Raw genomic sequence first — 60,948 nt, 5'->3', positions numbered from 1 at the left:
TTTATTGCGGCTGGCCTATGACTGGCCTAAATCTGACGTGGCAGGTGGTTTTTTAGTGTTGCTGACGTGACAGAGGAGAGAATGGCTGGCCTATGACTGGCCTATTAACCATTGCGGATGCTCTTATAATTGAATATTTATAACTCCGATAAAATCTCAAGCGAATTAGAATTGGCTGAAACAGCTGAATCGACTCGCCTGACATCCCATATAGAAATCTGTGATTCTTTCATTTAAAAAGAAAACATGAAAATGCAAGCAATAAAACATGAGACGGATTTTTGGCAAAGATAGAGCAGCGCATTCAGTGCTCATTTTCATTTCTCACGACAAGTCGTCTCCTCCGCAACTGTTTCAGAAAATACAGTATTTATTTTTTAACCAAAAAAACAAATAAAAGCGAAAAAAATCAGAAAAAATAAATAAAAGGAAATACGTAACACTGAGATTCAGTTCAAGGAAAAGCAGCGCCTTCTCGTTGGTTTCACCATCGTCATTTCAAAGCTCACACTCCACTCCAACCTTACTCACTCTACGTGCTACATAAAGAGACAGAGATAGAGAGAGAGGGGGAAAATTGAGCTTCAAATCTCTCTCTGCACGTATCTATAGCTTCATAACAGCTAGTGTATGCTCGCTGCGGATTTCTACACCCCTCGATTCCGTTAGTGTTGGCGGAGGGCGGATTTCGATGGCGTCGTCATCGGTGATGTGCTCTTGGCTGACGCCCCCATGCATGTCCAGCTCTCGCCGCCGCCGCGCCAAATGCGTTCCCAATCTCGTGAATTCCTCTCTCGCCATGGATAAATCTCGACAGTGTTTCGAATCGAGGAATGCTCCGATGCAGCGCTGCCGCCGCAAATTGCTCCGTTCCTCCGCCCATTCCGGTCATTGCTTTTTCTCGTTATTACTCTGTGCTAGACTGCTAGTGTATGTGTTCTGTGATTTTTTTATGACTTTTTCTGATTTGTTTTTTAAATATTGAGTTGATATACATATTTTCCCCCAATTTATTGTCGATGGCCTAATTATCTAGCAGAGGATTCATTTCAATCAGTTTTTTTACATTAGTTTGGACGGATAAACTGGAAGGAATGGTATCAATTTTATTGGATTGGTGGGTGTGGGTTTCATTATGGTGTAGTTGTTGCTCTAACTTCACTAATGCCAACCTACTCTCTGTGTCTGAAATGTGAAATTTTGGGTTTTGTGGTGGGTGGGTGCGGTTGGCTTTAGTTAGGTTTGCCAATTTGCATGTTGTCATTTTCCCCTTTCCCTTTTCCTTTCTCATCCCAGAAATTTCAGGTTCCCTGAGAATTTGACAGCTATGAGTCAATGGGCAGTTCATCTCATTGTGGACATTTAGTTTTATTCATTTTTCATAGTAGGGAGTAGGGACTCTGCAAAACACTTACAATAGTTATGTTTTTATGCATTTTATTAGTGGAGACACACACATATTAATATAATATGAGTATTAATTTTTGTTATTCTCATGTGAACTACAGGAGAAACGATGGAAGTAGCTGTTAGTCCGGCCACGGAAGTTTCATCGAAGATGAAACCTCCAACCAAGCAAAGACGAGTGGTCGTGACAGGTATGGGTGTGGAGACGTCACTTGGTAGTGATCCAGATGTCTTCTATAATAATCTGCTAAATGGAGTCAGTGGAATTAGTGAGATAGAGGCTTTTGATTGCTCGCAGTTTCCGACCGTATGTCATGAGCACTATCCTCTTTTCATTGCTTCGGGCTAGTTAAATTTTGTTATTAAGGGTTTCAATTGCAGAAAATTGCAGGAGAAATCAAGTCATTCTCAACAGATGGCTGGGTTGTACCTAAACTTTCCAAGAGAATGGACAGGTTCATGCTTTACATGCTGACAGCAGGAAAGAAGGCACTGGCTGATGGAGGAATTACCGAGGATCTCATGGACGAATTGAATAAAGCAAAATGTGGTGTTCTAATCGGCTCGGCTATGGGTGGAATGCAAGTATGTTCAGTTTTTTATTTGCTTAATAAGTACTATCAATTAAAGAAAGTGGCAGGGTATTAACTTGTGCTGTTGTGTTGAGCTCTGAGCTATAAATCTTACTATTAGAAATACTTAGCTTACTTCTAGTATTGGGGTTTATCTTTAAAGCTTAAAATCTAATTGTCTGCTATTTGGTTCACATGTGTCTTATCATTTTCTTCTTGAGATTACCGATCGGGACCATTTGTAAACTTTGTGTTTCATATTCATCCAATGAAAATGACAATTTCATATTTGGTCTGGTGGGGTATTTTTCTTGAGTTCTGCATCTTCAATGACGGCTACAGTTCACCATAGTTTTGATCAAGATATTTTCTATGAAATCACAGTTGTATCCCCTCTCTCAGTGGGTTTGGTATTTGTACAGGTTTTTTATGATGCAATTGAAGCATTGAGGATCTCATATAGGAAGATGAATCCATTTTGCGTTCCTTTTGCAACTACCAACATGGGTTCTGCCGTGCTTGCCATGGATTTGGTTAAATAAGCTCCCCCATTTTTGTACTTTATTGGCTTGGATAAAACATAACTGGTGACAGAATCTAAAGCCTAATTATTACAGGGATGGATGGGTCCAAACTACTCTATATCTACTGCGTGTGCAACAAGTAACTTCTGCATACTAAATGCTGCTAACCATATCATCAGAGGTGAAGCTGTAAGTCAATTGATTTTCTCTTTTAAGATCTAGGCTAGTGGTTCCTGTTCCTGGCTGTTATGCATCAATTCTTTTGTGAACCAACTGGACAATTCCCAAAGATAATGTCTTGGTCCTTGCTGGATTTTGATCTGTTAATATTTCTCAGGACATGATGCTTTGTGGTGGCTCAGATGCAGCAATTATACCAATAGGTGACTACCCTTTGTCTTGTTCACAAGTTCAGATTTGATATTTTAACTTCTCAACCATAAAATCTGGTGCAGGCTTGGGAGGCTTTGTTGCATGCAGAGCATTATCGCAAAGAAACAGTGATCCAACTAAAGCCTCACGCCCGTGGGATAGTGTAATGTTCTATTCATTTTATCTATATCATATGTGCATAAATTTGATAGAAAAATCATCAAAAAATCAGGATATTATATTTCATCTTAACGTCAGAAAGTTTCATACCTCCCATGCTGACATTGCTGCATTTGCTGGAAGCTAGACTGCAAAGTGAATATGTCATTTATTCTCTTAATCTAATAAAGTACTCCGTATAGTAGTACTGTTGATTACTTTATCTTCATTTCCTTGAAAGATAAACTGTCTTGATACCATTGAATAACCCGATATAGCTAAACCACTCAATAGTAGCATTTTGTAACAAATTGTGTGGATTGGCATGGTCTTGTGGTATTTCTAAAATTATTACTTTACAGGACATTTAAAGTGCCCAAATTTAACATTTCAATGCTTCGTGAAAATATAGTAATAATCATCCCCTGTTTTAAGATCCATGATTCAGTTCAGCCAACTGTTTAACTTGCAATCCTGCAGTATACGGGTGGCAGAACAAGAACCCAGCTTTTCTTGGTTCTCTGTGCCACTTTTGAAATTATGCGTTTATCTTTGACAGAGTCGTGATGGATTTGTTATGGGAGAAGGTGCTGGAGTACTACTCTTGGAAGAACTTGAACATGCAAAGGTTTTTCAAAACCGTCAACCTTACCAAGGCTTAATCCTTTTGCACTATATACAGTAAATTTTCGTGTTTACTAATAATTTTCGTAAAATTACATGTCAAACCATGTGTGAATGAGCAGAGTAGAGGTGCAACTATCTATGCTGAGTTTCTTGGAGGAAGCTTCACTTCTGATGCTTATCACATGACAGAGCCTCACCCACAAGGTGAACCCCTGGATTTATTTTATGTTGTAGAAATTATTTTGTAAACAAAGAGACGTCGTGATTGCAAATATATGATTAATGTGATACAACTTCAATTCAGTGAGTAAGAATGTCATAGAAAAGGTTGAACTGTCAACTCTCTTGGTAATCACTTGCCATCTGTAAGAACGATTGACTATGAAACTCTACACAAAGTTTTCACACTAGCAAATATGAGGTCAACATTTGTTGTTTTAAATTTGAGTGCAAGAATTGTCTTGTCATTAGTCCATGGCATCTACTTCCAGCAACAAGCAAACAATCCTTTTAGCGCTACTAGCTTATTTAGCATCATATGTTGTAGCAATTTTCCAGTTAAACCTTGATAATGATTTGATGGATTTTCGTGGAAAGTTCGATTTTGAGGTAATAATTATTGCAAATGATCTTAAACTAGCTCTATATTATACTCCCTCCGTCCGCGAATAGGAGTCCCGTTTTTCTATTTTGGTCCATCCACGAATAGGAGTCCCGGTTCATAATTACTATAAATTGTAAAGAGGCCCCACATTCCACTCACATATCATTTAAAACTAATATACACAAGTGGGACTCATATTCCACTAACTTTCTTCCACCCACTTGTCTTAACATTTCTTAAAACCCGTGCCGGAAAGAAATGGGACTCCTATTCGCGGACGGAGGGAGTAGTATATAAATTTGTTTTTGGAAGAGTGACTTGTAGGTTTGTTAAAAAGCCTGGACTTTATTAGGAGCTAATGTAATACGATATTGAACTAAGGTATTACGATATTTAACTGAAGTTCTTTGAGAAACACAAAAGATATAAACAGACTTATAACCAAAGCATTTGTGGCCGATGTGTTCCCAAATGATTCGTTTTTTCTTACAGTTTGCATGGAATAAGCTACCAGCACCCCCCTTCAGTGCTCTCTTAAAATTGCCAAAAGTACATCAAAAATCTTGAAAGAAGATGGTTTAACTATGTGATATTCGGTTAATTGCATCGTCACTATGCTAGTTCAATCATTTGTGCAATGCTATTAAGAGACCAACACATTTACTTCACCAAATAACGAATAAATAACTGCAGTTATATTTATGGTTGGATGCCACTAAGCTAGACTTGCTATTCTATCACTTGAGCATTTTCTACAAAGACCTTACCATTTTACTTCACAATATGAATGCAGTTATATTTATGGTTCACATTTTCAAATTTAATGATGAGCACTTATAACCATTATATACATAAGAAAAAATAGATTAGCCTCTACCCTTTTAAACAACACGGAGATTTCCACTTACTGTTTTAATTCAATAGTTGTAATGTGTTTTGCACTTGGAAATCTATTTTTCATAAAATTTGGCCATGATATTTACATCTTTAAAGTCTAACTGTATGGCTTGCCTCATCCCTGGTTATTTACCAGAACTGACACATTAACTGTTGGCTGTTTCATATTTACTGCTCACGAATGGATCAATTGATTCTTTAATCTATATACGATGCAGCCACTATAACCTCAAAGAAGATAGTATTAAATTATGACGATTAAGATAATTATAGAAGCATTCCCTAATATCTCTGGGACGGATAACTGCTTCTGTTTATTCAATTTACAGAGATTTTGCTCGGTCTAGCTGTTGTGATCGTTTTTAATTTTCTGTTTGCAGAACAGGCATTACATACCTTTGTCCAAATAGTTGTCTTGTTTGTCCTCTTTGGATGTTGAGCTGTTCCGATCTAGTCCAATTTCTGCAGTATTCAGTAGACAAATTAGAAGTAATGCAGGCTTCTGAATATCTTATGCCTGCTGCCATGTGTATTGACCTCCTGACCTTACCTACATGCAGGAACTGGTGTTATTTTATGTGTTGAGAAGGCTTTGGCTCAATCAGGAGTATCAAAAGAAGATGTAAATTATATAAATGCACATGCGACTTCTACTCCAGCTGGTGATCTTAAAGAGTATCAGGCTCTTATTCATTGTTTTGGCCAGAATCCAGAGGTCTTCTCATTAAATCAAACTCTTCGTCATCTATCAATGATTATTGCAAGGTGTTTGTACACGCCGTAGCTAATCCTTATATATTTTAGTTGAAAGTGAATTCCACAAAATCCATGATTGGGCACCTACTTGGAGCAGCTGGTGCTGTTGAGGCTGTTGCAACCGTCCAGGTTCCTAAAATATTTAATTTTATTGCAGCATAACTCTGATATATTTATTTGCAGTAATCCCCATAAAGTTCTGTGTAGAGTGCGAGTGTCTTGTAGATATTTGCTTAAGTAGTAGTAGGAGTTATTGTCTCATGTAAGACATGGAAACATAATTCTCTAATCGAGGCTTTTAAAGTTCGAAAGAAAATTATGATACTTGTATTGAATTTAAGACATTGTTTTGGCATTTTTGAAATTCTCTCTCATTGTGAAACTATATGCATTGCTGTAAACTGGGCAACTTGAAAAGTCTTGATGACAGAATCGACCTCAAGTAGTTGGATATTAGTCTTTATGCTTTTAGAAAGCAAATTGTGCTTTCTTTATGCCTCTGATCAGTTTTCGTATCATAAATGAAAGCCCCTATGCTACTTGAATATTATCATCTCCTTCCTGTTTGTTGGATTATATTTTTATGTAAATCCAGTTATGATCATAGGAATTTTTCCCACAAGTTCTTAAATGATGGGTTTCTGGAGTATAGTAATTTCAGCTTTCCTGTGACTGTTGGAAGGCTTTTCATGTACCTTCTGTCCTCGCCTTATTTGCTTCTGTTAATTGGTCCCTAAAGCATGATTGGTCTCTCTATGAATTGGTCTTTCATCATCATCTATCCTGCTATCCTGCTAAGTCTTCTCTGAAGTTCCATCCTTCAGTGCTGTCGTAAAGTCTCTTTGTTGCCTATGAAAGACTCTTTTGGACTCTCTCAGTTTTCAACTTTCTGCAACATCATACAACCAAAATCATGAGTATCACTGAAATATCATGACGCATAACATAGTATCATGACCAGAATGGAGACACTATTGAGCCATGCTGGTGACTAGGGTTTTAAAATTTTTATACTATTGCGTCTCCATAACGTGTTGGGCTTTTAGTGCTTCCTCCAGTTCTGGAATTTTTGTTTGCTCTTCTCTTAGGTTCTGAAGATCACTACCCTGATAGACAATATCTTTAACTACCTCAGTAAACCTTAACATCTTCCATGTCCCGCATTCATCTTCACCTAGCAGATTTTTACTCTTTTAAGGATAAATCAGATTCTAAGCTGGTGGGTTTATGCATCTGGATGTTATTGGCCAACTGAATTTACATATTCATGAACATCTGGAGTTTAATCCATTGTTGAATTATAATCCCTTGTTTTCTCATAGGCAATTCGAACTGGCTGGGTTCATCCAAATATCAATCTTGAAAATCCAGATGATGGCGTGGTATGAATTTTCTCAGTCCTTATTAATTGTGTATGGCATCATTGATATGATATTTCATATTACTGTTCTTTACCATGATTTTTTTGGTGGGTAACTAAATGCATAAAAAATAGTATACATACAACTAGGATGCTCTAGGGAGAACAATTCAAATGACCAGGAGAGGATAAACCCACCCTGGGAAACTAAAAAAAGGAACTTAGTATGATCCTGTTATAATATTGTGGTTATGGTAGCTATATCAACTCATGACACATGATTTCAGCTGGTTATTTGAGTTTTAATGGGAAACTTATAGATGGCGAACATATTGTTTCTTAGTGTAGAAATAGACAGGGGAGGACATGGCTGCATTGCAACCAGAAATAGTCTTCTATTACTGCTTAGCTTTTAATCAGATTAACCGAAGATTGTATATATGCTAATTTAATTTACTTAAATTCTAGTCAATCCTTATAATGTGTGTAAAGGGACAAGAATGTAATGTTCGTCCTTGGATGTTAACAAAGGTCACTCATGATTCAGGATGCAAATGTGCTAGTGGGACCAACAAAAGAAAGACTCGACATTAAAGTGGCACTGTCTAATTCGTTTGGGTTTGGTGGTCATAACTCATCGATTTTGTTTGCTCCGTACAAGTAGATTGTGTTGTTCCTCTGTGGTGGGAGTGAGAATGATGCAGCGGCACATGTGTCTAAAGATTTAATTAGGACAAAGGTGCTCGAGACAAACTGTTAAGGCGACACTGCATTTCTTTTCAGTGATAATGGAGGTACATTCCGTAGTAATTAGCATCTCTTTAGAAGCTGTTCTTTCCTGTGATGTATATTCCTGTTGGAGGAGAGCAACCTTACTCTCTGTGCCGGGTGAAAGGCTTACGTCAATTCGTTGGCAGAGGCAGAGGTTTTGTTTTATGGAATTATAATTTCATAATCAGAGTGAGGAAATCATCTCGGCTGTTCAGCCTTTTCGTGTTAGATTGGGATTAAAGCTAACTAGTTTTACCTAAATTGGATTCGTTTATTTTCTTCCCTTTTTCTGATTTGTTTAGACCATTTGACACTGGACAGCAATTTAATCTGATCTGAATTGCGACTGATTTGCTTCAATTGTGTATAAACTATGATACATTTCCGTATTCTTCTTCAGGCTTCTCTTCCAGTTTATATGGAAGATGAAATACACAATAAGAATTCGAAATTATTTATTTTTCATGAAGTTACTATGGAAAAAACGTGAAACAACATATATTCTGATTTGATTGATAAATCTTTGGGTTATAGGATTTATAAAAGCAGGATTAATATTCCATTCAATTTTTTCAATAGTATTCAACATTTCTTAAAATTCAATATTTTGCATACGGAGGATATATTAATTCTTGTTCTCGAAAAATATGGAAAAAAGGGGTCTGTGCCCCAATATCTGCCATAAAAGGACCAACCATAACAAATGGGAAGCGATACGACTCAACTCCAGCATAATAGCTCTAATATAGCTAGCCCTTTTAGGTACTTGAATATTGCCTAGCTGTTCGGGTCCATTTACGGTTATTGCTTCTGTAAACATGGTAGCTAAATAATCCCAACGTGTTACATAAGGTAAATATTGTATAATTGTTCGATTTTCCGCAATTTTCTCCATTCCTCTATGTAAATAACCTAATATAGGTTCACAGTCAATAACATCTTCACCGTCGAGAGTAACGATCAGTCGAAGAACACCATGCATTGATGGGTGGTGAGGCCCCATATTCACTATCATAAGGTCGTTTCTTGGAATTGGTGTAATCATAAGTTTTTACCGAGTCAGTCTTCCATGCATTTCTGAAAGTAAAAAGAAGTTCATTCCCATTTAAATGACTAAGCTCATCAAAAAGTATCATGCTTCAAATTAACGTGTTTTTATTTCTCGAATATCCAACTCATCAATTAATTCTTTATAGCGTCCTCTACTTCTTTTTGACAAATAGGCTAGTAGTCGTTGACGTTTTCCCAAAATTTTGCGCAAACCTCTCTGAGATGAAAAGTCTTTTTTGTGCAATTCCAAATGTGAAGTAAGTCTCCTTATCTTAGTGGTGAAACTGAATACTTGAAATTCAACAGACCCTCTATTTTCTTCGTTTTCTTTTTGAGAAATAATCGAAATTACGGAATTTTTTACCATAAAAATAGTAACTTAATTTTATTGTTATTTTTGTAAGATATAGTATAATTAATATTTTTTACATATTATTAATTATAGTTTACTATTCACTAAATATTAATAATTTTTAGAGTATATATTTATTTAAACTACCTAATGATTCTTTTTAAAAAAAATTATAATATTACTTCAGTCATATACAATTTTTTGCAGGGGTGGGAATTCGGTCGGTTCGGTTCCGACCGAATCGATTAGTCGGTTAACCGACTCCCATTTTTTTTGAAATCCAAAACCGGAACCAAACCCTTTGTCGGTTCGGTCTTCGGTTCCAACGAAGGAACCGACCTCAAGTGCAATATACTACATTAAGTAATAAGTCGTGAAATCAAAAGGACAAAAACTATGATTCCATTCTATCATCAAAAACCAAAATTCCAACAATGTATACAACACTAAGTCCAAAACCAATATAAACCAACATCATTTATCAAACTAATTTTTACGTTTCTTAAACAATAATAATAAAACTAAAATAAATATATAACATTAAATATTTAGAAAATAACGGTTATTCGGTTCTAACCTTTCCGTTCTCGGTTAGAACTGGAACCGAGATTAGCTTAAACTTAATAACCGGAACCGAACACCTTATTTTTTTGGTTCTCGATTAACCGAAAACCAAAAATATAAGGTTCGGTTCTCGGTTAACCAAGAACCGAGAACCGTTTCCCCAGGCCTACTTTTTTGATAATACGAACTTTATCTATTTTTATACATATATATAATATTTTATTTTTATCTACACTAATTAATAATTTATGTATTTAATTATATTTACTGATAAAATTTATTCAATTTAAATATTTGAATATTGTTTTTATATTTATATTATACCTATAACTAATTATATACAAGGTTTAATGTTTTTTTATATATTATGAATTATATTTTATCATTTATTACGTATTTTTGTGTATTACATATATTAATTTAATATATTTATAATAGTATAACGGTTCGCCCTGTGGTTAAACCGGTCCGACCGGTTGAACCATGAACTAGTAGTTTCGCCGGTTTGCTCACCAGTCCGATTTTTTGAAACATTGGTATATACCAACTCACATATACGATGTTGAATATTGAGCGAGATAACAAATCCCAAAAATTCGAAGAAAGTGGAAACTAGAAGTGGAGCTGCGGGGGATCAAACCCCGTCCTCTGTCGCATGCAAAGCGGGCGCTCTACCATTTGAGCTGCAACCCCATGTTTACGTAATGTCCTTCTTAATTATACAAGTTAATAATGAATATGATTGCTCAATCTATTTTAATGCGTACATGGTTGAATTGTCAATAATTTTGTGCATTTCTTCTCCAAAAGTTTGCTCATTTTTGTGAATTGGGATTCATGAATCTGAGAATGGGTGCATATTAACTTTTGGAAATATTTATATTAACGAATCTTGTGCATTAAAAATGCCAATTAAATTTTCTATACTCCATTAATTGTGTCACTTCCAACAAATGTTCTGCAACTGTTTTTTTGATTAAAATGTAACCATTGGTGGTATAGAAACTACTATCTGATTATGATGTATTAATATTATCGAATGCCAAGAAAACTATAAGCAAATTTTTGTGAATGAAGCATAAGAAATAGACAAATAGTTATGAGAGTGTGGGATCGGTAGACTGTCATGCAAATATTGAATGTACAAGGGCCTCCCTGCAAATATGATGGAAATGATATTGAGTGTACAAGGGCCTCCCTACAAATATATTTTCAATCATTTATATGTGGGCGTAGCTAGAGATCGAACCACATAGTTGTTGTTCGTTTTGATTGTCATGCTTATTCTCAACAATTGGCGTCGTCTGTAGGAAGCGAAGTATGGCAATAACAAGATTCGATGTCGAAAAGTTGAATGAAATTTCTTTTCCCGCATTATGAAGGATCAAAATGAAGGCTCTATTTGTTCAATCAAGACTCGTTGACGCTCTGGGGATGGATCCAAAGGCCATGGATGGTCCACATGAAAAAGGGGCGGCCAATAAGCAAGAAATGATGTGATAATCTTAAATCTTCATGATAAGGTGCTAAAAGAGGTTACTAAAGAAATCATTGCAACTGGGGTTTGACTTTTGACTAGAGTTGTCTACTGACCCATTGAAATGAAATGGGCTTGAGTTGGGTTCATTGATTAAACTGGATCTTTTGATATTTTTTCTTAGTGTTTCATTAGTTATAAGTTCAAAACCCGTGTTATTCTAAAGAATATTTTATGGGGACTGAATGAATGTATCCTTATACTAAAATTGAGATTATTATTTGGTAAAATCATTTGCGGTCCGATGGTAATGGTGACCACTCTCGTAGCGACAACCCAAGTTCAAATCTACCTAGATGTTTTTTTTTTTTTTTTTTTTTTTTTTTAATTTTTTTAATTTTTTTTATTTATAATATCCTATTCTATTGTTATATATTACGTGGAGTATTTTTTTTTGTCTTTTTGTATATATTATATTGTTTTTTATTTTTCATTCTTCTTTCTTTATATTAGTAGTTATTTTTCTTTCTTCTTTTGCATATATTATGTATTTATTTTATTTTCTTTCTATCTTTCATATACTTCCTCCATTCTTTATAATTTGTGACTTATTTCCATTTTCATTCGTTCCTAATAATTTGTCACCTTTAATTTGTCACATTTTATTATAAAAGTAACGTATAAAAGTGAGAGCCACGTCCATTAACTTTTTCACAATTTCTATTACATTTATTGAAACCCAGTATTATTATTTTTTTCTTTCTATTTTTTTTTTGTTACAAATAGGTTGTATTTTAGTTGTACTGTACTTTTATCTGAATTATATTCTGAATGGATTGGTATGGATTTGATTTCTATTTTTTATATTAGGTAGTTTTCATATTATTTTTATTTTATTATATTTTTAATTTTTTGGTATGAATCTGAAAATTCAATCTGTTTCTAAGTATAGTTTGCATGTTTACTTTTTGTTTATGGCTATATTAGTCAAAATTTTTACGTAGTACAAATTGCTACGTTAGTTGTGATATAACGTGTTACTTTTTTTATTTTATTATGCATAACTTTAAAAATAAAACATTGCTTTAAAATGTACTCCTATTTTATGTATTATTTTATTTTAATCGTTTTGTGTAATTATTTATCGTAAATCTTGCCCTTTCAAAACATGCCAATATGTGTATTGTATATGACTAAATCTCCTGCAAATTGCATATACATGATAACATGAATATAAAGAAAAGATTGTACTCATATAAGTTTGGCAACGACAAAAGCAAGAGTAGTTAGTTCGTGCACTTAATTTTTAATGTAAAGTTGATGAAGTTTAGAAATAGAGAAACAATAGTTAAAATAGTGTAGTAAAATATTTAAGTGAATTTTTTTTTATAAACTTCCCTGGAAAGTATGTACTAGCATTTTCTTTTTAGTCTATTTCTAAAAATTGTAAATTTTTAATTATTAATAATTAATAATGTAAACCCCACTCTCCATTAATAGTTTTCTATTATCCTTTCTCTACAGTTCTTTTACTTTGTCAATTATAAATTAAAATCTATGCCCAACCAAATACTCCCTCCGTTCCATAGTAATAGAGACATTTCATTTTGCGCACTTATTTTTGAAAAAATAATTATAAATAGTTAAAATGGAGAAAAAGTAAAGTAAAAGAGTATTAATATTATAAATAAGACTCTTCTCTACATTATTCTTTCTCTTACTTTATTTTTTCTCCACTTTAACTATTTATAATTATTTTTTCAAAATGAGTGTGCAAAATGGAATGCCTCTATTACTATGGAACGGAGGGAGTACTATATACTCCCTCCATCTTATAAAAATATGTGCACTTTTCATTTTCGTCCGTCCCACAAAAATATATGTATTCTATTTTTGGAAAATTATATCAATTTAATAGTGTAGGTCTCACTATCCACTAACATTATTTTAACTACCATTTTTCTCTTCTCTCTTTACCAATTTTGTCTTAATTTTCGTAATATATCCATTGAGTATATTTATATGGGATGAAGACAGTATTAAATTAATGAGTATTAAATTAATTTGGTATATTAACTAAAATGACAAAAGAAGAATATATTGACCAAAATAATAAAAGGAGAATATTTTTTAGGAATTTATGGTATACGAATAAAATAAGTTAAATAATAACGTTGTTAGATATGGTAAGATTTCAGTGTTTTTCAACTGAAAAAGCAAAAAGGAAAGAAGGTGAACCATAGGAAAAGAAGCTCCCATATTTAGATCTATATTTTGTCCAGCACAAACTCCTCCATCATTTTTACCATTTCATCAATTCTTTTACCGCTTCGATTCGTTGTTGCCGCCTTATCGTCACCTTCCGCCGCCGTGTCTCTGCCACCACCATTTGGTATTCCCACCGCTTCACCGCCACCTTTCCATATTTCCCAATTTTGCATGTTTTTTCATATGTTTTCTGTTCCCTCATGCGATTCATCGATGAAAAATTGAATGCACGGATTTCGTTTTTTGTTATTCGATTGAAATGAGGCAATTGATGTGTCATAATTTTGATATTTGTGAACAAATCGATCTATTGAAGTGTTATGTTGTTTGATTTCGTGTGTAATTGATGATATCTGATTTCAAATGAGTATGTTAGATGTATGAAGAAATGCTTAAACTGTGGATCTGATTATGCTGTTTTCCTTTGTTTAATAGAGAAGAGCTGTGCCCTAATTATACACACATCAAATCATTGTTAATCACGATTAATTAGTGTATGAAATCACTAAAATTGATCAATTCTGAAAAGTAATTTTAGGGGATGAGGTGCTTCTCTAGATTAAAAGTGTTCCTAGATGTTGCTTATCACTCAAAAGAGTGTGATAGTCTGTTTTTCTTTTTGAAGCATGATCTGATGAGGTGAACTCTTCTTGCCAGAGGAGGAGTTGAAGAAGGCCTAAAAAATATCCGCGTTTGGCGTTCCGGTTAACGCTTAAGCAGAATGGATGACAATGGAGAAAGCAAGATCACGAGCATCGGGCAAATTGTTAGGTTCAAGGCGTTCCTTAAAAAATGGCAGCTCGTGGCTCTGACGCCCAAGAACTGCACGACGACAGCGTCCAAAGGAGGCGCCTGTGCAGCCATCTCGCCTGAGATCAGCTTGAGGTTGAGAAACTCAAACCTACAGTACGACTCGGACGATGAGAGCAGCCATAGCTTAGAGATGCCTAGCGACGTTCCCAAAGGCTATCTTGCTGTATATGTGGGGCCGGAGCTTCGCAGGTTTATCATCCCCACTAGCTATCTTGGTGATCCCTTGTTTAAGGTCTTGCTGGAGAAGGTTGAGGAGGAGTTTGGATTCGATCACAGCGGCGGCCTCACAATCCCTTGTGACATCGAGACGTTTAAGTATCTCCAGCAATGCATGGAAAATCACAGAAAGGAGCAAGCTTGTCCGACAAATGCAGGTATTGCTTCTCTCTTTCCCCTAAATGAAACACACCAAAACATCAATTTGATTAACAATGAGATGGTTTCAAGAAGCTGATTTTTCTTGTGCATTTTTTGTGAATCTGTCGATTGATCTTTCCAGCTTCCTAACAGAGAATGTCGAAGCTAATAATTAAACGCTTCGACTTTCATGTTTCATGCTTGAATGATATCGTGCATTTGTGTGCAAGGACTAAACTCAGTTTGCTGCCAATGCTATCTACACTGTGATAATGCATCATATAGTTTAAACGTTTCAAAATGCATATTTTGCATAATCTTGAATTTGTGTTACTGAACTTACCCTGTATGTTACAGCCACGGGGGATACCTCATCACCGGATTTAGAGGAGTGACGGTTGCAGAAGTGCTTTCAGATTAGAGATGATGTAGGATGTTAAAGAAAGGTTGCTTGAAGACATTTTTCTTTTCAAATATTGAAGAAGCATTTTATAAAATGGACTGACTTTAGATCTGGAGTTAGATTCAATCCGATGGATTTGCATTGTCGAGAAAATACTTGTAATATCGTATGACAATATTTCTACACATTATATCTGGAGTAGTCATTTTGTTACTTTCTTACAAAAACTTCCTGCTCAAACCCACAAACGCCCGTTTTGTAAAAATCATACTCCCTTCGTCCCACTTTAGGATACCGGTTGAGTTCGGCACAGGTTTTAAGAAATGTAAAGAAAAGTTGGTGAAAAAAGATAGTGGAATGTGGGTCCTACTTTTATATATTAGTTTTATAATAAAATGTGAGTTGAAAATAGTGAGTGGAATGTGGGGCCTTTTACCAATTATGGAATATTCCAACCGGGACTTCTAAAGTGGGTTCATTACAAAAAAAACAAGCTTTGCCGAGCACTTGGTGCTCGGAAATATAAAGCAAAATGCTCGGAAAATCGAGATATACCGAGCACTTTCCTAGCACCGAGAGTGCTCGGTATTCGCTTCGTCGGAATTTTTATACAAGCACCTTAGAGTGCTCGGACATCCGAGCACCCGATTGTGCTCGAAAAATGCCAAGCACATACTAAAGTGCTCGTAATATTTCCGAGCACTTATATGATTTTCAGATTTTGGAATATATGCGAGCACATACTCAGGTGCTCGGAAATTTCCAAGCACATACCTAGGTGCTCGGAATTCTGGTTTCTAAATTTTTCTATATTTTTCTATATTTTTTATTTAATGAATTATAAATAAATTAATTTAGTTTATTATATTTTTTAAAATTATTATTAGTTAAATCAATATAAACAAAGCTGAAATTGCATTATATTAAATTGAATTAAATTGTTTTACAGTGAATTGAATTGAAATGCTAAAAATTTATGAATTTGAATAGACAAGCACTAAGCTTGGGTCAAGACTAGAATCCAAGCTAGCAAAATCTTTATGCATCTCACAATCCGTATTGCTTCAATGGCCCGTAATGCCAGCCATAGTACATGATGAGGAGGAAGGCATCAGCTATCACGAGCCGGACCCAACCACCTTGAAAAGCACATCCAAAAAATGCATGCATTCCAGTACGAGGGAAAACCACGTAATCACCTATGACAAAGAAGCCAACGATGGTGGATTAACCGCCTATGACAACAAACTATAAGTAGGACATGTAAAAGAGAGACTTTCTTTAAACATCTATAGCTCTTAAGCTATATCAGATTCTCTTACAATGAGTAAACTCTGCCATGAAGTATCTATGCATTAAGATATTTATGGCTAACACTTTTCAAAAAATTAATTGCTCACCTTGGACCCCAAGGCTCCAACTTTGTGATATCAAATTTGTACTCCGAGAAAAATCTAATCAAAATGAGAGAAAGACAGCTCTTTTAGCATACATGTATCTCAAACCAAGTCCCATCATGGGGTGGAGGCAGGTCAGAGAACGGCCGTATAAGGGGAGTCGGGGTTCGGTGCTGGGGACATGTACATAAGCAAAATATAAAACATTCTAGACTTCATCAATATTTTTTCTTCATGCAACCCTGCACAAAAGTTGAGATACATACATATTGCTAAAATTCTTGGATGCTAAAGCTATAAAAAGGGCCACAAGACCTAGCTAGCATTATAACTTCCTAATTCATTAAATAGGTCCAACTTACAACACATGACAGTAGTAGTAAATTCAAGGGTGTCCTCCACAAGAAGGGAAATGTGCCTTAAAGGGCAAAAGACGAACTCCAAACGATTGTTCAATTTAGTTAAGAAGGAAAAAAGTGAGTCATACTTCTCATCATCTCACCCTTTTAAAAATGGTGAGAATAGTTGTCTTGCAACTAAAGCTGGCAAGATTCCTTTCAATAATTCATGCTGTCATAATGAGTGTGAGAACTTGCCTTCTTTTTGCGTTTTAAAGTAAAAGCAAACAAAAGTGAATATTATCATTTTCTTATATTATAGATAAACATCTTCTTCTTCTTTCAAGTTGGGCTTCTTCCTAGAAAATAAGTTCTTATTCATAACTAGTAATAACATTATTAAGTGTATAAATATCGTTTCTCTAATTATTTCTTTTATTTAAAGGGTTACGAAACATGAAATGTTTTTGGAGAAGATCTGATAAAATAATCAAGGTGATTGGGCATCTTGCATAATATCATCAGAATGATGACTTTCCCCAATATCATTTTTAGAATTTTTTTTAGTTTCATCATATCCATCATCAGAAAAAAGTTTAGTTCTAAGATACCTTTAAGGTCCTTAAGATCATCTCTCGGGAAGTTTTCAATAAGCTCGCCAAAATTTCAGCAAGAACCCTTTTAGGGGTTCCTTATGGTTGGGTAGTTGGTTTAATTTGTTCAAGATCAATGAAAGGTCTTACTTGTATGTATGTTTACACAGTGTGTTCAAAAGAAAATTACAGGTTCCCTAGGTCCAGCAAATCCACTAGATCACGCGGTCTAGGAACTCGTTGGTCGCAGGAAATCCCGTCGTCGGACACACAGAGCACCTCTTTCAAAAACCCTCAACCACTTTACTAAACCTAGTATAGGGAAGTAGGGATCGATCCCACAGAGAAGGATGCGTAATACTCATGTTCAAAGATTTGGGTGTGTTTTTGGTGTTGGCTGCTGCCACGCATTTTTTTTTTTTGGGTTGAGGAAAACAAATTAAACTTGACTTGAGAATCTTTAAAACTCCTAAGCTAACAGCTAGACCTAGGCGAAATTATAAGAGAACGTTGCAAAGGAAATTAACTGCTCAACACTTGATCTAAGAAAACTACTTTACTACTAGACCTAGGAAACAAACTGACTGTGGGGACCATGACTGAAAAAGCAGAGTACGTACGAAAAGCTGACAAAATAACTAACTCTAGTACTAACTAACAGCGACATCATCTTCTATAACCAAATTGCGTAAAACTCATAAGAAAATCAACGTGAACGAAATCAAAACAGAGCAACTAATTCCAAGTCAAATCAATGCATAATCAACGAAGAACTGAACAGATCTGCAGACGCTAGACGAAGCAAAACAGAAAACAAGAAGAAAACTCAAATCCATCTAACAACTTCCTATTCTCGCCTCGAATCCAACCTCAGACGCTAAATCCACTCGGATCCAAGCGTCCAACACGAACTCCAACCAACAGAAACACTTCATCACTTCAGATTCGAACAACAACCTCCAAACAGTCAATAAACCACAGATCTATCACCAAATTCCCATATCAAACACCACAATATCAAAATAAAACAGAGATAGATTAATACTTGTAAAAATAAACTTCCAGCAGAGAGATCTACGTAAATCAACTTGAAATTCAACTACTAAACACAAATCAACCAAAGCGAAAAGATAATAAGTATCATCAACAACCAAGTCGACTCCCAAAAGTGAAGTTCGACAACAAAACGAGTAAAACAACTGAAATTAAGAGAAATTGTATCTTCGTCCACACTCGGACGCTGTTGCAAACGCGTAACTTCTAAAGAAAATAACCCTTCGTACCCGACTACCCCAGATCTCTCATTCCCAAGTGTGTGTAATGTGTGTGAGCTAAGAAGAGAGTGAAAAAGTGATATGATGTGCGTTGCATGCTCTTCTATATATAGGCGTTGGAGTGGGGCCCAGCGAGGTATAGATAAGACTTTGTTGCCCTAAGCTATTGACTCCTCTGTCACGCCTTCTTTCCTTTTAAATCCTGCTCACTTCGTTCCTTTCCTTCGCTAGACCATCTCCTTCAAAGATTTCCTCGATCTAGCGATTTTTCTTCACACACCTGGCTTAGGAAACGTGTTAGACCCAGCAAATTATAACGTTTTTCACATATAACCGATGCATGAAATTAGCCTTATCAATCAATCATTCCCCTTTTTGAGAATATTGATTCTTCGAAGAAATCAAATTCATCCCACCATTTAATGAGAATTCTCTTTCCTAAATAAGGGACATGACAATAAGTGATCTTGAATTATTAATTGGAACATTTCTGACAATAATATCCCACTTAAGAATTCAAGGAACTTGATAGAGACCTGCAAATATAAGCTCTTTGTATTTCATGGATTTGTTTACTACGCAGAAATCATAAAAGATTGACCTACGTTATCGGGAAGGATAGTTGGATTTAATCCCCATTATGAGAACCAAAAATTAAACCACCGAGGGAGATTAGTGGTATCAAAATCTCTGAATTGAAGAAACCAACTATGCTTCATTTTCATGTCTTCATAATAGAAAATTCCTGGCCATGCTTTGGTATAATCAAAGTAGTTGAACCATGGATTATCATAGGTTCTTTTTTCTTTCGATGTTTCTCCAAAACTATATGTCTCAGATCCATTTTTTCAAGGTGATTAGCTTTTTTATAAAGATTTTAGAATATGCCTACTTGTTACCTGATATGATAACTGAATCAAAATCTACTTATTTAGTAGATTGCAAATTTGTAGTGTAGCAAAATAACATTGAAATAATTATGGGTGATGGAAAGGATCTGCATAATCCCTTAGGTAAAATGTAGGAATTTCAATTGGTGAAAGATGATAATATTTATTCTCAATTGGACAAATCCATTCCGTAGATAACGGAATATAAGGATATAAGAATTCATTAGTATGATTAGACTTTACCAACCGAATGGATTTGTCCAATTGAGAATAAATATTCTCAGCCTTCATCAATTGAAATTGCAACATTTTACCTAAGGAATTAAGCAGATCCTTTCCATCACCCGAAATAATTTTTCAGTGTTATTTTGCTACACTACAAATTTGCAATCTACTAAATCAGTAGATTTTGATTCAGTTATCATCAGGTAACGAGTGGGCATATTCTAAAGCCTTTATAAGAAAGGTAATCACCTCAAAAGAATGGAAAGGAGACTTGTATAGTTTCCGAAAACCATTAAAAGGAAAAAGAACCTATGATAAACCATGGTTTAACTACTTTGATTATACTGAAGCATGTCGGGAATTTTCTAGTTATGAAGACAAAAAAATGAAGCATAGTTGGTTTCTTCAATTCAGAGATTTTGATACCACTAATCTCCCTCGGTGGTTTATTTTTGGGTTCTCATAATGGGGATTAAATCCAATTATCCTTCTCGATAACGTAGGTCAATCTTTTAGATTTCTGCGTAGTAAACAAATCCATGAAATACAAAGAGCTTATGTTTGCAGCTCTCTATCAAGTTCCTTGGATTCTTAAGTGGGATATTATTGTCAGAAATGTTCCAATTAATAATTCAAGATTACTTAGTGTCATGTCCCTTATTTAGGAAAGAGAATTCTCATTAAATGGTGGGATAAATTAGATTTCTTCGTAGAATCAATATTCTCAAAAAGGAAAATGATTGATCTTGAACCAATTAAACCAACTACGCAACCAGAAGGCACCCCTAAAAGGGCTCTTGCTGAAAGTTTGGGTGAGCTTATGGAAAACTCCCCAAGAGGGGGATCTTAAGAACCTTAAATGGTATCTTAGAACTAAATTATTTTTTTTATAATGAATGTGATGAAACTAAAAAAAATTGGGGAAAAGGATATGGGAAAAGTCATCATCCTAAGAGCATCTCCAATGACGGACGTCGCGGTAGGACGTCGCGGACGTCCGTAGTGAAGAAGAAGGGCGGACACACCCATCTCATATGCCCGTCGGATGGGCTCGGACGTCCGACCCACGGGCGGACGGACGTCCGCCACTGTGGCGAGGGTCGGACGTCCCGGTCGGACTTCCGAGTTTTAATATTTTTTTTTATTTTTTTATTTAAAAAAAAAACTCTATAAATAGGGCTTGTTGAACTTCATTTCATTCACACCACTTGTGTTGACAAGTTTCTCTCTCTAAACTCTATTTTCAAGTATATCTAGAATGGCTAGTAGTCGTGCGGGTGGTAGTGGCGGAGGTGCTAGTGATAGTGATAGTGATAGTGATAGTGATAATGAATTGGATCTCGCTGTGGACGGGGCGATTGATCGATTGCTACGGCAGAGGCAGCAGCGGCGGGAGCAGGCGGCGGCGGCGGTACCTCGGCCGATCCATCGCCGACGTCATGTACCCCGGGACCACATTGCTGCTCATATTCGGTTGTATCAGGACTACTTCGCTCCGCAGCCGCGTTTTGGGGATGTCTTATTCCGGCGACGTTTTAGGATGCATTGTCCGCTGTTTATGCATATCGTGGGTGCTTTAGAGAGAAGATACGAGTTTTTTAGGATCGGGGAGGATGCAGCTGGCAAACCCGGACACACGCCCTTACAGAAGTGCACTTGCCGCAATCGGGCAACTGGCATACGGAGGCCCGACCGACATGTTCGACGAGTACCTCCACATTGGCGAGTCTTCAGTCGTCGAGTGTCTGCTGAATTTTTGCGCGGGCGTTAGATCGATATTCGGAGGTCACTATCTTCGGAGTCCGAGCCCCGATGACTGCCAGCGGCTGGTAAATATGCACGGGTCGGTGCACGGGTTCCCTGGGATGTTGGGCAGCATATATTGTATGCATTGGGAGTGGAAGAACCGCCCCGCCGCCTGGAAGGGGATACACACTTCCGGCTTCAAAGCCAAGCATCCCACGATGATCCTTGAAGCTGTAGCTGACTACCGGTTGTGGATATGGCATGCTTATTTTGGAGTCGCCGGGTCGAACAACGACCTCAACGTCCTCCGATCGTCGCCCCCTGTTCAACGATCAGCTGCAATGGCGTTGGTCCCGCCATCGCTTTAAGCCGCCAACGGCAACCAACACAATATGGGATACTATTTGGCGGATGGGATATACCCAACTGGCCTGTCTTTGTGAAGACGATCAAGCATGCGATCGGACCAAAGAAGTCCTACTTTGCAAGCCGTCAGGAGGCAGCGCGCAAGGATGTTGAGCGGGCATTTGGTATACTCCAGAGTCGATGGGGGATGGTGAAGGGTCCTGCACGACAGTGGTATATTCCCAACATCGGCGACATCATGTACGCATGTATCATTTTGCACAACATGATTGTCGAAAGTGAAGGGGACGAACTAACTCAGTGGACCAACGAAGATGATACGGGTGCCGGTCCAAGCCACGGTGTGGCCAGCGCGAATGTGAACATGGGGGTACCTCATGGAGAGGTTGAGCGGTTGCGCGCATTTGCCGACATGCGGCAAAGAGATGCCCATGTTCGACTTCAGGAGGATATCATCGAAGAGGTTTGGATGCGGAGGGGTGGACGTTGATGTGGTTGGTTTCTTTTTTTTATTGACTATGTAATTTTTTTTTTCCGAATAATGTATGTTTTTTTAATGAAATATTCGCATTTCCCCGTTCGTATTCGTGTTGAAATTTTAATTCCATAAATAGAATAATTGTGAATTTTAATTTTATTGCGGGAAGTCCTAGTGGGAAGTCCTAGTGCATGGGAGTCCTAGTGATGTGACAGTAAAATGAGAAGTCCTAGTGATGACGTGACAGGAAGTTTTTGTGGAAAGTCCTATTGGAAGTCCTAGTGGGAGGGGCGCCACCGAAAATGCTCTAATGACATTATGCAAGATGTCCAATCACCCTGATTATTTTATCATATCTTCTCTAAAAAAATTCATGTTTCGTAACCCTTTAAATAAAAGAAATAATTGGGGAAACGCTATTAATACCCTTAATAATGTTATTACTAGCAATGAAAAAGAGCTTATTTTTTTTGGGAAGAAGCCCGACTTGAAAGAAAAAGAAGGTATTTATCTATAACACAAGAAAATGATAGTAATGCCTGCAGGGGCTTAGCGCAGTTGCATTCGGGGGAGCAGATATTGCTACAAGGAGCTGGGTTCGAATCCCACTACTGGCGTGTGGGAGCTTCCATCTCTCAGGCACAAGTGTGAGGCCTTGAGAGATGGGCTCCTGTCAGGACAGTGGGTTGAAGGCCTTCTCTTTAACGGGCCGCTGTATACTCTGATTGAACCCCCTCACAAACTGTCGGCCGAGGTGTAGTGGCGGCTGGGGTGACCACATCACCTTTTTGCTACAAGAAAATGATAGTAATATTCATTTTTATTTGCTTTTAATTAAAATTGTGAAAAAAAAAGGCAAGTCCTCGCTCTCATTATTATGGCAGCATGAATTATTACGAGCACCACAGGCTGGTTATGGTAGCGATAAGCCGTAAATCCCAACCGTCATGACTCATGAAGGACACTCGCAATAATGGAGAGATAAATTCAATGGAAGCAAAAGAAAGCTATCTCCAGCAGCTACAGACAGCAGCCTATGACGGCCCAGTAAATGGCCACAGACCTCTCCAAATAACTCGTCATCCATTAAAAAATCTGGCACCACAAATAATATGATTATCAATTTATGCTATTGTCACCAACATAAACGCGAGACTAACAAACATCACCAAAATTTGATGTTAAACCCTATACCCACAAAAATCTGGCACCAGAACCAATACAATTATCAATTTAAGCTTTCACCAAGATAGAAATGAAAAGCAACAAAACGCTTAGCAAAGTACCAGTCATTAAACATTCTGCAAATCCTAATACTCTTCCCTACACACTAATTTAACATACAAAAAGATGAACAAGAAAATTTACCCCAAATTTATATACTAATTTTTAAAAATAATACTCCTTAATTTCTGCTATTGTATCAAATGGAACGAAGGTTTTGAGGAAAGATTTGTGAAGAGAAGAAAATTAGTAAAAATAGATGCTCACATGTTACAGAGTTGAAGAGGTGGGAGGGGAAGGAGAGAGAAGGGACGCAGCGCAGAAAGAAAAAGGAGGCACAAATGGGTCGAGGTGCTGAGGGGAGAGAAAAGGGAGGGAGAAAATGGGAGACAAGTGTGCGCATAGGATTCAGAAAAAGTACTCCCTCCGTCCCGGCTAAGATGACACATTGCTTAGCCGGCACGGAATTTTAGAAGTTATTGATTAAAGTATTTAATTGGAGAAAGAAGGTGGGTGTAAATATTAAAGTAGAGAGATAAAGAAAAATGGATATTTTAATAGGAGTGAGAAAAAGTAGTTGAATTTATTAATTGGAGAGGGAAAGATACCAAGAAAAAGAAATGTATCATCTTAGTTGGGACAAACTAAAAATGAAAATGTGTCATCTTAAGCGGGACGGATGGTGTAGTATTTTCTTCTATTATTTGTCACTTTTGGTAAGTTTTTGATAAGTTTAGGGGATTTTTTTATATATAAATTTTATTCATTCTTAAAATGCTTTTGATATGTTTACAAAACTATTTAATTTTTGTATTTTTATCAATTATCTATCATTAAAGACGCATTTTATTCACCATATATTTTAAAAAATTATTTAACTTTATAAAAGTTAATTAATGAAAAGGTAAGTAGAATTTGAATTTCATTTTAATATATTAATATTATACTAATAAAATTTTAATACTCCGTATAATGAATTAGTGAAGTATCTCAATCTAATTATTAAAAATGGAAAAAATGCAAATGTGTCCTGAAATAAGCACAGTCCAAAATGACAAAGTATGTTTAGTTTTAACTGATCGAGTGAGTAATATTTATTTCAAATTCATTAATTGACAATTCAGATACTGTGGCACTATTAGAAAAGGCTATCCGCTGTTGGAGATAATTAGGATACCGGTGCGTGCTGACATATTTGGGGCGACGCTTAGGGTGGCCACCTGCAGTGGCAGACGAAGGGTCAGACGATGCAGTGGATGATGAGTCATACTTACATATATTAGTTTTATAATATAATATGAGTGTAATAAGTTGGTGAAATTTGAAACTTACTTACTATTTATAGTAAAACTGAAAGAAAGACTCTTATTATGAAATGAATAGAAATGACAAAATAGGACTTATTTGAAACGGAGAAATACGTATCCCAAGTTTGTAAAATATAAATTTTATACATGATCTTTTAAATTTTTTATGCATGATCTTTTAAATTTTCTCAAATATCTATCACTGGATTCAATTTTTTTTCTTTGAACAATGGCACATGGGAGAATATTACTACCGATTCACCGGCCGAATACATTTCATATCTTTGATTAACTAAAATTTTAGTACTTGATTTTTTAAATTATTTTTCATGAACTGTATAATAATTTGTTTTATATGGGTGGTTTCAATCGCTAATATGTCATGAAATTTTTCGAGATTTTTCTGATATCAACATAGTTACTGTATTAAAAATATCAACATATCATTATGAAAACTTCAACACAATTTTATTGATATTGTATTTGCATTATATTGAAATTTTTATGCATTTATCAATATAAAATATACTCCATCCGTCCCTCTATAGCTGAGTCGTATTCCTTTTTGGATTGTCCCACTGTAGCTGAGTCATTTTCCTTTTTGGCAAATGATACTTTACTCTCTCTTACTTAACTCTCTCTTCATCTCTCTACATTTTTCCTTTCTACTTTATTCTCCTTATACTTAACTCATTTAAAATAATTTTTCTTAAATCTCGTGCCAAAAAGAAATGTCTCTACTATAGAGGGACGGATGGAGCATTTATCAACGTTTGCGAAAATTAAAATTAAAATTATAAAAATTTAATCATCTTATCATCATTCAAACATATACATTGGGATCTCATTAGGATCCTTATTAATTCGATATATTTTTTATGAAAAAATAATTTAAATCGAAAGAGTTATATAAATTTATATTTTTTAGATGATTTTGAGAAGAGATAAAGAGGTTAGTTTTAACTAACATATCTAATAATTAACATTAATAACTTTAAGTTTATTCAATAATTCTTTAAATTTAAAATATAATCCACATTCATCTTATTTGATCTCCAAATCTAACATAATTTAAGATTACTAGTTAGTAATTGATCAAAATATTCAAAACCCCATGATCCCAATTCTACAAATTATTTGATTGAGTTAGCTTATCAAATATTTACGCCGCCACACTATTAGATTTTAGAAAGCAAGGCATTTAAATCAATGAAATCATTCTTTCAAGTAAATTTAAAGCTAGACAAGTAAAATGAGACATATGAAGAGGAGTTTGTGTATAGCAAACAAACTGTAATTGTCACTTTGAGAAGAAATCTTAACCCACAAGTCAAAACCTAAAGCTGCATCCCTCCATTGCTTGGAGTGGAATGGAAGCAAATTATTCCAATTCTCCACCAAGAGCAACTCAAATTCCCCTCCCTCATTATGTTTACATCAACCTTTAACAACTAATAATATAAATAAATAAACATATCTACATATTCAATCTTCATTTTGATTCCCACATTACATCTCAACAAGCATGATGCAACCTTCTCACCTAAGTATAGCTACAACTCATTCCCAGAAACACTAAAATTTCATTCACAATTCTCTTCAAGGGCCAACAAAATCATTACTAGTATTTTTTATTTTTACTTATCAATTTTGGGAGGCTTGTGAGAATGAGCAACATGACGACGAAACCAGATTTCGCGCAGAAACTGCTGAATGATCTGCGCCAGCGCAAGGAAAGGATGGCCGCCACTCAGCACTCAAGTCGACAGTCGAGCCAAACATCTAGAGGTGAACACTTTTCCTCTCCAATGCAACAAAATATTGCTTGTCATTTTTCATGCATATTTAGTGACTTAACTCTAAGGAACACTAGTTGCATGACAAGATTTAGGGGATTCGGATCGAATCGATAAACATCTTCTCGAGGCAACGTTAGGAACAGAGAACTCTAATAGCTATGTTGCATAGATATAATCAAGAATGTGAGTAGAAAGAAGCAAGTGTAACAGTGATTGAAAAGGATATAATTTTCACAAAAATTTGAGGCACAAATACAGTGATTAAGGTGATTTTGTATGTAAATTCCTATGGCTGTAGTGTTAGCCTTTCACCGTTAAGGTCTCATGAATCTGTGAACAACAGCCACACGCGGGACATCAAGGGGCGCTCGACAAATGAATGTCCTAGATTCCGTAAGTATTTATGTCGTTTTTATGCAACTATCAATGAGTCGAAACCAGTGGTCTGATCATCACATCATTCATTCCTGCAGGCTAGTTCTACAACGAGAGGCAGCAGATCAGTGAACACGAAAGAAACTTCGAGCCAGATCATTGTCTACGAGGGCAGGCAAAGCTCTAAGCAAGTCAGAGATCTGTCGATGGCCATAGCTTTTGCCTTTGAAAACAGTGGAAATCTCAGTACCATTAGCGGCTCCAGCAGCAATCCACTAGTTAATTTCTTCAACAGATTTGGTCGAAGATCTCCAAACTCGAGAAAAATGGAGACTACCGGCTTCTACAATCATACCTCAGCTGGTTCGTTTCCTAACATCCATGTCAATGAAATATCGAAAGGAGTTCACAAGCTAAACCAGATTCTAAGTGCCTGCTCCAACGGCCTTAACTTGGACAGAAACTCGATTGAAATTGGAAGAGAGCTGCTGAAAGGCGCAATTGATTTGGAAGAGTCCCTGAGGATGCTTGTGAGCTTACAGGACGCTTCAGAGTTCACGAACAGTTCACAGAAGAAAGGCCGTATAAAGTTACTGGGAGAGGATGGGGAAGAGGATGAGGATGAGGATGATGACAATGGGAAAAGAGTCGAGCAGTGGAAGCTGGATCGGCCTAGATTCTCCTTTGATAGAACCTCAGGGAAGTCCCGAGCGGTCCAGGGTGGAACAAGACAGCAACAGCTAGCTCTACCATATAGGCATGAAACGTCCGACCAATCTATTATCACCAACTCGCAGCTGGTTCCTCATACGAGGTCTAATAGCTATGTCGAGGATTACAGTCTCTTAAGTTTATCAAAGTCCACACCAGAGAAGGGAAGGATTTCAAATGTGATAGCTAAACTTATGGGGCTCGAAGAAGTTCCTCTGAAGGAGGGCTCGATAGGTGGGAAAAATGTATCGAATGAAAGTGGCAAGCAGAAAAAACCCATGACTAGAGAGACTAGGAACAATGGATCTGATCTTAGCACCAACAAGATGCTGCCAAGAAGAGAGCCCAAGCAACAGATCAAACCTGAAAAGAGCCATGAAACAAAGGATGGCGCCTCTAAAATGGTAAACTCGGAGAGGAGCCAGCTGCGTAAAGATTTGAAAATGCAAGCAGTGAGCATGGAGCCAGCAAACATCATGATAAAGAAACAACAAAGCCACACTAATCATGTCGATGGAGTCACGAGCTTCAAAGAAAACACGAGGAAACAAACTCATGGAGAGGACAAAAGGGCACAGAAAAGCACAATGCTGAAAGCAGAAGGCAAAACAAGCAATAGGATTGAGCAAGTGATAAGTGCAAATTCAGTAGAAAAGAGGAATGCAAATAATTATGTTCCGAAAATTCAAGAACAGATCGCTAAAAGGCCTGATCCCTCTCAAGACAAGAACTCTGTCGACTACAAACCACAGCAACTTCAGAAACATAATTTGGTGGCAAAAATCCATGAGGTCCAACAAGTGGAGCACATACACGCCTCAAAATCCAAGAGAAGTGCAGCCACGAATCAGCAGAAGAAATTACCACGCGAAAAATCCACTCCTGGTGATGGGAGATCAACCAAAGTTCCCGTGAGAGACTCTGTTCACAGACGACATCAAGATGCTGACCTCACAATTGATAACTCACAGAATACCGCAATCAATCAAGAAAGCCCCCGGACACAAAGGCAAAGTCAGGATTCATCTAAAACTGAAAGCGGTATAGAAGAGGGGAGCAGTCGACTGCTTGCAGAAGAGAAGCCACTCGAGGCCTCATCCACACAGAAGAGAACTGTTACCAAGAAAGTTCAGAGAAGAGAGATTCCTGAAAAGATAGAAGTACTTGCGACTAGAAGAAATTCTATTGGTACTGCAAAAAGACCAGACAAAATATTGAGAGGTCTGAAACAGCAGATGCAAAATAAAAGCCGCGCATCCAAAAAGACAGAGGAACCAAGTGATCTCAAGGTCAAAGAAGAAAAAGAAGTCATCACTGCTTCAGAAATGGTCGCTGAACCAGTGAAGCCAGATGTAAAGATAGAAACTGAAGATGATCAGGCGACCGTATTAAACAGCACTGTAGCAAATGAATCCCAAATTGACAAGAGACAGAACAAACTCAACCTCAACAACGTAAGCTCACATTATACTTCTAACAGATTAAATTAAAGTTTATCATCTGGAAAGCTTATTTAACACTTTACTGGCTTTGCAGATTGTACTGGATGATCTCGAGGAGGAGGAACAGCCTCGTACACTTAAGGTTGAAGAAGAACAAAATGAAGGTGTTCAAAGCTTAGGTAAGCTTCTAAGCTATCAAGCTAAAGTAGTTTCCCATACAATGTCAATATTTTCACATACATCTTCCTTGCAGACACCCGTGAAGAGAGCACTGAACGAGATCTTCTTCAACATGAGTGCGTACAATCGAATAGACAAGAGCAACTGACAGAACCGGAAAAACAACTCAAGGAGACAGTGATAAAAAGCCAGATGTTTCTTAGCACAGCCGAGGCTCTCTTCAAGCTCAACATACCTCTCAGCTTCCTTCACGCGGGTGATCATGAAAACGAAGTGTCAGGCAAGAAGCTCGTGCTGGACTCTGCGAATGAAGTGATGAGGAGAAAAGCAAGGCGGTATGAATTCATGAATAATCCATACATGAAGACTGGAGTAAGTAACGTAAAGATAAGGTCATTGGATGATTTGGTGAGGCAACTCTGCAAGAACTTGGAATTGCTGAAGAGCTATGGCATGAATGGGAGTGATGAGAGTGATGTAGCAGCTGGACTGCATAGAATGCTCAACAAAGACATTTACAATGAGGATCCTGATGTGAACTGCATGTGGGATTTTGAATGGAGCAGAATGATGTCCATATTTCCTGAAATGGAAACTGTGGTGAAAGATGTGGAAAGACAGATGCTGAATGGATTGCTTGATGAGATTACCAGTGACCTTTTGTTAGGTATATAACTGTTTTGGTTTGATTTTTTGAGGTTTTATAGCTATATCTATTGTGATTCATGATTTTAAAAAAAGGGACAGGGTTTTGAAAGTAAATAGTTAGTTATTGCATCATTTGTAGGAGACAAAGTAATCACATTATGTTTATAGAACAAATACAACATGAGATCACAAGCTTTAATAATTAATAATATTATGAGTTTTATCTCTATTGATCAGTTCTTTCTTAAATTTTCAATTTATTGAGTTCTTTAATTCAACTTATAGAATGACTTTTCACAATTGTTTGTAGCATCATTCATTCCATATCACATCGTCAAATCAAGAACAAGGATCGTATCAAAATCACCTGCAACATTTTCTCACAACTCCTAATACATAAAAAAGTGACAAGGGTACCGTCTTTAAGAAAAGTGGACAAGTGTATACTACTACATTTATTCTCACACTATTTCTCTTTCTTTTTCTCTCTCACCGCTGACTAGCTATTTTTGTGTATAATGTTTAATATATTCTCATTTCTATACTCTTGTCCATCTACTAAAAATAAATCCATCGATGAATAACACAAATTTTAATGAGAAAATGATAAAAAAAAAAAGTGATAAAAATATGGATAAAGTAGAAGAGAGAAAGAGAAAGAGAAAGAGAAAGAGAAAGGTAAATAAAAGAGAAAGGTAAAAATAAATCCATTGATGAATAACACAAATTTTAATGTGTAATTCTTAGAGATAGAAACTCTTTAAGGAAGAAAGAGAGAGCACAAAATCAAATGGGAGGGAAAATAAGAATTGTGGTTGTGGAGTTGAATAAATAGATGATGTAGCAAATATTTGAATGAATGGTTTTTAATCCTAAAAAATATTATTGGTGTATATTTAAATAAAAAATAAATTAAAATTTCAAATGATAAATTTGAAATAAATTAAAGTACAATAATCAATTTAATAAAAAGCATTATAGTTCAGGGATAATTTATAAAATTAACCCAGTTACATTAAATGAGGTGCTCAAGGTAAGCGCGCGCTAATGTGTCTTTTGTCTTAGTTCTATAGTTGGGATATGATTTTAGACCTAAAACTCCATAAATCTAATTGAGACTTTATACATATGATGAATGAATATCGTCAAAATATTCATATTACATTTTGATAAACTTGTGGTTCCAATCTAGGAGTCGCATAAGCCATCAATGGTTCAGCCATGAAAGGAAATACATTTGAGTCTTGAATTAGGGGCGTAGTAGAAAGTGACGTCCAACTAAAACTATGAATAAGTCTGGCTAAAAGAAGTGTCATTATGGTAGAACCAAGCAAAATGGCTGGGCAACCACGCCTTCCAACACCAAACGTCCACATTTTCAACTGAGAATCAGTGAGAACCACTTGCGAGGACCCATTTGTAATATGGCGATCGGGATTAAATTTAAGAGGGTCGTCCCAGACTCTGGGGTTCTGTCCTAGGCCAAGACGACTTAGTAGGATGTGACTTCCTTTTGGTATGAAGTATCCACTTACATGGGGAAGGTTGAATGGTGCCACGGGATGTAGCCTTATTGCCTCCTTAACACAAGCTTGTATATAGTTCAGTTTAGGCAAATCCGATTCTTGTACGACTCTCTTTTTACCTACAATATCGTCTAGCTCTTCAAGGGCCCTCTTAAGAATATGTGGTTCACGACTCATCTCGCTCAAGCACCACTCAGCAACATTCGATGGATTATCAATCGCAGCTATACTCATTTCCTGCGATCAAATATTCAAATCAAATGCCATTTTAGTAGAAATAATAGGTCCATACCTTTTCCAAGAAAAACATAATTTTAAAACATAGAACTAATAACTTACAATAACTTGGGCTTTGATCTCTTCTGCTGACAACAATGGATTATTGTCAGAGTCCTTGAGGTTAATCAAAATATCAAGAATATCATCCTTAGTAGTTCTAACACCATTCCGCCACATCTCAATCCTATTATTAATTTCAGGATCTTGATATTTTCTCAAATTCTTAATAGCATTGGTATGAGTTTTTTTATGACCATCGAAATCAAACACCTCAAGAAATGGAACATAATCAGCAATTGCAAATCCATATGTGTGTGATAATATTATCCACACTGCATCCATGTGTTCCTTCTCTTCAAATCCGGGCCCACCAGCCTCTGTCCCGGCTCCAAAAAACCTCTTCCCGAACACCAACTTTCTAATCACGCCGCCGCAGTAAAGCCGCGCCGCCTCTCTCACGTTCACGGCGACACCAGTCTTGGACTGGTTGTAAACGTATCGAACAAGGTGATCGGCTTCTTCGCCTCTCTTGCCTTGAAGAAATTGATGGACAGATGAGTTGAGCACCTTCGACACAATGACTCTCCTCACTTTCTTCCACTGATCGCCTCCGGGCGCAAGAACAGCCGACAAGTAGCCATTACTCGTGAGTCTACCCGTCATGTTTCTCGGCCTTGCTGCGAAAACAGAGTCTTGCACGTTGAAAAACTCTCGAGCAAGCTCGGGAGAGCTGATGGTGATGACGTGGATGCTTCCGAGACGAAAGCATGCGATCTCGGTGCTGAGGCATTGCATGTAGTCGAGCATCCATCGGAAAGTTGGCTTGTTTCTCACCATCTCCGGTAAGCAACCGATGATCGGGTAGCCGGACGGACCTGGTGGAAGAGGGTGTTTTGGTCTTTTTTGTATTCTTTTGTGGAAGATTATATATAGGGGAAACAGTAATGCTACCAATAATAATAATACAAATTCCATCTCTATTCTTCAAGGTTGTATAGGAAGAGGGTTTGTGTTTCAAGAATGATAGTGTAACTTATCAAACGCATATTTATAGTGGGTATATGGAAATAAAAGATCATATAGGTTTATGTAGGAAGGAAGAACTCAAGTGGCGATTGAATTCCATACTGCCAATAAATATGTAAATATATCACGTATATTTGTGTTTATCCAACAAAATTATCTATTTATACTAAGTTTTCGTTCTAATATATTGGATGACATTTTCCACCAGGAGCACTTCAATTTTATTTTAATCTTTTTTGTTTTACAAATTTAAAGAATAATTATTTATTCTCTGAATATAATTAATTGGCACTCCAACATATTTATAAAAAAAAGGATTATGTTAGTATATTTTTCATGATTAACATCATTAATTAAGTGTTACAATTTGTAACCCTATATATTTGTGACAAGTGGAGTTTTTCTGCCAATTGTCCAGAAAAAGAGCTAATATATTGGTATTATTTTCCATAAATATTGATACATTATTCATCATTCATTGCACACACGAATTGGTGATCCCATCTGAACTTAGCAAATTGAAGATATCCATCGCTTTGCCACTCTGGCCCAATTTCAATCAATATTTCCAAATGATTATCTACATATTTTTATTGGCATCATTATATCTTTACTTTTATTAGTTTTTGCTACTCTTTCCGTCCCATTTAAGATGGATACCTTTTCTTTTTTATTTGTTCTAATCAAAATGACCACTTTCTAATTTTGGAAATAATCTTCTCTCTCCTCATTAAAATATTCAATTACTTTTTTCCTCTCTAATTTATTCCACCTAACAACAATTCCTAAAATCTCGTGATACCCAAGAATGTGATTATCTTGAGTGGGATGGAGGGAGTACCTAATATTTATTTTATAGCGTTTTTCGTACCTAAAAATTACATTTTTGATACTTGGTGATATTTTTCGCCCCAAAAAGTCCTCCAAAAAACACTTTTTCACATTTTTTCGATGGATGATACTTTTGAACATACGTGATAAAAGAACCTAACTGATATTATAAAATTCTTGTCTATTTTCCTTCTCTTCTTCCCTAATTCATATCTCTCCCTTCCTTAACTCATTTCTTCTTTATTTAATTGGTATTCCCAATTTGTAGTTAACATATTTTTAATATTTTAAAATAAAAGTAAAGTATGGTTCAATGTATCACAATTTCATTTTCATAAAAGAATTATTAGTTAAACATTATTAGATACTAGTATTACCCACGTGCGATGCACGACGAAATATTTTTCCATCATACAATTCAAATTATTCTCACCCGTGCGATGCACGACACATTGTATATTCTTTTAATTTGTATAATAGTATAAATAATTATACATATTCAAAAATAGAAAATAAAATAAATTATTTGTTAAAATTAACGTACAAAAACGTATCAATAGATCAAAATCATTTTTTGAAAAATGCTACGGAGTATCATTTTGACATAAACAATTTATTAATATTAATCTATAAAAATACATGTTAATATAATTGCATGACCAACTTAACAAAAAAATTTAAAATATTAGCTCATCCTCTCCACTTGACTTCAAGCAATTAATATTCAAGACACATAGCTTCCTTCATATGAGTTTAACAAACGAAGGAGTGGGAAAAGGCGTAAACAAAGAAAAACAATAGTCTATAACTAATCCCTCTCTTGCTTGATAAAGAGTGTCTCCGTAGACACCAGAAAATGAATTTGTAGAACAAATAATTTCTCAACAGCCTCAACTTTTCCCCCTAATATTCAACATTAAAACATTTCTTGAATGATCCTTCATCAATCAACTCGGTGTAAGTCTCGGTATACAACAGAAAATGAATTTGTGGAACAATATCTCTAAAATCTACAATAAAATGTGTAAATCTTTACACACAAAGTACTCCATTAGCAATGGTTATGGAAGGATGTTGATCAAAGGATCAATTAGCAATGTGTATAATGGTTCCATGATGACAATCTTTTTTCTTTTGGTAAGAACTAAAAACATCAAAATTTTAAATTTTATTTCTATTGAAAATTATGTGATAGGAACCTAGATTTATGCTATAGAAATAATATATAAATATATATCAAAGACACCAGATTAAGATCAAAATCCTCACATACAATAATATAATACAAAAAAAATATAAGCATATAAAGTGATGAAGTGTTGAATTTAGGGTAGCAAATACATATCAATAGATCAAAACAATTAAGAAAAGCATCAATCACAAAACATTTGATAAAGCGAATCGAGGGTACAAAACAAATCAATAGACAAATGTAGAAATAACTTCATGCATAAACTAATTTCATGTTAAATAATATTGATGAAGAATAGAAAGAATACCTAAAACCCGAGTCACGTGAAGAATGGAATGGAAAAAAGATAATGAATGTGTTATAGGCGATCAAATGTCATTTATTTATAGTAAAAAAATGGAGCATCTTCCAGAACCTTGTATTCATTTATAATTAAAATCAGCCAATCTAAAGATATAACCGTCAATTTGAATTGCATGCATTAATTCCAAAACTAAAATGGCAGTTACATACGTTTATTATTATTATTATTATTATTATTATTATTATTATTATTATTATTATGTGATTTAATAACCGTTTGAAAATTAACATTTGTAACTGTTATATTAAACTAAATCTAATCTAATCTAATCTAAATATCTTAATAAACGCATGAATTAGTAAGAGTTAGACATAAGTAACGCCTCAGTTTTTCTCAATTGCATTTACATCCCTCGTATAAAATTATTATTCAAAACGTCCCAAAACTCGCCTTTTATATATGTATAGATAACAGTGGATCATGGTTTAAGAAAAACTTCTGAGATATTAAATATCATTATTCAAACATTTATTTATAGAATAACATGTTGTGTATCATTCTCCTTCGTGACATTTGTTTTTTTTTTTTTTTTAAATATCTTAGTCATGGAAGAATAAAGATAAATTAAATAGGGTTCACTTCGAACAATCTTTAGCTTCGGAAAACATAGCCCATTATTTCGAGCTCGTTATATCACACTTAAAAAGAAAGAAGAAATGAAAGAACTAAAATGATGAAGAAATAGAACTATAGAAGAAAAAAGAACGAAGAAAAAAAGAAAAGGACAAAAAAAATTTACATGTTTGGTACTCCCCCCTCTGTAGCTGAGTCGTATTCCTTTTTTGGTTGTCCAACTATAGCTGAGTCATTTCCTATTTCGGTAAAAAGCACCAACTTTTCTTCTCTCTTACTTTATTCTCTCTTCATCTCTCTACTTTTTTTTTCTTTCTTATTTTATTCTTCCTTCACTCAACTCACTTTTAACTAAATTTTTTAAATCTCGTGCCGAAAAGAAACACTTCTACTACAGAGGGTTAGAGGGAGTACCATTTAATTTAAATTTCCAAAAATACCCTCCATAGCCCAAAAATCACATATTTGGTACCTAAGGTTATTTTTATCACGAGGTATCAAAAACAATATAAAACAAAGATCAGGTACCATTTTCGTGCAAAAGTGAAAGATGAAGTACTATTTGTGTAGTTCACTCTTTCTAAAAATTGAAACATCACTCTCTCTACTTTTTTTCATCTTTTACTTTATTCTCTCTACTTAACTAATAAACTACACTACATAAAATACCGTTTCGGAATAAAAATGATTTACTTAAAGTGGGACTGAGGGAGTAGCTAATTTTTCCGAGTGTCAAATATATATACTAGACATATTAAATGAAAATTTTAAATTGTAAGTTATTAATTTTTAGAAAGATTTGTTTATTATTTTATTGAAGCAAAAAATAAGTTAAATATTAAAATACTTCCTCCGTCCACGAAAAATAGGGCACTTTGTGTATGACACGGGTTTTAATGTAAAATTAGTAAAGCAAGAGAGAAAGGTAAAAAGTACTCCAATTAGGAGTACATATTATTAGTAAAAGAGAAGGAAAAAGAGTAAGAGAAGAGTTGTTGAAAACTTTTCTTTTTTTGAATGTGCCATATTTTTCGTGGAAAACTAAAAATAGCAAATATGCCCTACTTTTAGTGGACGGAGGGAGTATAAATTTAACACGGAGGGCATGTGTTCACTTTGCAAAAAATGAACGCATTTCTGAGTTATTTCAGAGCCACGAGTTATTATTGAGTAAGGACAAAAATCACCCTCTAAATTTTTAAATTGTCACCACATAGTCACATACCCATCACCCCTATTTGTGCGCAGCAACTCATTCCATTTCCTTCCAAATTTTGAGAGGATTCCTGAAATTCGTCACTACGGGCTGCAGTTAGGCCTACGACGGGCTCCAATTATTTTAGATTCGTCGCCTCTTTGAAAGTACATATTTGGTTTGTTTTTTCTCATCCATTAATCGCCATTTCGAGGTGCCGAAACGATGGATTCAAATTCTCACGGTCGACATAGGTATAGTGTGCAGAGACGAAGCCAGAAATTTGGTACTGGAGGCCCAAAACACTATTTATTGTTAGATATTTTTCGGCGTCAACATCAATATAATCGAAAGCAGTTCATCTTGCAGCACGATAATTATTCGATATAAAGATGATTATTAGATCAAAAGAAATAGTGATAAAGTCGTAGAAAATAGTACTCCCTCTGTCCCGCTTTAGCAGTCCCATTGACTTTTCTATCATCTTTCTGTAAAAATGATAAAAAATAGTTAAAGAGGAGAAATGGTAAATTAAGAGAGAGAATAATATAGAGAAGAGTCTTATCTACATTATTGTCTCTCTTACTTTACCATTTCTCCACTTTAACTATTTTTTATCATTTTTTACAAAAAGATGGCAGAAAAATTAATGGAACTGCTAAAGCGGGACGGAGGGAGTAATATGTGATGATATCGTTGAAAGAAAGTTCGATATCGAAAAAACATATACAGTGTAAAGTTAGTAAAACGGCAGTTGACACAATCAAAACTACTACTCCCTCCGTCCCAAGATAAGTGATTTGTATTCCTTTTTGGGGTGTCCCACTATAAATGACCTATTTCCATTTTTAGCAAAAAGTCATCTCTCTTACTTTATTCTCCACTTACTTTATTATCTCTTCTCTCCTCTACTTTTCCCTCTCTCATACTTTACTCTCTCCACTTTAACTTATTTAAATACCATTCCTTAAATCCCGTGCCCAAAAGAAGTAGGTCACTTATCTTGGGACAGATGGAGTATTAATAAACTACCATATGTGTCCCTTTTTTCACATATCTATAATTAAATTTAAAATATAATATTAATAAATAATACTATTGTATTAAAATAATATTTATTGATTTTATCGCTATAATTATTTGACCATCATACAAATGTTATAAACAACAATTTTTTTTTTAAATAATCAAAATTGAAAGTTAACAGAGTGTGTGTAAGAGCTACTATTATCATAAATAAATAATTAGTAATGTATAAAAGTATCATAAATAAATATAGTAATGTGTAAAAGGGAATTTATAGTAATGTGCAAAAGAGAAGACTTTTGGTTGTTGGCATGTATATTATTTGAAAGTGGGAGTGAAATTAATAAAAATAATTGAAGTATATGCGCATGTTAACATAAAGGGAACATAAGGAAAATATTCATAAGCTCTGCTGTTCCCGGGTGTAGAACTCGGAGCATGAATCAGAGAGATGGAATGCTTTACCAACGGCGCTAACCAACACTGATGTTCAATATACCAATGTAAAAAATATATAATAATAATTTGAATAGCTGGGGGACCCAGTGGCCCCAGTGTGGCTTCGTCCCTGATAGCGTGTGGTTCTTGGAGGAAGACCATGAGTTTGGATTTTTTGGGGGGTTAAATAGAAACGTGCTTAAATGTGGGAATTGAAAAAGAAAGGGGCAACATGTAAACTTGCTTCCGATTCTTGATACACTTCTCTTTTACAAGAAATGATATTTGCGTAGTTCTTATGAGCAGTGGCAGACCCTACTCATTTCAAGGGCTCACATAAAATAAATCATTGCCTGCAGAGGCATAGCGCAGTTGGCAACGGAGGGGCAAATCTTATTGTAATGAAATAAATCATTGACACATGGAATTGAAAAGAATTTGACCCTTTTCTAATCATTTCTGGTTAAATTTGAAGGTTAACATAACTTTAGGCAAATTGTTAAATTTGATCAAATTTTGGCTGATCTCATATTTAATGAAATATAGTATAATTTATTAGTATTATTATTATAATTAATAATTTGTTAAATAACTATACCACAATTAATTAAATTATGAATAATATAATAATAAATAATAGTAATTGTTATTTTAAAAATTAATTATTATTTTTATTCAATTATAATATCAGTAAATAGCATGTTAACATAAAGGGAACATAAGGAAAATATTCATAAGCTCCGCTGTTCCCGGGTGTAGAACTCGGGGCATGAATTATAGAGACCGAATGCTTTACCAACGGCGCCAACCAAAACTGATGTTCAATATACCAATGTAAAAAATATATAATAATAATTTGAATAGCTGGGGGCCCAGTGGCCCCCAGGCCCAGTGTGGCTTCGTCCCTGATAGCGTGTGGTTCTTGGAGGAAGACCATGAGCTTGGATTTTTTTGGGAGTTGAATAGAAACGTACTTAAATGTGGAAATTGAAAAAGAAAGGGGCAACATGTAAACTTGCTTCCGATTCTTGATACACTTCTCTTTTATAAGAAATGATATCTGTGTAGTTCTTATGAACAGTGGCGGGCCCTACTCAGTTCAAGGGCTCACATAAAATAAATCATTGCCTGCAGGGGCGTAGCGCATTTGGCAATGGAGGGGCAGATCTTACTGTAATGAAATAAATCATTGACACACGGAATTGAAAAGAATTTGACCCTTTTCTAATCATTTTTGGTTAAATTTGAAGGTTAACATAACTTTAGGCAAATTGTTAAATTTGATCACATTTTGGTTGACCTCATATTTAATGAAATATAGTATAATTTATTATTATTATTATTTTAGTTAATAATTTGTTAAATAACTATACCACAATTAATTAAATTATGAATAATATAATAATAAATAATAGTAATTGTTATTTTAAAAATTAATTATTTGTTTTATTCAATTATAATATCAGTAAACAGTATAATTTTAATAATAATATTTATTATTATATAATTTATGACTATAATAATAGTAAATAATTATAATTATAACTATATTATTATATTTATTATTATTTGGTTAATCAATATTTAAATTATCCATTATAATAATAAAATTTTAATAATATACTAATTATTATCATCATGTTTTTAATTAATTAATTATTAAGAAAATCTAAACTAATATTTTATTTTCTAATAAAAATTTATTAGTATATATTTAGTATAGTGTAAATCAAATACTGTAAAATCTAAAATCTCGATATTTTTCAAACACATGAAATTAAAATTGTTAGGAATCATATTCCTATGATTCATTTAAGAATTATTTTCCTTACAAATTTTACTTTTCCGTCAACTAAATATGGACTAAGAAAAATGCTAACTAAAACTGTTCTTGATAACTCAAACTAGTGTTGAGATTTTGTGTTGGCCCAATATTATTGGCATTATCCCGTTTCCTGTCGCCCATTGTGGAAAAGGTCCACCAACTTTTTTCGTTGGGCAGATTCAAAGTTTTGAATTGTTTACAAATAAACCGCCAAATGCAACCAAGTTACTAGTACTAGACTGATAGATTATTGATTTTTTTATAGTATTTGGATTTCATTTTTAGTTTAGTTTTGACGACTAATGTGGCAAATTCTAGTGGAACAAAATCTTAAGAAAATGAAGCAAGGCACCATATGAGTTATGATTTATGAACTTATTATAAACGACTATCCCAATATTGAAAATAAGAGTCAAAACAATTTTCGCGGTCAAAAGATATAAAGCCAATCTTGAGAATAAGTTGAACTAACAAATTAAGCATTAGATACATGATCAGATAAACCAGAATTTAACTATTCATCATTGTTTATTTGACAATTTAATCTTACAATAGTAGACCCAATTGACATCCAATTATAATTAATGTCGCCATAGAAAATTTTAGGTGTTAGAAATATAGTACTTCCTCTCTTCCCCAAAAATTGATAAAAGTTTTAATATGAAATTGGTAAATATTTACTCCGTCTATAAAATATTGTTCAATTTTGCTATTTTGGTCCGTTCATAAAAAGTTGTCCACTTTGTTTTTTGTTTTTTTGTTTTTACTTTTGGTATATGGACTCCACTTTCCACCTAACTCTTTACACTAACTCTTTACACTCATTGTCTATTATAAAATCTATACATATATAAAAGGGGAGTTTTGGAAATATTAACAAGAATGCCATTATGAATAATAATGGAATAATAATATTATAAATTGAAAGTTTTTTTTATCGATTTTATGATAATTGAAGGGAGTATGGAAGAGGAAAAGTTTTAGAAAACTAATGCTGATACACATCTTTATATACTTGTGATGAATGTAATAACTATTAATGTAGTAATATATTAATGTAGACGTGCAAAGCTATTTAAATAAAAATGTAGTTGATATATGCAATATGTGAGTGATTATCATTATCAAACTGTTGGGATACTTAATTGTTTAAAAGATTATTAATGGCATCTAATTATCTCACAAAACCTTTCATACACGTTCACATCGTGGATCGTAACTATATCAAAATTGCTTTATTAAAATTTCAAAATTCCAGACAATGGAAAACTCGTGAGGTGAAAACTAAATATTGTTTTTTTTTTAATTCAAGATAATTAGAAAAATAGAAGTTAAAAAGTTTTGGAAATGAACAGGTTTTGTAAGCCAAATTAATTACTCATCTCAACAAAACTCTATAAATAGGAATTGACGTGAACGAACTCACTAAATCGAAAATAATGTACAAATTCCCTTTTACTCAAAAATAGTGAATTATTTTTTCAAATTTTTGGCTTATGTGCTTCGAACATACATAAACAAGGCCAATGTTTCGCTCATGCATCTCTTCACCTATATATATTTATTTTAGAGGTATGTTATCCTCCATTATTTTCAAATAGTGTTTCTTCTAACAAGTTAGAACTTCTTTTTTGGAGAAAATAGTGGCGGTACATTATTGGGATCCATGAGATGTGTTCGGGGCGTGGCCATGCCTGCGAACAAAGTGAGATGAGGGAGAGTCGCTTGCGACGGATGGACTGGTTGATTGGTAGAGAGAGGGCCCTTGGAAACAAGGTGCGAGTAATATGAGGTAGAAATAATATGTAGAAAGAGGAGGTGATGTGGGGTTTGTATTTGTATATGTATATCGTTATATGCATAGGTATTAGTATTAAAATTCTAGGCCTCCCATGTGTAATATTTGTAAGGATTGCAAGTGCATATGTATATGGGGAATTAGCTGCAATATAAGGGAAGTTTTGGAGATATTTACAAGATTGCCATTTTATATTAAAAATTATAATTTAATTAAAACTAATTTTTGTTTGTGAATTTGTTTAGGGTTAACAGCAGTTTCATGGAAATTAAAGACTTCCAATAAATGTAATGAATATTGCTAAATATAATTATTATTTAATTAAAACTGATTTTTGGTTGTTACTAAAACTTCCGTTAAATGTAGTGAATATTGCAAAATAATTCAAGCAAACTTGAAGACAAACAGGGCGTACAATTTTCTTTTTTAAAGGTACAGTTTATATTTCATGCATAAATTTATACTACCTCATTTTATTAGGAAAACATGACACTACATATTCCCTAATTATAAGGCAAATAACCGTTATTCACACTTATGTTTATCCGAAGTGGGGAATAGGAAATGTTTCATCCCAAGGCAATTAATGATTTCAACATATGATCAAATTAATTTTAAAAAGAAGAAATGGTTAATATGAAAAAAAATGCAAACAACCGTTAATCACAATTAATTTTAGTCTAAGTGGATAATATGAAAGGTTTTTAGAATATGTAGCTTCATAATTTATTGGCCTACGTATAAATATAACCTTTGGAGCTTGATTACTATCCACACATTTTTACTTACCTTACATTTATAATCGAATGTTCGAATCGGCTGTATCCACGGCTTGGCCACAACCGAAATTAAACCCCTTCCGGCAATGTCTTTGACTCCTCATTTCAACAAAACACTACTTCGGCTCCAATAAGTAATACCATTGGGTGAATAGATGCTTGGATGAATGAAAGCAAATTTTTTTGTTTGTTTAACGTTCCCATAGCCCTATTCCCATAGCCCTATTGCAAAACACTTTCTTAATATGAGCATATAAGCAGATTTACAGCCATGATTCCGGTAAAAAAACATATACTATCAGTAAGGATTATCAAGTAGGCCGACCCAGTGTAAGATATCGAATACAGATCTAAAAACCCCAAAATAGAATAAGTGGTCAACAAAATAAAATTGAATTGGGACGGAGGGAGAATATTATTGATATTTGGCTCATTTGTTGGACATGATGAGTATATTTTAAAGTTAAGGGTTTAGAATTTAGGTTTCAAGGTTTGGTTTTTTAGTGTATAGGGTCACTATATTGCAATGAAATGAAGCTCGACAAGGAAGTGTCTCACCAGTGCAATCTTAAATTATAGCTTTTGATAAAAAATATCTTAAATCTCATTAGGAGAAGTGGTAATTATATTCTTATGGATTTTTTTTTTGTTTTGTGTGATGTAATTTGCTTTATTTTTTAGTCTCACAGTTATTATATGCAACAATTAGGTGGGCCGGAAAACAACATATGCTGCCTGCCTGTGGTGGTTTTGTAGCATTCTTGGTTGTTATAAAAAAAGCTTTAGAATTGATAAGGATTTTAGTTTTCAAGGATGAGGTTGAAAGTTCTTTTATCTATAATTTAATGTTTGAATATTATGTTCCAATATTGATTTGTAAACATTTTTACCTTCATATTATAACTTAAAATTTTATTACTCATTTTGTTCATTGTTATTATATGCTATGATCTTTTGTTTATAATTTTCGTATAATAATATTGTTTCAATCATATAGAAACTAACAATCAATGTTTTGAAAATATCTTAGTCCGTGCATAGCACGGGTGTAATACTAGTTATTATATAAATGTGAGACCCTCATTCCACTAACCTTTTCAACTCATATTTTTCTTCACATTTCTTAAAACTCGTACCGGGTCAAACTTGAGCAATATTTCATGGACGAAGGGAGAGATAGGAAAAACTGGAAAAGTAAGAAAAGGGAGAAAAAGACAGAAGAAATAGTATTAGTGGATTGTGTGGTTTACATTATTAGTGGTGTATATTTGTTCAAAACTTTTCTTATCTAGACTTTGTTAATTTTGAGGGACGGTCAAAAATAGAAAAAACTAGTCTATTTTTGAGAACTGATATTATTTTTTTTTTCACAATTATTACTCCGTATTAATTTGTAGCAGCATTACCAAAGTACTCCCTCCGTCCCAGATTAAGAGTCACTTTTTGCTATAAAAGTCCGTCGTTTAAGAGTCACATTTAGAATTTTCTATATTTGGTCATACAATTTTATTCCATTGTTCATCAAAATTACATCAAAATATCATTATCTACATTAAAATAAACCAAAACAAAAATAAAAAACCAAAAAGTAAAAAAGGAAGCCACCTTCAACCAATTCACTTCATTTATTACACACTCCGTCATTTCACTTCATTTATTACACACTTCAACTATTTCTTAAAACCCGAGCCATAACAATAAGTGACTCCTAATCCGGAACGGAGGGAGTATTAATTATAAAAGTATAATTTATACATAAACGTATTTTCCAACAGTACATATTTGTTTGAGTTTGTTCATTTTTACTTTTTCCGCTTTCAATTTCATAATCTTGTTTCAATTAATATACCTTATGTCCAAGCCCTTCCAAAAATCCCTCCTACCATATCATCATAGTCCACCCAAAAATTCTTCATTGCCACATTATTACAATCCTCCCATTCTCACAGCCCTCCCCCGGCCTTCCCAGCAACCTCTAATTTAATTTATTTTAATTATTGATATTTATCAAATAATTAAAAAAATGAAGTAGTGTAATAAGGAAATGTGATCGGTTGCAAATTAATTAGCAATCTAGATAAGGATCAATTTTTAACCATTAGGGTAGAAAATCTAGTGATTGATATAATGTCAAGTGGATTACTCCCTCTGTCCTATATAATTTGTCACATTTTTCCATTTCGGTTCGTCCAACATAATTTGTCTCATTCCATTTTTACCATTTTTGGTAGTAAACCCCATATTCCACTAACTCATTCCAATCTTACATTTTATTATAAAACTAATATATAAAAGTAGGACCCACATTCCACTAACTTTTTCAACTCACTTTTCATAACAATTCTTAAAGCCCGTGTCCGGTCAAAGTGAGACAATTATGTGGGACGGAGGGATTATATTTTAAATTTAAATAATTATTAAATAAAATTAAATGGTATTAATGTCAATTCTTTATTATTAAAATTATCCCAAAACTTTAAATTTACGTAACTATCTGGATTTAAATTATTTCTTCGCAGAAATAAATCAAATTAAAGGTAATTTTATTAGGATTCCAACGAGACATCAATTGCATATGTTCCGACGACGTTCGGATGATAAAATTTGATAATTTTTATTTAAGTTTTCGTGTATGTTGATAAGCAGATTTTTTTATTAACAAATACATCAAAAAATTTCAATATAATGCACGTAAAATCTCAATAAAACTGTGTTGATATTTTCATATACTTGGGTTGAAATACTCATGTCATTGTGTTGATATTTGTAATATACTATGTTGCTATAAAAAAACCCGAAAATTATGATATAATAACAGAATGACGATCTTATCCATGTGTTGATATTTTGTCTATTATTTATTGAAATTCGTAAGATTTAACCTCATCCAACAATTTTAAAATCTAAGGGTGTAAATTTGGATTATGATGTTATAAGCAATAAATGAGGACCCGTGTAATGAGTTATATATATAGAGTTTAAAAAAAAAATAAAAAAATTGAATTATTCAGGACGGCTCCCGGTTGGCTAAGACTGTCCCCTCAGCGTCCGCCGCCACCCTCCTTCGGCTCGTCTAACACAATAGGAGCCATCCCGATCGCTGTCCGGGACGACGGTTAGGAGAGTGGACAGCTCTATATTGAGAATGCTCTTAGAAAGGTAATTGAAAATATGAATAATTAGCAACATCAATTCCAAAACAGAAAATTAGTATACATGATTAGGCGCGTAAAATCGGATTAGTCGATTCAAAACCGCCAAAATCATCATCTCATTATTATCATCGGAAAGGGGAAAAAAAATCAAATTAGGGATTTGTGCATCTATACACAAGGCCATGAAATTGACCGCACACAATCACTACTCTTCAGCAGGCGTAAAATTCGACGAGTTCGTTGAGCGATTCCGGCTGAGGATCGGCATTTTCCATCATCCAGAGAAGGTGCTCGAACAGAACTACCTCGCAACCGATGACGATTGAGTCGGAGTAGTCGTCGTCATCGCCGCCGAGGCGCCGCTGGACGAGCTGGCGGAAGATCGGATTGTCGAGGACCTCGGCGGGGAGGAGGTAGCGGCGGCGCGATTTTCCGACGTAGACCGGGTGGAGGTCCCTGGCGTCGGCGGAGGAGTCGAAGGAGCGGTAGGTGTCGGCGGCGGCGATGGAGGAGGGGGCGGCGCGGCCGAGCTTGAAGGATTGCATTTTTTTGAGGACGGATTTGATTTTGGTGAGCTTCGCCATTGTTCAATTGTTTGTTTGTTTGTGAAAAAAGGTGTGTGGGATTTGATTATGAAATGTTGGGAGTGTTGGGGGCACATATATATAGGCTTGAATACGACTGCACTTTCATTTTCATCGTCGTGGCTAGACTTTTACTATTTCCTCCTTCTATACTAATAGAAATGACTCACTTTATTTTTTAATTTATCTAAAATATTATTAAAATTAAAAATCTATTCAACTTTACTTTAATCTTTCTTATTTTAATCTCTTTACCTAACATATAAAATATAATTACATAAAATCTCGTATCGTCTAAAGAAGAGGTCATCTTTCTTGAGACGGAGAGAGTACCATAATTTGAATCTCACATTTTTTGTTTTGGATAAATTATGTAGGCTCGCTCAATTCATAAAAAATATAGTACTCCCTCCATTCCTTCATAGTTGAGTCATTTTTCTATTTCGGGAAGTTCCCTCATAATTGAGTCATTTCCATATATAGTAACTTTTTCATCTTTCTTACTTTATTCTCTCTACTTTATTCACTTTTTACTTTATTCTCTCTACCTTTTTCTCTTTCTTACTTTTTTATCTATTTATTTAACACACTCAACATTCATTTCTTAAACTCCGTGCTTTGAAAAGTTCTGCTACAATTATGAGGGAACGGAGGAAGTACTTCTTCATCCTTAAAAAAATAAGAATATTTGCGACGACACGAAAATTAATGCAGAATTAGTAAAGTAAGAGATATAAAGAGAAAGATATTAAAATATTAGTATTAATGAATACTGAGTTTCACATTATTATTCGTGTTTAATGGTGGATCCTTGTAGTATAAGTTGTAAATAAATTTACGTATATAGGTAATGATTTTTGAAGAACTTTTCATGAATAAAAATGAGATATTATTATGTAAATAATAAAAAAGAAAAGTATTTTTATTTTTATCGATGAAGTCATTTTAATACTATTCCACTATTAATTTACATTTGTATATTTTCAGCTTAAAATTTTTGTTAATGAGATATTTATTAGTCGACCAAATATACTGATAAGTTTCAAATTTCTCAAGAGTGTTAGAATAAATAAATATACAAATATATTAATTCATTATGTATTTCAATGAATGTTCGAGAGATCATATCTTATTCTAAGATTGGACTCATTTCCGTTTATAAGGCATTTCACTGATGATTTATTTGTTCGCATTGTAGTAATTAATACTACTAAGTTATTATCTCCTATATTTCTTCTCACATAAATAAGAAAGTCTTATAAAATTATACAAATAAATATACAAATATTATTAATCCTACTCTTTTCTTTGAAAGTCTTATAAATAAGAAAAAAGATATTCTCCATCTAAGACTAATAGATTACTTAGTAGTATTATGTAGGGGTAGGTCGATACGATATATCGTATCGAAAACGTTGTATCGTGTATCGTATCGAAAATATCGATATGAAAGAATTTCATATCGTTATCGTATCGAAAGTTTCGATATAAAAAAATTGCATATCGTTATCGTATCGATATTTATATCGTACCGAAATTCGATATATCGTTAAATATCGATATATGTCGAAAATTTTGATATATATCGAAAATAAAATATCGAAAATATCGATATATCGAAAATTTTCGATATATATCATATTTTCGATATAAAACGATATATCGCGATATAAGGAAATTCATATCGTTATCGTATCGAAAACTTACGATATATCGAAAATTCGATAATTTTTCGATATTTTTCAATACGATACGAGCGATAGATCATTTTTTCGGTATTTTTCCCCAGCCCTAATATTATGTTTACAATACTATCTTCGTCCTATAAAAATATGAGCATATGATATGACATGAGAATTAAGATAAAATTAGTAAAATAAAAGAAAAGAGGGAAAAGGTAGTTAAAGCAGTGTTAATGAACAGTGAGATCTTCATTATTATTAATATTTTAATGGTGGTATAAGTTATTAATAATTTGATATATAGAGGTAATAAATTGGGATAACTTTCTATAAATGAAATATCCATATTTATATGAACGGATATTTATATGAACGGACGAAAATGAAAATATGGAATGAAAGTACTATTCAAATACGTAATTAGTCCATCCACTCCCATCTTACCATCTTTGAAATTAGTAATGGAAGTATATATAGTTATTCGCCCAAACAAGTAAATAAATGCCAAAGGTTATTTAATTTAGAAAACCTCCAACAACAAATTTAGTAGCCTCTGACCAGGTTAGGAGGTCCAAATTACAAAACCATAATTAGATTGTCACTTTGAAAAGTATAGTTTTATCAACTAAAATAAATTAAAAGGCACTAGTTCAAATTTCAAACACTAATTTAACGAGTAAAATATGGTATGCCATTGTTCCTGTATTAATTTACTAATCTCAAAATATATGATTGGGATGTTAAATATGGTTAGTGAAAGCGACAGACATGTGCACCAATTTCTGGATCTCATAAATAAATATGTTTATCCTCAATTTCGTCATAATATTTTAATATTATGAGCTACTTTTCATACATGTACACCCATTCCTTTCTAGACTAAGCCCCAACAGACGGTAACTAACATTGTTTTCTCTTTGTTTTTCTTTAATTAAAGGAATATAATAAAATCGGAATATCAACTACTACTAGTTTGTATCCAATTAAATAGTCGTTTGTCAAGAAAAAAAAAATTCAATAGTCGTATTCGATACAAAGGAGTGGTGGCCGGTTATTTTATAATGAGATAATTGCTTTTAAATAATGAAGTTCTATTAAATTCTTAATATCCCATAAAACAATGTCTTTGATGAGATTAAAACAATGTGCTTTTTGTTTAAATAAGAAAAAAGAAGAAGAAGAAAAAAGTGAATATTAAAAGAAAAATACTTATTTTTATAAAACATTTATTTTGAACATACCCAAAAAAGAGGACGTTATGTATATGAAAATTGAGAATAATTGAAACTTCATAATTCAATTTGAAACGTTATTAGAGTAACTAGAATTTGACTAATTTCAAAATTAAATGAGTTAACCCTTTTATAATTAGATCAAGGTTAGAATTATATAATCCTTAATTCAATAATTTTTTGTGGTTGACCTACAGTGTAATAAAACATTTGACAATCCGCTAATTTTTATTATCTCACTTATTTTATTTTTAATCAAGATAATAAATATAATTGCGGGGAAGGAATGCTATGATAATGAACTGAGCCTTTCACCCTAATTTTTTATTTTGTTTAAGTATTTACGAAAGTATTATTTGATTAAATTTCATTTATTAGTATGTAATACAATGGAAATATGAAATAAAATGCAATAATGGAGTATGGGCATTGATAACTAGCCTGAAAATCCGAAATACTGCCGATTGATTGGAATATTAAATTACTAATTAGCTTCAGATATTTGTTTGAAAAAATATTAGAGAAATAAACGCATGGGATCCAGTTAAAATAGAGCTGTTAGATCCATAATTTATTTATTGTAAACTCTATTTGACAGATATCACAAATTGGTTGGTGGTAAGGTGTGTGTGAAGTATAAGACAAAAAGTTGGGGTGAAGGCCGCAAACAGACAACATGCAGCAGAACTGAAACTTTGTTTTTGTCATCTTTGAGAGCAAATTAATTAGGGGACCATGCTCTCCAATGCATCCTAGTATGTAACCCACCATCTCAATTCGATTGTAATTTGCAAACATGGAGTATTTATTATATTAGGTATACAATTCGATGACACTTATCCTTTCACATATCCGACGCAAGTTAAATTAATACATTAAATTTCAAAGAATTTTAATCATATATCAAATGTATAAGTTCTAAACTATATATCACAAAAGCTTAAATAGGATTAATCAATTACTCCCTCCGTCCCAGATTTGTAGTAACATTTTGCCATAAAAGTTCGTCCCACATTTGGAGTAACATTTAGAATTTATCATATTTGCACATAAAATTTTACCCCATTATTCACTAAAATTACACCCAAATGCCATTATCTATATTAAAATAAATCAAAACAAAAATAAAAAACCAAAAAGTAAAAAAGGGACCCACTTCAACCAACTCATTTCATTTATTACACACTCTATCATCTCACTTCATTTATTACACACTCCATCATCTCACTCCACCATCTCATTTCATTTATTACACACTCCACCTCTCACTTCATTAATTACACACTCCACCAATTCCTTAAAACCCGTGCTATAACTAAATGTTACTACAAATGTGGGACGGAGGGAGTATGTAAAATACACACTTTTATAATTAGGGTATGTTGTTGTAAATTGATTAATCAATTATATAAAATAAACACTGTTATAATCAGGGTAGGTTGTTGTAAATTGAATCCTAGATATAAGAGATAAGCGTGATACAATCTAAGATATAAGTAATTGGAAGTAAAAAATTTAATTATATGGAGTATAAAACGACAAAACTATAATATTCAACCGAGTCGGGGAGTTCTTTCCCCAAAAAGTGCTCTCAGATTTGACAAATTGTCTCCAAAGATAAAACAAATTGGTCTCGAATGTAGTAGCGCACCGTTGACAACCGAGCTCCGGAGAACTGGATGTTCTATCCTCACGAGCATCTTAGATCGATTTTGAATTTAAATTCATTTAGAGAGAGAGAGAGAGAGAGAGAAATGTGTATGGAATGTACTATCATATTCATAGAAAAAGCATACTACATGTAGAGCTTTCTAAATTAAAGCAGAGTCGACTCTGTCATTAATACTGGAGTGTAACGGTTGGACGTTACAAACGTCTATTATGGAGCATGAACCTGGACGAATGTATCTGGACATCTCTCACGTCATTGTTCGTTCGAGGGGCGTATCTAAACGACCGATCAATATGCACACATGGACAACTACATGTCAAACAAATACCAAGAGTGTGGATTGTACTAATTCACTGATTTTATTAATTTATTGTTATTTCTACCACTTCTAATTATAATAATGGTGCGGGTGCAAACTCGTACCATTTCTGAAAATAAGGGAAGTTGGAAATAAAACATATCATTGTGAGCTTGATTTAAACAATGCGCATCAAACTAATGTGCAGTTAACGATCCGAACACATGATATCAGAGCCAAGTTTAGGGTAGATCCAGAAAGGCCTTGGTTGTGTCGGACCCAGAATACCCAAGTTCAGGTCAAGCCCAAAATGACCCAAGTTCGGTCTGGCCAAGATTGGACGAGTCCAATATCGAACTGGCCCAAATTGAAAGATGACTCAAGTAACGTGGGACGGAGGGAGTAAAAGAGAGGAAAAAGTTAAGATTGTGTTGTTTCTATTTTAGCAACCGTTTCATTTTTATTGGGACATCCTAAAAAGGAAAATATTTCATTTTTAATGGGATAAATGAAATATACGCTTTGTTATCTTTAACAGTAGTTCTGACAATGGTAAACTATCACTATATTGACACTGCGAGTCGTTTTATGCAATATTATTTTTATCAACAACCACCATGTGTATCTCTATTTTTTTTTATCACATATTCTATAATTCTCCTTCTCTCTCGTTACTCATCTCTCGAGGTTTTCATTGCCATTGATGTGAATATTGCCATTGATGTGAATACTTTGACGATGCCGAACCAAAAAATATTCCATAATTATCAACATTACCTTGAGTTTCCATTGTCAAAATTATGGCTCCACCTCGTAATATATACTCCCTTCATCCAATATATATTGTAGACTTTTGGTCCGTCTCCTATTTATTGTTTATTTTCTCACTTTTTTTTACTATTAATAGTAAATAGGTCTTAGATTCTAATAATTATATTTTATTATCAAACTAATATACAAAAGTGAGACCGATATTTCATTAATTTTATACATCTATTTACTTTACATTTTTTAAAATTCGTGTCTAAAAGAAAATGGACAATAAATGAGAGATGGATGAAGTATGAGTGTGTGAGAGATATCGACAATAATATAATAATAAGAATACGAAAATAATGTTGAAATAATGGCAAGTAGCATAAACTTCCAATGAAAAAGAGAAAATATTTTAGAAAGCAAATAAAAACGACATTTGATATTAACAAGATACTTTGTGCTCATATCCAATGAACCAAACATGTAGCAGAGAAAATCGCAGCTAAATACATAGGTCTGAGAAAAAAAATCAAATTAGGTAGCATATGTATTCATTTCTCCAACATGATGGAAGTTTTAGAATATGGCCTCGTTCAATAATTTCTGATCCTCCTGATTTATATCACCTATTCCGCAACACCAAATATAGTCAAGCATGGAATCCATCAAATCAACAAGGTCAATTATATATATTCACACATTAAATACAAATACTATATAGCAGTGTTCGCGGTGATTTTTTTTTTATATAACATGATAGATAAATAAAATCAAATATACAACTTATTTATTTTATGAATTTATATCAAAGCCCAATTAGGGAATCAATTTATTTTTGAATTTAAATCAAATTTATTTAAGAGCATCCACAAAGCAATATTTCTAAACCAAATATCATAATTCATAAATCATATCCTTTATTCTTATACTCCCTCGATCCAAAAAAAAATAGTCTTAATTGTGTATGACATGAATTTAAATAAAAAATTAGTAAAATAAAAAAGAAGAAAAAACATAGATAAAATAAGAGAGATAATGAAAAAAAGCCAGAAAAGTAGGGAATAGATATTTGTATAGTCATTCTATATCATTATTAAATTTAATGTTAAACTATACTCTTTATTCAAAAAACAATTCTTTCGCCATCACTATTTTTAGGGACAATTACTATATCTATTTATAATTTCTATCTCTCATCCTTAATTTATTTATTTCTAATTATTCATTTATATCTTTTGCAGCTCCTTGTTGTCCACATTGTACCGAATACAGTCACATTTATATGGGTGAAGGTAGAGTTTTGATCTATGCAAAACTAGATCTTAATATAAAAACTCAGAACAAAATTATACGGAGGACATGTTTAGGTTATTTTTAGTGTATTTTTAGGTCAATTTACTAATAGATAACCTAAAACTAACTAAAACTAACAACAAACCCAGATTTTGTAAAATGATCTAAAACTACTTAATAATGACCTTCTATATTTTTGGTCAATTATTAATTATTAGATCATCTAATTCTAAGGTCAAGATTTGAGATGCATTTTTAGATTCACATTCATTCTTGTTTGGATCATTTCACGGTGAAGGTAATAACAATTTTTAAATCATAAGTAAAACAGAGTTGTATTGATATTTCGATTTAAATTACAGTGTAACACTGATGTGATTGTCCCACACTTTATCTCTTAACTACAATCCCGTGGTGTATTCTCCTGCATTCACTGTAAACCTCATGTTTTGCTTTTGTGGATAACATTTAATTTCAAATACACTTATGGTCGCATTAACTTGTAAAATATCATTATCCATGCGTTTACAATAGAAGTGGGGTTTTGATTATGTATTTCATGTTTGATTTCATTAAAACATTTTTCATTTTCAGAGAATTGAGTTCAAAAAATTAATTTGGAGAAAATATAGTGATGTCACGGAGAGCGCAGAATCATGTGAGTAAAACATGGAGAGCAGAATGTGGCCACGTCGACCCATACCACCCCTTTGGATTATTCACATTTCTTTCATCAAATTTTATAACTTTACATTATAAATTTATAATATTCGATGATTGTTACGTGTCCCATTTGGATATGTTCATTCTCAATGTTGAATAAATTTTGTATTTTCATTACTAAGTTCATGAATCGACACCATATTTATTATAGGATGCGACATAGCATTGCTCAATTTTTATTTGCAAGCACATAAAAAGTTAAAACGTTAGTTTGGTATGAGAGATATATTCCATATCCAATTGTCCTTCATATATTCAGCATCGGTAATAATAGATTCTGAGGGATTAAAGATTCGTATTTTATCCAATATATACATGATTTAATTAAATTTAAACTCTCCCTTCGAATTATAAATTTAATTAAATTTATAAATATGTGCTATCAAACAATCAACATCCTCGTGCACTTACGCTTTTTTATTTATTGAATATTGGTCAATGATCTTGTTCCTTATTAGTCTATGATTAATAAACACCTTAAATAAAAGGCCAAATTCAGTGAATGGCTTCTCATAATATCAATCAATCATCTACTATTATAACCGGAAAATGTATTATTATTAAATTAAGCCAATTAGGTTTGAAAATAATTAATACTACTAGAATTTTGTCTTGATCAATTAATCTCCCAACAAAATTAAATTAAGCTAACGAAAACGTCAAAAGAATGATCGTGCGGTGTTTAAGTCAATCTTCACATTAGTCGGCGCTATGTTCCCCTAAATTTGTCTATATGTGAGACCTTATTGGTGTTCAATTATCGTGAAAAATAAATTAGATTTTACTTTCATCACATTAATTCTATACAGATTAGATTTGTTTGTTTACCCGGTTATTTTCAGCAAATGAATGTGTAATCAATTTTTAAACGAAAATAATACTCTCTCCGTCCCAATAAATATGGAACATTTGCTTTTCGGCACGAAATTTTATATTGTGTTGTTTTGTGAGTAAAAGAAGAGAGAGTAAAGTAAGAAAATAGGGAAAAGTAGAGATACAATTATTTATATTTTAGGAAACGTTTCATTTTTAATCGAATAACTCAAAAAGGAAAACGTTTCATTTTTAATGGAAGAAAGGAGTAGCGCGCAGTTGGTGTCATTGTTGGGCGCTTGGTCGTGAGGTACCTAGTTTGAAACCCAATTGGAACATTCTGATATCTAGGCATCTATTACTTCTATGTATTCACATGAGTATGTTTTATTAGATTTATATATTTGTAATCTTGTATAAATAATTTTAATTTATAATTTTAAAAAATGATTTTTGTAATTTAAAAATATAAAATATTTCTTTGATTTCATAAATATTGTAAAATATTACTCCCTCCGTCCCAAGATAAACGAGTCGTCTTTTTGGAATGTCCCACTACAAGTGAGTCATTTTCATTTTTAGCAAAAAATCATCAGTCTTACTTTATTATCCACATATTTTATTCACTCTTTACTCTTCTACTTTTCTCTCTTTCATATTTTACTCTCTCCACTTTAATTTATTTAATATCAATTCCTTAAATCTCATGCCCAAAAGAAGTGTTTCGCTTATCTTGGAACGGAGGGAGTATATGATATTAATAAAATAAATGTTAATGTGATGGCCTTTATTATAAAATAATTTATAATAGTAGATAATAACTCTTTAATCTAGTAAATACGATGAAAACATATAATAAAATATAAGTAGTAAAATATGTGCTATGTTCGAAAAAGTGTCGTTAGCACTGAACACACTCATCAAATTTTAATGGTAATTTGGGCCCCCCACAATTAAAATTCTGGCTCCGGCACTATATATGGAGATATGGAATTTATAATTAATTAATTAATTAATCTCATTTTGGATACGTAGATAAAACAATGTAGCAAATGAGCATACATAGAAAGCTTGGTAGAATGCATGCACATTGATCGAGTCATCTAGATACATTTATGGAATGAACGACTTCGTGAGAGGTGTCTAGGTACATCCGTCCATGATTGACTTCTGTAATGCCTGTAACGTTTGTAAACGTCAACCATTATGTCTGTAACGTTTGTAACCGCCGACCCTTACAAATTAGCCTTAATGGCATATTTGACTCCATAAGCTCCACATGGCCTATAAATAGTGATGCATACTCTTCCATTCTTTACACCAAGACATTTCAAGATACACTTGAAATCTCTACACTTAAAGCATTCTCTACATTCATAAGCTCCCTCTCTCTTTTGTGCATTGTTCTTCTGTCGAAACTCTGCCTCGCCTCCATCAGAGACGAAAACCGTTCTATCTTTGGGGACGACACGACAATCTGAGAGCACTACCGGGGCGTATCTCGTCTTGCGGAAAGAGGATTTGTATCATATTTGTTATTGTTTTGTTGAAGACTATTTTTATTTTTATGTTAGAAACATTTTTTCTTTAAGTTTTTAAGTCATTTTTGTGTTTAATTTTTGTATTTTGTGTTGATTGGAATTTTCGAAAGTTCCGGACTACGACCATCGACCGCTTGCGAGCCACTGGAACGTTTTGACTCTTCCACGTTGCCCGACTATAGTTTTCTATCGCAATTCTTTTGAATTTTTTGAATTTTTGCCTCGTCTAGCCTCAACGCCAAATTTCAAGGTATCTTTACTGTTTTCATAGTTTACTCACGTCCCGACCGACTCTGCAAATTTATTTCACACTTTGTTGTAAATAAGTTTGGGGGGATGAAGTGGTGGACCGTGAGTTTAGGTTTTTGTTTTATTTTGTTTTTTTGTTTTAAAAACCCTAATGTGAATCCATGTCATAAACATAGCATGAAGAACTTAGAAACACGCATGTTTAAGGACACATTGGATCGAGTTGCCAATGATATGAAGTTCTTTTCATCTTTGATTAAATATGGCTTGACGTTTTGATTTGATGGTTTGGTGAAAAGGTGCATAATTAGTGAATTGCTTGTTCGCTTTGAATTATACTTATACCTTGTGAGATTTGAGTCTTAATTCTTTCTTGTGTGATTTATCTGCATGCATGTATATGTTTCCAGAACTTTCTTGTAGTGTTTAAGTTGATGAAGGAGAATCTTAGGCCATCTTTTCATAGCTACTTTTATATCAACATTTTTTTGACCCTTTTCAAAAATCTCTTTCACCCTTTGGAGCCAATTTTGAGCCTTTAAGCCTATTCTTTGGAAGCCAAATAAATGGGGACAATTCCTTGGGTTAGTATAGTTTTTATTATCGTTTGTAAAGGAATTGGGAAAATAAGGAGGTAAGTTAAGTAGTGTGCTTAGATGTAGAAAAGTGCAAGTTGAGAAATAGAAAAATTCAAAAGTGTGCTTGATCTAGAAAGGATGCTTAGAAAAGAGAAAGAAAAGAAAAGGAAAGAAAAATAAAAAGAAAGAAAGGTTATGTAGAAAAGAACGAAAAATCAAAGGATTAGGAAGTGAGATGAAGGAAAAATAAATTTTGAAAGTGTCTTGAGTTTATAAGAAACGTAGAGTTTATTTTACTCTACTTGGGAATTTATTTTGAGTTACTTTTTAGCCAAATATTCCTCACCTACCAAAGAGCCTACATTACAACCAAAAACAAATACCTTTCGGACTTTTGATGCTTAATCACATCAAGTAGAGGAGGGATTAAACTTTGAGCAAGCCTATGGTAAACTTTGCATGATGCATGATTTGAGTGCTATACACTTTGCCTTATACACTTTGAGAGTGAGAGATAAACACATTTCCCATCTTTGGAAGTTTAACCACTTGTGAGTGCATGATTCCAAGGTGATATACGAGTTATTAGTGAAAGTGCATTAATAATCCATGATTTATTTGATTGAGTTAATTCATGCTAAATCTATCTTTTTCATATTTGAGACAATTACGACGTCTAGTCCTTATGCAATCTGTGACGACCACACTTTGCTAGGGATAACAAAGCAGAAGAAACGTGACTAGTGGTGGGGAATAAGAGGAGAGGAATCGAAAGGGGAAAAATAATGACTGAATATTTATTCAGAAATAAAGAGGGAACAACTTCAAATTAACTTCTGATCACTAGAATTTGAATGGAAATCTTACTTTTCAATAAATATTTATTAGAGTATGGAAGAACAGTTGGTGTTATCAGGAACCTTAGTATGCAGCGGAATGAACACGGTCACATGTATGAAGACATGCACCTCCGAGAGTCTCTACTTAAAATGGAAAGGAAATCATCAACTCTGCTCAGCATTCTCCCCCATCACCGCTCAACCTGAACATTAGGAATACATGCAGGGCTGAGTACAAAGGTATTCAATGAACACATTGCCGAAATATACATACATACATTGAAAAATATTGCCTTGCCATTACAATAAGACTCGAGAGTTTTCTCTTAAAAGGCCCGAGCTTACTAAATTCTTTGTGAGCTAAAGTTTGACTGATAAGTCAAAGTTCTTTTGGTACTTCTGCTGAGGTTTGGCGCCTCTTGCACAGATGAAGAGTTGTACAAAACAAATAAATCAGATACGGATTTATTTGACCGATTATGCGATTAATCAATTCACATGTTAAACAGATAATTCATGCTAGAACGCAAATAATTCATGCTTAAAGAATATAAATACCAAAACATGATTTCTACGGTTTAGAGTTACCGATTTTGATTCTCCAAAGAATTGTCGATCGCTTGCGCCTTCTCCACGTGATGAGCTTCGATACTAGACCACTGATCTTCTGACTAGTTCCCGAACTGTATCTCGATATCAGGGTGGGTTGATCTTATCAAAATACTAGGACTCGAATAAAAAGAAGATAGAAATTCCTCACGGAGGAGAACTGAAGAATATTCGAGCTCCTCTACTAATTAGAGAGGGGGATGAAAATTTCATAATGAAAATAATTGTGTTTTCTGTCTCATTTATTTTCCTATTTATATTAAGTTCTTATTGGGCACAGTCAGGGATCTATGAAAGATTTTGGATATGGGCTCACACCAATTAGCTTTTTACTAATTAAATTGAACCCACAATTTAATAAAAGCTTATATTGGAATATTACGAGCAGCCACTACAGAAGTAATATTGACCTCTCCATCCAAATCCGAAATTACAGGTAATCCAGATTTCCATTTTGTTTATTATTTATTTCTCGCGCTTAAGATATAAATGTCCATTAATTAATTAATCTCTGTTGTGGACTTAATTAATTAACATCTTTTTAATTCCAAGAGTGGGCTTAGCAAGAAACACTTATTTATTATTCATGGAATAATGAAATTCCAACTGGCCAGTTTTCAAATAATAAAAACCTTGTTCAAGCTCCTCTTGAGGACATTATCAAACGAGACTCACCTTGCACGCGATTCAACATAATAGCAATCCTAGCATCGCTAGATATTAATCACCACTATCCAATATATCAGGATTATTGGGTTGTGAAAAACCCGCACCATTTGATAAGTCAAAGTAGTGCATAATCAATACTGTATGCTCAATGCTAACGTATGTAGATTAATAAATAGTATTTTATCAAGACCTAGTCTTTCGGTAGATAGCATAAAGACATGTCTTGCTATTAGATCCATTCAGTGCTATACCACACATACGTCATCTTATTTCAGAAAGGCTTAGAAATAATCGGACTGACATTGCAACCTTTCACGATAGGTAGTCTAAGCCTATCTGGGTTGTAAAATTCTTCTTTTTCTTTTGCAAAGCATTGCATAGAACCGACTGTGTTACCTTAAAGTGGACGACGCCCACAACCATTCTACAAAGCAAAAGACTTAGACTTTGTTTGCTTCTTATACATTTAAATGTTTATAAAACATCTTATAAATGCACAAGCAAACACAATGTAATAATATACTGATTCTATTCGTGCGAAACTGCTTGAATAATACTGAATCGGGTTAAAAGTGGATTGTAGAGTTTCCCTTATACAAGCTAGATTCTATTCGCGCAAGCATGCTTTTCCACGAAACATGCTTTTCAGTATACCAAACCTAACAACTCTGCTATATCTGAACACTAAGTGCCGTGAAGATGGTGCTCTTCCACGGTCACCTACACCTTTCTCCAGCCGGGGAGGTGGCCACCTCCCACGTGGTCCACTATATCATCTTTGTGCCGTGGAAGGTGGCCACCTTCCACGGTCACCTGTGTACTCTAATGCGAGTAGGAACACCATCCTCACTCGGACCCGAATTCGATTCTTAAGTTCCAACCAAACAGATAGGCTCCATACACATAAAACAAATCATTTATGGCAAGGCAACATTATTTGCATAACTAAATATCATCTCAAAATATTTAACATTTTATCCACATTAATATGTAGGATAAAAAAGTTCACCTTGTGCGTTTAAATTCCTTAACTTGACATTTTTCTTACTTCGACCTTAACTTGCTCGTAGAGATAGC

At 33.9% G+C, this 60,948-nt stretch overlaps 5 protein-coding genes across 8 annotated transcripts; 3 read left to right on the top strand and 2 right to left on the bottom strand.

Moving 5' to 3' along the window:
* The first annotated feature begins 373 nt into the window (after positions 1-373).
* On the top strand, positions 374-8,409 carry LOC125216292 (3-oxoacyl-[acyl-carrier-protein] synthase II, chloroplastic-like). 3 transcript variants are annotated; one of them, XM_048117966.1, is made up of 13 exons: positions 374-887; positions 1,509-1,714; positions 1,789-1,992; positions 2,402-2,512; positions 2,597-2,692; positions 2,841-2,886; positions 2,959-3,038; positions 3,594-3,662; positions 3,781-3,865; positions 5,723-5,877; positions 5,967-6,047; positions 7,241-7,300; positions 7,826-8,409. In XM_048117966.1, the coding sequence occupies exons 1-13, from the start codon at positions 692-694 to the stop codon at positions 7,940-7,942; spliced, it is 1,506 nt and encodes a 501-aa protein (XP_047973923.1). In that variant the 5' UTR covers positions 374-691; the 3' UTR covers positions 7,943-8,409. The 3 variants fall into 3 exon arrangements, with proteins under 3 accessions (XP_047973923.1, XP_047973924.1, XP_047973925.1); XM_048117967.1 differs by lacking the exon at positions 374-887 and adding an exon at positions 1,285-1,419; XM_048117968.1 differs by lacking the exon at positions 374-887 and adding an exon at positions 1,318-1,391.
* A 5,294-nt stretch (positions 8,410-13,703) lies between these two features.
* LOC125215779 (auxin-responsive protein SAUR36-like) lies at positions 13,704-15,546 on the top strand. Of its 2 annotated transcripts, none has more exons than XM_048117321.1 (3): positions 13,704-13,884; positions 14,386-14,947; positions 15,288-15,546. In XM_048117321.1, exons 2-3 carry the CDS (start codon positions 14,482-14,484, stop codon positions 15,323-15,325), a joined length of 504 nt encoding a protein of 167 aa, XP_047973278.1. In that variant the 5' UTR covers positions 13,704-13,884; positions 14,386-14,481; the 3' UTR covers positions 15,326-15,546. The 2 variants fall into 2 exon arrangements, with proteins under 2 accessions (XP_047973278.1, XP_047973277.1); XM_048117320.1 differs by having other exon boundaries at positions 13,705-13,884; positions 14,418-14,947.
* An 11,148-nt stretch (positions 15,547-26,694) lies between these two features.
* LOC125211961 lies at positions 26,695-30,458 on the top strand. Its single transcript, XM_048111937.1, has 5 exons — positions 26,695-26,959; positions 27,314-27,363; positions 27,444-29,510; positions 29,593-29,677; positions 29,752-30,458. Exons 1-5 carry the CDS (start codon positions 26,839-26,841, stop codon positions 30,351-30,353), a joined length of 2,925 nt encoding a protein of 974 aa, XP_047967894.1. The 5' UTR covers positions 26,695-26,838; the 3' UTR covers positions 30,354-30,458.
* A 1,022-nt stretch (positions 30,459-31,480) lies between these two features.
* On the bottom strand, positions 31,481-33,689 carry LOC125210289 (tryptophan N-monooxygenase CYP79A68-like). Its single transcript, XM_048109844.1, has 3 exons — positions 33,646-33,689; positions 32,192-33,113; positions 31,481-32,089 (listed from the first exon to the last, which is right to left on the bottom strand). Exons 1-3 carry the CDS (start codon positions 33,687-33,689, stop codon positions 31,481-31,483), a joined length of 1,575 nt encoding a protein of 524 aa, XP_047965801.1.
* A 12,652-nt stretch (positions 33,690-46,341) lies between these two features.
* Positions 46,342-46,947, bottom strand: LOC125216943 (auxin-responsive protein SAUR76-like). The gene has a single exon (XM_048118736.1). It carries the CDS (start codon positions 46,915-46,917, stop codon positions 46,546-46,548), a length of 372 nt encoding a protein of 123 aa, XP_047974693.1. The 5' UTR covers positions 46,918-46,947; the 3' UTR covers positions 46,342-46,545.
* Positions 46,948-60,948: the final 14,001 nt, after the last annotated feature.

The sequence above is a fragment of the Salvia hispanica genome, chromosome 3 (genome assembly GCF_023119035.1).
Source record: "Salvia hispanica cultivar TCC Black 2014 chromosome 3, UniMelb_Shisp_WGS_1.0, whole genome shotgun sequence".
NCBI lineage: Eukaryota > Viridiplantae > Streptophyta > Magnoliopsida > Lamiales > Lamiaceae > Salvia > Salvia hispanica.
This window is presented reverse-complemented; position numbering and strand designations above follow the sequence as displayed.

What these genes read in the sequence shown, in the direction of transcription:
- LOC125216292 (XM_048117966.1), top strand. Translation starts at nt 692, where the DNA reads ATGGCGTCGTCATCGGTGATGTGCTCTTGGCTGACGCCCCCATGCATG. An exon ending in CCTCACGCCCGTGGGATAGT is followed by an intron (nt 3,039 to 3,593) that starts GTAATGTTCTAT and finishes TATCTTTGACAG; the next exon opens with AGTCGTGATGGATTTGTTAT. An exon ending in AAGAACTTGAACATGCAAAG is followed by an intron (nt 3,663 to 3,780) that starts GTTTTTCAAAAC and finishes GTGAATGAGCAG; the next exon opens with AGTAGAGGTGCAACTATCTA.
- LOC125215779 (XM_048117321.1), top strand. Translation starts at nt 14,482, where the DNA reads ATGGATGACAATGGAGAAAGCAAGATCACGAGCATCGGGCAAATTGTT. An exon ending in AGCTTGTCCGACAAATGCAG is followed by an intron (nt 14,948 to 15,287) that starts GTATTGCTTCTC and finishes TGTATGTTACAG; the next exon opens with CCACGGGGGATACCTCATCA.
- LOC125216943 (XM_048118736.1), bottom strand. Translation starts at nt 46,917, where the DNA reads ATGGCGAAGCTCACCAAAATCAAATCCGTCCTCAAAAAAATGCAATCC.
- LOC125210289 (XM_048109844.1), bottom strand. Translation starts at nt 33,689, where the DNA reads ATGGATATCTTCAATTTGCTAAGTTCAGATGGGATCACCAATTC. An exon ending in TCAGATGGGATCACCAATTC is followed by an intron (nt 33,114 to 33,645) that starts GTGTGTGCAATG and finishes ACAACCTTGAAG; the next exon opens with AATAGAGATGGAATTTGTAT. An exon ending in AGATCAAAGCCCAAGTTATT is followed by an intron (nt 32,090 to 32,191) that starts GTAAGTTATTAG and finishes ATTTGATCGCAG; the next exon opens with GAAATGAGTATAGCTGCGAT.
- LOC125211961 (XM_048111937.1), top strand. Translation starts at nt 26,839, where the DNA reads ATGAGCAACATGACGACGAAACCAGATTTCGCGCAGAAACTGCTGAAT. An exon ending in GTCGAGCCAAACATCTAGAG is followed by an intron (nt 26,960 to 27,313) that starts GTGAACACTTTT and finishes TGTGAACAACAG; the next exon opens with CCACACGCGGGACATCAAGG. An exon ending in ACAAACTCAACCTCAACAAC is followed by an intron (nt 29,511 to 29,592) that starts GTAAGCTCACAT and finishes CTGGCTTTGCAG; the next exon opens with ATTGTACTGGATGATCTCGA.